Source organism: Argopecten irradians, chromosome 11, assembly GCF_041381155.1.
Source record: "Argopecten irradians isolate NY chromosome 11, Ai_NY, whole genome shotgun sequence".
NCBI classification, from domain to species: domain Eukaryota; kingdom Metazoa; phylum Mollusca; class Bivalvia; order Pectinida; family Pectinidae; genus Argopecten; species Argopecten irradians.
The window spans coordinates 30,620,729-30,692,817 of NC_091144.1; the positions used below are offsets into that span (position 1 = coordinate 30,620,729).

Genomic DNA, 72,089 nt, shown 5'->3' on the forward strand with positions numbered 1-72,089 from the left:
ACTTTATCCCGAATGTTTTTAGTCCTTTAATTATCTCCCTGAAGCGTGTCGTCAAAGAAACCTCCAGGTCCACACAGTGAACTTATTTGGTTGGAAGAGTAAACCCTATTGCCACCATTATCTTAAACTCAAATACATACCAACAAAATATTCCAAATCACAGGGGGTGTTATACGATATAAGAAGCCTTATAAAATTGTATTCACTTGATTAGATGAAGTTCGCTTGATATTCCATGTATTGTAAAGCGGCTTGAATATTTATGTTTGTGTCTTCAATGTCACTTGGATAAAAGGCTTGAATGAAAAGGCCAGTAGATCGCGCCAGCAATCGCATTATTGATTGATACATGTATCGTGTTTAATTTGTCAACCAGTGTAAATATTGACAGAAAAAAAAGATTTGTGGAAAATCGATGACCTTGTACAACTTTACCGAGACCTTTTGATCTATTTTTTGAACGCCAGTGCATAATTTCACTTAGGATCGGGTTGTATGTATGGCACTAGGAATAGGAATGAACAACGAAATTCATAACCATTGTCGCAAAACATAATATGGTTACGGAAACACAAGTAATGCAGGAAACCTATGTTGTCTGTTATAAACGTCTTCCGGACAGATATTGATCTTAATGGAAAAAACCAAGCATGGAACATCCTTACTATATAGTTGTCTTTCCAGTAACTCAGATAATGTATTCCCCGAGATTACTACTTTTAAATATGTTGACATGTCGGTCCTGTAACCAAGAGAAATGGTTCGTAAGATTGCGTCTTCTTTTCAGATTCTTTCGGTTATGCATATCAGGTCGGTCTTTTAACCGAGAGAAGTTTTTTCTTCGGGTTCTTTGGTTATTTATTTTTGGGCTTGAAAACATAATACATTGAGATTAAAATAAATCTTATCTTGGGGATATAGTTTCAAAATAAAATCAATTGTCTCCCTATTGCAATCCTGGACATTACAAACAATGCATAACTCTTCATATCTAGGTTGAAATATAAAAAGGTTGAAAAATATCTTTTCCGAAAAATCGAATACGCTTATACATCTATGAACGCACACATATGCCAGAATAGCTTAACGAAAATTATACATTACGTGAAAAGATTGGATTTATAGATATGAAAATCATGGAGTTAAAGTGCATAGTCGTGCAATGAAAACAAGTATAAATGCGTTCATTGGCCTTCCAAAAGTTACAACATATCAAAATGACGATCAAATTGTGCTTACTTTGTCCAGTTTAGACCATTGAAATTATGGAAAGCCCCATATAAATTTAACACTGTTCTAAAAATAAATTCTGAAAGCGAGGCTGCATGGGAATGTCAACACGGATATAGGCAGCCGGGAGGACGTTTTAGGATTCATTTACTATAAATTAATTTCTTCGCGTGCAGAGCGATTTTGACAGGATATTTTATTTTTCTATTTCATAAGAAATTATACTAAATACATTAACACCATTTTAACCGACTTAAGCCTTCTTTTGCCCGACTATTCACTTTAAGAACCATACGAATGTATGTATATATTAATATATGGATGTTCGTATTATGACGAAGTTAGGGGAAATCTTGGTTCACTGTTTCTTATTAATGTTCTTACTGTTATACTCTCGGAATTCTGTCCGACATATTTCTCGAAAACTAAAGCACTGATTTTTAACGTAACAAAATTCGCCGAGGCGTGCATTCGATTCCTGATTTCCCGATCAATATGAACGCTATTCCGTGACATCTGATTTTAGTTAGAAATTTAGATATTGTTTTGATATCAACGACGATTGCCATACATGAGATTTTAAGGATGCCAAACACAATGACAATACGTTTTAAGGATGCAACGAAACACAATGACAATACTGTAAAGTTAGGTATACTATTTGATTTTGTTACAGGTTGCCTTCTAGATCAATCTAACCTGATGAATCGTGCAAAGCCAAAGCCAATGATGCTGAAGATGGAATTGGCAGTATTTTGCAGTACCTTCGGCGTATACATTGTACTTGTCTCTAAACAAACTTTATATTAGTAACATACTAAGCAAATATGTCGAGTATTGTTAATTCACCTACACTGGATCACAATGTCTGTTTGTTAACGTCCAATTAACAGCTAATTTCATAAATAGTACTAAGAACGGCCTCTCGTGTATGCGAGTGTTTTGGAAGAATGAGGTATGTTCGTGTTCACTTCTTGTATAGTGGAAGTCTTGCCCTTTTTATAGTGCTATATGTATATAACTGCATCATGCCGCCGAAGACACTAATCAACACACCCACCTCAGTAACATTATACTTACAACTGGTTAACCAGTATTCCCACTTCCTTAATGATGAACGCTAGGCAGGAGCAGATTACCACCTTTATAGACTATGATTATGGTGTGTCTCGTCCAGGGGACAGAACCAAGAGATTGGCTCACAGGGGCGAGCGCTCAAGGTGTCAATGGTAACGAAAGATAGAAGATCAGAATGTCAACACCTGGCATATCAGAATAACCTAATTATGTTATTGTGGTTTTGATGTGTTCTTGTGTCTAAGAGCAACGTTTCTAATTAGACAATTAGTAACATTAATACAAATAAAAAACATTCAGTTCTCCAAATGTTAGCCTTTGCTGGAGAAGATTACTAAATAAACTCGTCGAAAAGTACGAATTTTATTAGTGAAATTAGTAGTGCATTTGTAATTGTAGTTATATAGCATAATTAACAAGACGAGAACTCTAAGAAAACTGTCTGACGATTTTAGTATGTGATTTGACAGAACAACAGAGAACACAATCTGATTGAAATACAGATCCTTATAACCACTCCGTTATATAATGGATCTGACAATATCCCATAGGGGGTCACGTCCAAATGACCTTTATACCACGTGGTCTTCATATAAGATACATTTTCTACATCTTGTCACATCCATTGAAAACGATATTTCGTCCCAGTGTACCGATACAATTAGCTTTATTGTGGTCTCTGGGCGAGATGACTACATAAACCAAAATAATTCTGACAGTTTTTTCAAACTATTTCGTCCCTGAAATTCACTGTCAAAATTTTGCAAGTAGCAATTTGATTGGCCATTTCCAAAGGTCACCTGGACATGACCCCTAATGGGATTTTCTCAGATCCTCTTATCAAACGTAGTGATAATAAGGATCTGCATTTTAATCAGATTGCAGAGAACAAAGCGTAAAATTAAATATCTTGTGGACTTTTAACTAAGAGACTAATCTTTCTATAAGATTATTACTGTGGTATTACTGAGTATCAAACACTCAAATTAAATTGTTAAAACAACATTGACTGGAATATTGGAAAACAAATATTTAAATATGAAATGATAAAATATTCTTCAAATAACGACTATTGGATGAAAAGAACAGTTTTGTTCTATCATACAGAACTAACCGTTTGACTATGAGGAAATGTTAACTGTTTTTCATATAATAAAAGTTACACGTACGTGATAGCAGTGTATTCAGTGCTTCAGTGGTGTGTACAGGAGTTAAATATTCATTAAAAATCTGTTAATTAGCCCTAAAAATTGTATGAACGTGTACTAATTAACCCTACAATTGTTGTATTACGCAACCCAATTATTTTCAGCTCTTACATCTTGAAATTAAATCAGAAGAAATTTCGTAAAATCAGAAGATTTCCAGTCATGCTTAAGAGCCTGCATACCCATCACACAACATAGAGTTGTACCCCTACTTTTCAAAACTGCAAGTACAATAACCCACCCTTTCAAAAATGCTATGGAGCACAGGTCTTCATATGTCAATTATGATATAGGCCTAGTGTATCAGACATGTGATAGATACAGCTGCTGTGGTATATTTCTAGGGTATCTACTTGACATGTTTCCCTCAATATCTATATCCCGACCCACTACCTTGGTAACTTACTTGGTAATATATACGAATTTTTTGTCATGACCTCTGTGATTTCATTAAATGAAGCCATACGGTTTTGGTGTGCATACATGTGACCTAAATCACAAAGCACATAAACAGTGGTAAGGTTATAGGTGTTCTAGACTTGTCGTCATTAAATATACATGTCTATATCAGCGAATGGTTATAAAGGCTCGGTAGCAATCTCGCGTTACCAGACGTGCATAGTTTTATGGTGATTTGTCTAGAATCTAAACATAATTGTATCCTACAAATATATATATATATATATATATATAAAATGTTTAACAGTCCTCAATATTAATTAAAACATAATTAAATCCTGCTCTAATCAAAAATGTTTAACAATCTTCAATATTTAACTTTCTTATAAATATGTCATTAAGTACACGTATATTTGGTAAGGTTTTATACTTCCTATTGACAGTAAGATTGACTGCGTGAATTTCGATATGTTTTGGGAAGCTGCGGTATGTTAGTGCTGTGTCTCTTTGCAAAAGTGGGAACTCTTTAAATAGACTTAATATTTCCAAACAAATTAAAATGTAAGACAGGTTTTGTGATGCAAATATAGTAGTATTTTTTTTATCCCTAACTTGATATTTTCACTCAATATTGACCATTCTGAACACAGTATTTACAGTGAAAATGTCGTTTTGGCGAAAAAAATACTACATGAAACCAAAAGTATCATATTTCACGCATCTTTCCACATGTTAACGTGCATTTGATATTTTTACGTTAACTTTCTTTGAAATGTGTGGAATTAATTAAGTAAGCGGAAGATAAGGGATTTAAGAGGTAATGCGGCAGATTAAAATTCGTGTACTAGTATGAGTAGGCCTAATCTAGACCTAGGACAGACACGTAAAATGTATTTCATATATTATTCGTTGCATATCGGTTAGCTTTCATCTCGTGTGGTGGAAACGTTTATATCCTCCACCCCATTCGATAAAATATAAATGTTATTCATCAAGAAAAAAGGAATATCTTCAATATATGTATTGCAAACATTAAAGACATTTACACACTCTGTTTTTGATATGTTACTATGACTGGCGTTAAATAGTACCTTGCATAAGGTTTACAAAATTGTGATTCGTTAATATGAAAGACCACAAAGAGATGTCAGTTTTCCAATGGACTAACAATTTGCATTTGGTAGAACCGTATGCGTCTCAGTACTAAAACAATGCATGCAAAATATGTTTTATGGGGTTGAGAATTCAAAAAATCAATTTGGTATGATCAGTTTATTGGGTGACATTTCCCGGTAACACTTATAATCTATTGCAGAATAAGGTTATAATCTTCATGTATGGGCATTCATACCGAATGTTCATTCATATAACGACGATCGATCATAGCACCAAGGGGATAAAATGCGAGATCACGGAAAGAACAGGTAGAATTAAACGTGTCTTTAAAGACCAAACAAAGAACGAAAATAAACAATTTTTATAAAACTGGCCTTTAATCATTGTGCAAATTATGTCATGTTAGATAAGGTGGTTTATTAAGCAGGTGGTCATTATACAAAAGTGATCAAGACGGCAGGGTTCCGTGTATACTAATGGACACATTGTCAATCGGGATATATATAGTAATGGGTGATAACCATTTAAGTAAAGGAGAGAACAAATTAGTACTAGTGTCGTTGAAAATAATATTTAGTAAAAGTTTACGTGGCGAAGAGAGTGATTCAAGAAAAAAAATTCTCCGACAAAAACATTAGACAATACGAAAGCAATATTTCATATATATTGCTTTTGTTTATGCTTTAATGGTGTACTGAGGCGTAATGTAATTAAACGAAGTACGAATGTGTTGTCGGCACTTTGGTGTGGCGTTTTACAGAGGATGATTTACGGACGGCAAGATATTTGTATTCCTTGCGGGCGGACAGATGTATCCTCTGTGTCTGAAATATCAACTGAGCCCTACATTTATTTCCTGGTAATTGAAGCCATTGTGATGAGTGCGATTTAAGGTTAGGATGCCTGACAAACAATTACGATGGTGCTCTCTTAGTGTGCTTCTAATGCCTAAAGATTTAGTTCAATGAGTACTTCACTGGATGTGACTAACGTAGTGGCTGGTAAGGACAGTTAGCTTAATCTAATTAACTATTGTGAGTTTGTTTTAACGGTCCATCGAAATTTAATTTAATTAGTTAGAACCAACTAATAAAGACGAGGAAGCTATAAGGAAACTGCAACACACGCAATCTTTGAACGTTTGTAGTGCGCTTATGTAAAGCTATCAAACAATTTTGTCCGATGCCAATTTTCTCTCGATTTTCTAAATATTTATTAACGCCTGATAACCTTTCATGGACACAATTCAGGTTTTTTTTTTTAAATTAACAAAGAAGGCATTTGCTTTTGTTTCTTGAAACATACAAAACATACCATAATCTTTCAAATGTTAATTTATTTTTATGTCTCGCTCTAAACAGAGGTAGAAACTATTCCTCTTATAGACAATTATTCCTCTTATAGACAATGGTGCGACTTGGCCAAGACCAAGAGCTTTTTCTCATGGGCAAGCACTCAACTGAAAGCCAAAAGTGAGGTGGTGTCAAGGAAGATCTGAGGAAGAATAAATAATGTTTGTTAGAGACAAGATAAGATCCTAAATTTATCGTCTGTTACATCATACAATAGGGACAGTAGGTTTATTTGTTTGATTGAATATATTAACGTCCCATTAACAGCCACGGTCAGAACAACAGGTACCGGACATGTCAGGCGATTGCTATTTTGTCAAAATATATACGATGACTTGGTGGTGACTTTTTCAGGTTGCTACGGTGAGATAGCAATATTAAATGGACAACAGTCGGCGGATAAACTATAACCAGAACTCACCACAGCTTCTCAAGCAATGTGCCGTATACAATGGAAGTCGTTCTTTAATTAGCTTAGGCTCTTGACAAGATGTGAAGCAATATCAAACGACACCGCGATTGTGTATACTTTTCGGCGAGCCATGTTGTGTGGAAACAGGCGTGTGATAAAATGATTCCGTCTAGACAGTTATTGATATTGTCAAGGGAACCATGCAACGTACATGGCGCTTATAGATAATCTGCGAAACCCTAATTCAGACACTTGTATCAAATCTATGTACAATTTACGACGATTTAGTTAGTTTTAAATGAGATCGGGAGGAAAAGCCGAATATTGTATAATAAGTTAGCGAAAGTGGAATTCTGAAACGTCATTCAAAAGTTGATACCTATTTTCATATATTTGGTTGGATGAACTTATCATTATGATTATTCAAACGGGATTTTTTTTTCACTCTATAAAAGTAACGCTGTTGTGATTGTTGTCCAAGCAATGTAGTAATTTTAAAGCATTTTTTCTCGTCATTTAAGGTTTCAATCTCCTTTAAGTCTCGTTCAGACCATATCAAAGGACTTTTGAGATTTCTATTTCTATTTATGAAAATTGAGTAGGCTTCTATTGTCTGTATTTTTTCACGAAATCAATCGCCCGTTTTCGTTGTCTTGTCATTGAAAAATATGCGTTTCTTGCACATAGAAATTCAGTTAGGGCAATATTATAAGACTCTATATAAGATTACATACAAAACCCGGGGCTTGCTGAAGGTTTTGCAACATTTTGTGATCCCGAGGGTAGAATATCCCTATCCTTCATATCCACTTTTCGACGTTTTATTGCAATTTTACAACAATAATATACCAAAACACGCACCTCGCACAACACACTGCATACATGGGAGGCCGTCCTTATATGACCATAGCTATTAATAGGACATTAATTAATCAAACAAACAAACAGAAATACCGTCATTTTGAAATAAATTCGAAGAAATCTAAACAAATTCCGTTGCATGCATCTTTTATACTAAAACCAGTAAATTTTGTGAAAAAAATGTTAAAATTTTACCGAGGAAATAGAGATTTTGTTGACGCCGTTATGTCACGAGGCTTTATTGCATGGGTGGCCATGCAGTACAGCCTCAGTCGACATGGGTGTATTGCCCTAGACCAGTCAGTATTACACGTTTAGGTATGAAAGAAAACACCATATGGCCCGAAACAAAGGTCCGTAATTTTATATTAGATATGATAATTATTTTAAATGTTTGCTTCGTGCTAAGTTATATGGAAATGCATGGAGAATGGCTCGACTACATCTTCCCGAAGAAATCCAAGTGGGGGTATTGTGACGTCATAACCGCAATGTCGACTTGGGAGTAACGTCGCAATAAGGAATATTGACTCTGTGTTTCTTAAAATGGAAACATCGACTTGTGTTTCTAAAAATGGAAACATCGACTCAATAAGCCTTCTAAAAATGGAAACATCGACTCAATAAGCTTTCTAAAATGGAAACATCGACTCAATAAGCTTTCTAAAATGGATTTTTTTTCTGTCCCCTGGCCGAGACACACCAAAGTCTATAAAAGTGGTAGTTTCTGCTCCTGCTTAGCGTTCAGCATACAGGGAGTGGGACGACTGGTTCGCCCGTTGTCAGTATAATGTGACCGGGTGGAGTGTGTTGCTTGTTGTCTTCGGCGGCATGCTTCAGTGTTATAGCACTATAAAAAGGGCAACAGTTCCACTATACAAGAAGACACAACACGAACATACCGCAGTCTCCCAGTACACTCACCTCGCACAACATACACGCAACACACCGCATACATGGGAGGCCGTCCTTACATGACCATAGCTGTTAATAGGACGTTAATTAATCAAACAAACAAAAATCTAAAATGGAAACATCGAGTCGATATGCTAAATATTGCCATCCACGTGACAGTGTATCAGCCAACGAGAGTGACGGAAAATCGGAGCATATTTAATACACTGTTTTAATATCAAACGTTTATTTTCGACACAAACGTCAGTTGTGTAACATATTTTCATGAGTTTATTGCTTACATTTACTTTTGTGAAAGTTGAAAAAGAAGCGCTACCATGGCAAATAAAATCAAATCCCTACAACGAAACTCCTTGCGGAAAATATTATGAAAGTTTGAGTGCACTTAAGGCTGTCTCAAAATTACTGTGGTTACATGCGCCAATGCAGATTTTTAAAAAAAATGGAATTAAATGTCATTCCTATGGAATAACTTAATGAATATTTCATTTCGAGTTTCAATTTCGCACAAGCCAAACAAGCCTTAACGCGCTGCACAATATTCCGATGTTTCTTTGGCTATTTTTTTCTCAAAAATGCAAGAATGGAATTAATTAAGCAACCTTTACATTATGTATAACGTTCGATTTTATAGTGCAAAATTAGTCTGTTCCGTCTTTTATTAGCTATAAAAACATTCAAGATGCTGTTTAATGTCATCCGAATATCTCATTTCCTAACTAAATCTTTTTTGCTTGCTGCATAGATATATCGGTAATAGGAAGTCAAAATCCAATGTTTCCAGCAATTATTTCAGCATCTGATGGAGTGACTATCGCAACATCACGGATACTGTAAACCTATGTATTTTTGTGCGAGAGCCAATTTTCCGGGTGATAAGAAATCGCCAAAATTAGTCGCCGCAAAAAATATGGCAGTTTCGAGATCCGAAAACGACGTGGGTAAATTATATTTACTGCCGATTAGTACCACCTTCCGGCGATTGTGTGGTCATTACTTGACGTGATTTTGTGACGTCATAATCACCGTAGAGTGGGACTAATCGACTAAATAGTACTTTTCTCACATCAATTTTGGATCGCGAATCCCCCGTACTCGACTGCAAGTGCAACAGTTTTTTTAAATTGTAATTAATTAATACACAACTTAACGGAAATGCCGTAATGTGTCCGTGATAGTAAAGTAACGTTACAATGACGTCATCATATATATTTGAATTTTTTTCTGGTTGAAACTTCTAGAAGACCAAATTAACGGGAATTACTAACTTGCATATTGGTGGTTATTGGTCTATTTCAGCTGACGAATACTATTACCTAATACTAGGGCTATTTACAATAAGCGGTATACGTATACGGATACGGATACGTATTTGAAGGGGAGCGATCATTATTTAATAAAAATTGATGAATTTTCTCAATCTATGATAAAACTAATGTTATCGTAACTTATTTGGATTTGATTTGATTGTTTGTGAATATCTTAGCGTGTGTTGTTCAATGTAGTCTCTGGATAGCTACCTGTTTGACCTATAATGCAATATCTCGTGCACAAGTGTGTACCTGGTTGAACCGTAAAGGAGCGGAACTGTACGCTGGTCTTTAGTAGCGAGCATTGACTAAGGTGAACAGTAAATATAGAATTCAAGTAGGAATATTTCTCATAACTTTTATCATATTAATGTTGTTCATATGATTGTTCTATGTGTGTATAAATTACAAATTAAAATTAAGAACATAAAATCAACGTGTAGTTTGTTTTGTTGAAATTTTGTATTTAATGTGTATTTCAATTCCCAGTCAAAGTTAATCAGTAGAACTACTGGAGTCGCTAGAGCTAGAGCTACTTGAACTCGAGCTCAACATATCACGCCTACTGTTTTTCTTTTCATTTTTTTTCTATATAAAAACGTAACAATTTATTTTGGAATTTCTCGTTTTCCATTCTTAGTTGTTTTCTTGGTTTAGTATTCTTGTGGGATTTTTTTTTTTTGTCTTCTTCTTTTTCCCTGAAGCGATAGTCATTCTGATGTCGCTATCTGATATATCGCTACTTGTATGAGGTTCAACTGACGGGCGTGATACAGGTTGTGATGTTCCAGCCACTGTTGCAGTTTGTTGTAGGGCCACAGGCCTAGTGCTAGTCACATTTTGGGTTTCCAACCTCTTTATTTCTTCGACTTCTTTTCTGTTAATTAAGGAACATTTTAAAATTAACTATAGTACAAGGATGGTAAAATCAATTCAAAAGTGAATTACATGAAAGTTTTTGTTTCTTATTAGTTTCTATATTTCTATCTTTCTTTCTTTATTTGACGATAATTTAAAGTCGAATTCATCAAATTGAAGAGTTCTTTTACCAAAACCTGCTCCGTTCCTTTAACAGACTTATCAGATTTTACCGAGTGTATGTTGAACATATAATTTACCAGCTGAAAATTTTCGCACTTATTTCGACCTTATTCGGACATAGTAGAGAGGACATGAGTGAGATTTTTGTTCTGTGTGCCTGTCTTGTGCAGTGTAGAGCTGATCTGTTTTTTCACGAATAAAAGTCTATACAAGTGTGCCTGCCTTCTTACTTTGCAACTTGACGACACCAATTATAATCCATAATACTGACGTTTATTCTAGTACACATGCATGCAGGTACATGAATCTTGCGTTGTTCACCGCTTTGGCGACACACACATCGCTCGAGCTGTACGTTTATGACCGAACGGGAAAGCATTAATTGACCAAATATGACTTGGACACTCACAGAATATTTGTACATATTTGTATGAAAAACATTTACTACTTATAGATGTGACTATTTAAAATCTGCAATAGATCATGAATAATGATTGCTCCCCCCTCAAATACTTATCCGTATCCGTATGCGTATACCGCTTATTCTAAATAGCTCTATTAATAAATAAGGAGCCGGTTGAGAGTCTCTCGCCGGTTATTGACATTCGTTTCACAACACTAGCGTGAAATCGTAATTATTTGCCAAAAGATATCAACGTAAGGCAGGCGAGAATAATTAATGGAACAATATATCTTTCATCAGAAGAAATATCTTGTTACACATAGTACTACTGACTTGATGCTCCCTTGAAATCCTATTCCGATTGCTTCCTGAACTGACAGTTGCTTGCGTGCTGTTATTGTTAGTATTGGAAGGTTGCAGCATGTCAGCTTCCGGTCTCGCAGCGACATGTGGCGTCAACACTCGCTCATTTTCACTACTGTATCATGTGGGTCTCAAAAGGTTTTTTTCGGAAGGGATATCGTTTTCAAATAATTAATTTCCATATTCTGGTAACGAGAGTACTATGGCGGATTCCGATCGTGTCCTGTTCCCGTGTTCTCACTATCACTGGGAATATCTAATCAATCAGATGCTATAAAGATGGCGGATATTTCGATGTGATTTATAACTTGCATCCGATTATTGATCAACACAGCGTCCGTTGCTTGATTACGTGAATAATTCAGGAAATATTTATAAAACTTGGTCTACTTAGATCGCAGCGTTGCCTGCAGAGGATATTTCAAGTCATTGATTAAGAACATTGGTCAAATGTATCTTTTATAATTTGCATTTCCGTCCATTAAAATGTATTTTATTTTGGGATTCTTTTGATTAGGTGTCTCTGCCAAAGTAAGTAAAAAATACATGCGATGATCCTTCGTAGGAGGTACCTTTTATACTAGAAATGTCTGTCAGACGGATATGCCTCCGCCTCCATATATGGAAATGAAACGGGAGTTGCGTGGTGAACTTTATATGAACTATATTTAATTCTTTATTTACGTAGAACATGTGTTCGAGATAATATGGAAGACACCACATACACGGAAAGCGGTCCGTACATGACCCTGTCTATTAATAGGACGTAAATATAATAAACAAAACCAAACCAATTGCAAGACAAAAAGATGCAAGATACGGGAATGTATAATGTATGTTTTCTCCTTACAGTATCTCTATTACTTATTTATAAGTTAACCTTGTGTAGTCGATTCGTACTTTGGATTATTTGTTTGATTAAATTAACATCTAATTAACAGCGATGGTCATGTAAAGACGGCCCCCATATTTGTGGCGTGTTGCGTGTATTAAGTGCGTAGTGATATAGTACTATAAAAGGAAAAAAGTTCCACTGTACAAGAAGACTTGACACGAATATACCACAGTCTACCAGAACTTTGGATTAAAGCATGGTTTTGTCGAAATTCGTTACTTGTTTGTTTGCTCGATTATTTTAACGTCCTATTAACAGCAAGGGTTATGTAAGGACAGCCCCCATGTTTGCAGTGTGTAGCGTGTGTGAAGTGCGAGGTGAGTGTTTAGGGAGACTGCAGTATGTTCGTGTTGTGTCTTATTTTACAGTGGAACTCTTGACCTTTTTATAGTGCTATATCACTGAAGCATGCCGCCGAAGACACCAATCAACACATCCCACCTGGTCACATTATATTGTTATTGATCATGTGGGTATTCCGCAAAAAAAATACATCATGGGTTATAATTAACGTACACTGTACATATAGCTTCTGTCGTCGTTTTCTTCCAAACTTCACAGATATATTCCATGGCTGCTAGGAAATACACAGCTCATTGCACTAGACAATGATGACGTCATAGATACATGCGGCGCACTGTCGTTGACGTCATCGGTTTTTTATGCATAACGACGTTTCGGCCATAATGCTTCAAAATAACGAAATTTCATCATTGGTCCAGAGTATATAAAATTGTTAGTAAACATGAATGTTAAGTTGACAGGTATTCAGCATTTCTATCACTATAAAAAGGCAAGAGTTCCGCTATACAAGAAGCCACAACTCGAACATACCGCAGTCTCGCACACGCACGTAATACACCCAACATAGCGCATACATGGGAGGGTGTCCTTACATGACCCTAGCTGTTAATAGAATGTTGATAAAAATTAACCAATCCAAACTAAATAATAAAACGTATACGATAAAAACAACATAACAAGCGTTATATGCATCAGACGACAACTGTCATGGACATCCAAATCAGTTTGAAATAAGTAGTAAATTTAAACAAAAAACTCCAGTTGCAACAACGGAACTGCAATGAAGATAAGGAAAAAAGGTCCAACCGCATTCTGCATTGGAAAGCAGACTATTTCCTGGTGAACTGATGGTATAAAAATGAAGTTGACAACTAAAAGCTTTCTACCAGTCTTCATCAAACCCATATCATTCTGAAATGTTCCAAAGTTAAAAACGCCTTTCAAAAAAAACTCCTCTCAATCAATAGTCTTACAGTCTGATTATATAGACAATCACCAATGTGCTTCATGGGTGCAATAAAACTACCATAAAACGTATTTTAAATTTAACATCAGGGAAATTCCAGCGACTTGGATGATATATTCCTGTCTTTTTTTGTTTTATTTGGTTTTATTAAACAAAAAATAACTTGGTACACAATGTAGTACCTGCAGATCAATTGCGGTTTCTAAGAAAAAGTGAACTCTGTGTTTTTCCGAGGTAGGGAAAAAGACAGCTCACGCGGGCCTGACAATGACGTGACGTTTGTTGAGAACGCCATTAATTTTGCGGAGCCGTTGAGATAATGACGATATGAAAATAATTCTCAACAAAGACATAGTCATTCCGATCCCCCACCAATGGAGATATCAAAGCTGAAGTAAGTTTGATTGTGGAGACTTATGTGTATGAAAAAAAACCAGGAAAAGGAAGTTGAGCTAAAGAAAGATGGAGTATAATTCAAGTAAAGCGTGGCTGCAATTGTTGAATCAGGTATACAGCCTTGACATTTGTTGGCGATAATTTTCCCGTTTTTTTAATATTTTACTCCACGCAGTATTAAATTCAACGCCTGTGTTGTCTAATGTCTTAAGATACATATATCATTCAAATTTGACCGCAGTTTTAAATTCGTATTTTCTTTCATCCACCAAATAACACTGCCACGAATATAATCCAAATGTTTTTTCTTTCTTTTCTGGTAAGAGCAGATACAGCAAGGTGAATAGTTTTATGAATGTGAAGCATATAGGTGAAAAACTATTAACCTGTTTATAACTAGTACAATGACAGTGTCATAAAGGGCCCCACATGTGGCACCATTTATTGTACCTTATAATTGTAATAGGGTTCAGTTCATACTAATAATTGGTTTCATAAAATTGCATGCACTGAGACTCGTAGAAGATTATTACAAGAATTTTAAATTTTTTCAAATCATGTTTATTTGCATGTCAACATGGGACAAAAACTGAATAACAATTAGAAAGGAATAATAAACAACATTAACATGAAACACTGTCTCAATTAGATGAATAATTTTATCAAGTTTGGCAATCCTACATCAATGCATGTCAAAGATCAGACCAAGGGCCACAACTTGTAAATATTGTATTAGGTGACCTAAAAGAAAAACTGTCTTCTTAATATGTTTAATACCAACAAGTTTGGTGATCCTACATCAGTTCTTTTCAAAGATATAGCCAAAAAATATTTTTTACCAAGGGCCATATCTCTGTAAATATTGTGTCAGGTGACCAACCGGTAATTTTCCCATGTGACAAATTGTCTTCTTAATATGTGTAATTCCACCAAGATTTATGAACCTACATCAAACAGTTTCAAAGATCCAATCAGGAATGACCTAATTTTCCAATGTCACAAATTGTCGTCCAGAGAAGTGTAATTCCACCGAGTTACACAAAAATCTGCCATGACTGATGTGCCTATGTATGAAGTTTCGTGGAAATATCTCTACTGGTTTTAGAGTTATGCTCCGGAAACAATTCGTACGGACGGACGGAACCCATTTGTATATCCTTCGCCAATTTCGTTGGGCGGGGGATAACAACTTATGTTTTGCATGGGTCTGTCAACAAAACACGGATATCTCAACCCTAGTGAGATTTCGGCCGGAAAACCTCGGCTTAAGGTTCTATCAATACCGAACTTCCACGTCCAGGGAACCGGGGTACTGTTCAGTATAAAATGATCATACAAGTATTATATATATTAAACATCATTTCAGTATGGGAACCGGGTGTACTGTTCAGTATAAAATGATCATACAAGTATTATATATATTAAACATCATTTCAGTATGACACGATGTAAAAAAAAACAATATTAGTTTGAGTAATAAGCAAAATAAGATGATATTTTTAATCACAAAATAAACACTTACACATCAAAATCTACCGGGGAATCAAATTGTTTTATTCAGGGAAGTAATTTCCAGTCACTAATTAAAGAGCAATTTGATAAATGGTCATGTAAGGACGGCCTCCCATGTATGCGATGTGTTGCGTGTATTTTAATTCTTTATTTTACGAGGATTACAAACAGCCCGAAGGCTACTAGATGCTCTCCTCAACATATATCAAACAAACAGTATGTACAATTACACAAAAGACATACAAATGTCGCACACGCTAACACTCACACATACATACTTTAGAGAGGGAGACACACACAGAGAGAGAGAGAGGGGGGGACTGAGACAGAGAGAGAGAGGAAGGTGGGGTGGGGGGGTTCAAAATCTGTTTGAATTTACTATATATTCAAATACATGGTCAAATAATGCTTTGTTCTCAATTTCGTTTAGAGTTTCTAAGCCACATCAAAATTATTTTGACAAGAACATTTGGCATGAGCTCTACAATGAGGTTGGAATTGACATTTGGAGCGAATATATGACAAACAGTACGGAGCATATTGGAACGGATTCTGTTATGTTTTGGACAATGTAAAAAGAAATGAATTTCATCTTCGGGGGAGTTCACGCAAAGGTCACATAATTTGTTATTGGTTAAGTTGTAAGAATGTCTATTTTTGTTTAAAGCACTTAAACCCATTCTTATTCTAGTGTGATTGATTTTGCCTTTCCCGTGTCCATATGTATATAAATAGATTTTTGTGGAGTGGATAGATTTGACAGTGCAAGAGAGAAGGACTTTAGTGAAGAGCTATTTCTTAGTGTGTCAGGTAGATTGTTCCAGTCACGTATTGATTTTGGAAAGAAGGATTAATGATAGAAAGATTTTCTTGACAGGATAGGGAGAATAGTATTTGAATTTCTAAAGTTGTAGTTTTGTGTTCTATGAGTCTGAATTGGACAGATAGTTTTCAAATATGGTGGACACAGATCATGCTTAATTTTAAATAACATTTTTAGTCTGCAATTTTTTCGTCTATCACTTAGTTTTTCCCATCCCAATTCAACCAACAGTTTAGTATATTTGGTTACCTTATAACCACCTGTGCATATTAATGCCGCCCTACGCTGAACACTTTCAATAAGGTCAGACTCTTGCTGACTACAATTATCAAATAAAATATTGCCATATTCCATAACCGATCTTACCATAGTTTTATATAGTGTTTCTAGGCATGAACGCGGGATAATATAAGCTAATGCTTGTAAGATGTTTAATATTCTGTTGGCTTTGGCTACAATTTCTGAGATGTGAGAATGCCAGCTAAGGTTACCAGAAAGAAATATGCCCAGATGTTTATGGTTAATAACATGTTTAATCGGAATGTTATTAAGTAGAAGGTTCGTTGCGTGTATGTTGTGCGAGGTGTGTGTTTTGGGTGACTGCGGTATATTCGTGTTGTGTCTTTCTGTATAGTGGAACTATTGCCCTTTTTATAGTGCTATAACACTGAAGCATGCCGCCAAAGACACCAATCAACACACTCCATCCGGTCACATTATACTGACAACGGGCGAACCAGTTGTCCCACTCCTGTTATGCTGAGCGCTAAGCAGGAGCAGAAACTACAAAGACCTCATCACTCAATAACAAAACTAATTTTCAATCAACATAAACGACCTATCTAGTTTTTTGCTGCTGCTTTATCCATTGAGGACTAAACAAAATTTCCTGTCGTTTTCAATCCTGCTTGTAAAATAAGAAATCTCAACACGTTTATTTCAAATGACATACTCGATATTTTATTTTTTTTAGATAACTGCTACATGTCAGCATCCGAGATGTTTGCAAACGACGTCATGGGAACCCAATTCGACAAACCTGACAGCAGTAACATCATGAGGTTGATTGTTGTGACAGAAAAGTTTTGCATTTCCAACATGTATGTAAAAATTGTACACGACATGCAATTATATGAATATTATTACGTAATATGTTTTTGTTTCGTCGGTATGAGAACTGGTTATTGATTTGACGGATTTGTTTTTATATATTCCATATGATTTCTTATTTTATTTAGTTGTCATGTTTGATTCAATCCAAGAATTGATAAAATCATCCAATTTACTGCAGAAAACCATCAAAATAGCGACATGTAACTGAATTCCTACTGCTACTTAAAATCTGCTTTTCGGAGGAATGAAAAAGTCTACAAGGAGTTCACACTAGAACTAAGAAAAACAAAATAGATTTAAATTGGTCCCATTTTATTTAGAAATGACATAGGCAAGCATGTAGATAAAAAACCGTAATTATTTAGGGAAAGAATAGAACTGATTTCCGTTGCACTAACGGTGCAATTTCTTATTCTAGCTGTAATTAAAAAAAATGGGCAGGGAAGTGTAAGCTGGGCTTCTCGCAACAGTTCTAGTTTTTCTCAGGATAAAATAACAAATGGAATGTACAAAGAGTATATACATGCAGGCCAAAGTCTATAAAAGTGGTGGTTTCTGCTCCTGCTTAGCGTTCAGCATTAAGGGAGTTGGACGAATGATTTCCCTTTTGTCAAAATAATGTGACCGGGTGGGTTGTGTTGCTTGGAGTCTCCGGTTGCATGCTTTAGTGATATAGCACTATAAAAAGGGCAAGAGCTCCACTATGCAAGAAGACATAAAACGAATATACCTGTCTCCAAATCACGCAACATGCAATCCATACACACTACACACCGCATACATGGGAGGCCGTCCTTACTTGACCCTGGCGGTTGACAGGACGCTAAACAAACAAATGAAACACATGAAATTCCCATAACTGTAAGGATATAAATAAAGCTTGACTGGAGTTAATAATATGCATAAATATGGAACATTATATAGTCTGTTGATAATGTCTAAATTATAACTTTTGTCATATTAGGACGGCGTGTTTTAGAATGCTGCGGCATATTTGAGTCGAGTCCGATGGCGATCGTGGAGCTCTTGTCCAACGAAACATTTCTAAGACCATAAAAGCGGAAATGTTTTTTCCTAAAACACGCTGGACATTATATGCATTTTTTTAGTAAAGTATCATTATGATTTGAGTTTCCAACATTAACCATGTTACTCGTCATGACAATCATTGTCTAAACTTTATTTTCTTCATTTTCGTAAGTTGGTGCTTTCTAAAAACTATCTCGTTTTATTGTCATTTTGGCATTTTTTTTAATTATATTTCCGTCTTTCTGTAAGCCATTTAAAAGATGTATCGACAGTTTTCAAACCCTAGTGACGTTTTTCGTTTGATGATTGCCGATGTTGTCCTCAGTCAAATGACACCTTTTCCAGCCATCCATTATTCACGATAGTCCACGACATTTGTGTCACGTAAATCTCTTAGTCCGCCGTATCCATTACCGACAAAGCTCCTTGCTGTTTGATGTAAACTGTCTGTTTTGCGTTACACTACATACACATGAACCCTGTAAATCTTGCATCAGACGTATTTGTAAACTTCATCATTATATGGTTTTGAGAAATGTAATTCATCATCTTTTCATAAATTGTGGAAATGCTATGTGAATTTAATACAACAATTAACATTTCTCACCACAACGCTCATGTTATTTGTCCAGATTCTCGGGAAACTGTGGAAGTTACAATTACTGGGCTCAGTTGTTCAAAGGGTGATTAGGCTAATCACATTTTAACAACAATTTTCAAATTGAGATGAAATAATTTGTAGTCATACAAATTGTACATTTTTTAAGTCTTAAAAACTCCATTCTTTACTTACTTGCTGAGTTTAGTGAAGATATGATAATAAATTTTGCAGCAAATTGGAAATGCAAATTTCACTAATCATGTGATTAAGCTTATCATGCTTTGAACAACCAGGCCCTGGTCTCTAATTGATTTTAAATCATTGATACAGGCATTGAATTGTGTGGCCCGTGTCATCAAAATGTACTTAACTTAAAATCTTCCATAGGAAATTATTACAGAAGCTACGGAAAATATATAAGGCTAAGGAGCCTTCCTATAAATTAAGGAATGTTAATGTCCAGTGGTCACAGTCAGTAGGAGAACAAAGAAAACCATGTACTTTTCTTAATCATGTTACTTCTTTTGACAAAGTCAATATTTCATTCATAGACGACGCCGACAATCATCGCTTTAACAAGGTTTCAAGTAGATGCTCTGAAATAAATGATATTGCAATTTCACATCAGCATCATAAATCTGATTTACGGAACCTAAATTCCTCAAGTGTGTGCTTACTGATGAAACGAAATAACATGAAATAGGCAGAATACAATGTTTGATACCGACGACGATACACAGGAGTATGAAAAATTACAAAACGGAAAAGACAGTGATGTGCAGCCTGCCGTGTTTCTACTACGCTTGGTGCCGTAATCGAACTCTGTTTTTTGCTGCTCGTACTACACAACCATCATCCTGCAACTATTTCTTTAGCACTTAAACTGAACACTTAAAAAATACTTAAATAACAGTACATACGCCATAGTTTGGGTACATCCCGGCAAGACTTTGAGAAATGGTTCCGGTTGCTGGTGTCTTGAATAAAGCAATTGATCATGTACTGTCATCAGAACAAGTCATCATACCCTCGTGGGATAATAGTTCAGTATTCGAAGATAAAAGGCCAGACAATTGTGGCATTGATGTATGCTAAGATCATAAGCAGTTGTCGCTTTCTATGATATCGTGCAGCAGAATTCCACATAAGGTTCATCATACATATATCCCCAACTGGTGCAGAGGTGTGGTACAATTGGTTTATATACGTACACTCATTTTTACTCTTCAAGTGACAGACCTTTTGCTTTGGGGTGAGAAATAAAAAAATGTTTGGTGTACTTTTGCCTTACATTCCATTAATTGAATACCGATGATATTTATGCTAGATATCAGAGAAAATCACTCGGTCTAGTTTTATCAGTTTAGCATCCTATTAACAGTGAGGGTCATTTACGAACGTGTCATCAAAACTAAGAGAATTCAGGCGAAAATTTTACATCTAAGATGAGTTTTTGCGCAATTAATTTTATGTTTTCTATATATATATATATATGTTAAGCTAGTAGAATCATCTACAGTCTGGCAATATTGATGATGTTTCGTTAATATTCATTGAATGATAATAATATATTTACATGAAAACCTCTTTATAAGATACATGGACAGATGTCTTGGTCTGGTTTAATATATCAACGTCCTATTAATAGTCAGGGCCATGTAAGGACCGTCACCCGTGGACGTGGTATGTTGCGTGTGAAGCAGACCTCTGCTTCTGACGTCACATAATAGCAAGAAAGTTCATTCAGACAATAAGATTTTTCGTCATAGTAGTCTGTGGCATGTCGTGCACTATGGCTGGTCTACACTTTAAAATGACAGAACAGGAAATGAGCAAAGTCTAGACGCCACTCGAGCTAAAATAGCCGCACGTGGTGATATGATGACATCTGTGATTGAAAAAAAAAGTTTTATTTCTTTTGTGAGTATGAATCAATTTGTTTGTTTGTTTGTTTGATTAATTTACGTCCTATTAACAGCTATGGTCATGTAAGGACGGCCTCCCATGTATGCGGTGTGTTGCATGTATGTTGTGCGGGTTGCGTGTTTTTGGGAGACTGCGGTATATTCATGTTGTGTCTTCTTGTATAGTGGAACTGTTGCCCTTTTTATAGTGCTATATCACTGAAGCATGCCGCCGAAGACACCAGGCAACATACTCCACCCGGTCACATTATACTGACAACGGGCGAACCAGTCGTCCCACTCCCTGTATGCTGAGCGCCAAGCAGGAGCAGAAACTACCACTTTTATAGACTTTGGTGTGTCTCGGCCAGGGGACAGAACCCAGTGCCTTCCTCACAGGGGCGAACGCTCAACTCAAGGCCAAAAGTGAGGTGGTGCCAAGGGAGGCATTAGGAAAGATAAAGTCAGTTAGGAAGAAGAGAAAAGATAAGATCCTAAATTTAGTCGCCTTTTACGATCATGCAATAGGGGCAGCAGGTACAATTCTAACGTTTTATTTCTTTTGTGAGTATGAATCAAAAACATAAAACAGACGGCATAAGTTGTTTCAAGGACAAGTTGAATCTTCATAGAAATCTTATAAGAAATTCAAAATTGATTTGATCTTTTCAGATACAATTGTCGACATGTCAACATTACACAGCTATTTTCGCGCATGCGCTTTGTTTTTTTTATATGTATCCTTTGTCTTGAGTGTTCATTGTCGTGATTGACGAATTCAACGAAACGCTTGAGATTATAATTCAAATTATTGTCGAGACACTTGAATTATTGCACAGTGAACTACGTCTATTAGCCTTACAAGAAAAGTTTATGAAATCACAAAACCTTAGATATGTTATTGCAATTACCGAAAGTACCAAACATTGACAATTCGAATTCACAAAATTACTATATATGTGTGTGTCATCGTAAACTGCCGGTGAACAGTTGCTTTTGCACTGTGTAAATATTTAAATGAAACACTCATGATGATTTTATTCTAAAAAAGGAAAACAATTAAAGGTGACAATATGAATATAAGTGACAGAACAACTGATTTGACAATCTAAAGTAGCTAAAGTAGATTTAAAAAGATAGTAACCTATAAAAAAGAATTTTATTGTGATAAGCAAAGTAAAACCGAAAGAGACATTAAATTGTTTATTTCCAAGTTTACTAAAGATAAAAAAATTACATTTTTGTTAACGCTGACGTTATTGAATTGTGCGTTCAATGGCGCCATGTAGAGTTCAATCTGTTAAAAAACCAGACAGTTTCGTTGCTTATCGTTAAAACGCATCGTCGCTGGTGAAAATATTTTAAATCGACGAAATGATTTCGGGCATGCAAACTCTCTCACTTTGGCCTTGAGGTAGCATCCAATCTAATGGATAATTTCATATGGCGTTCATAATTGTCAAATATAGAGTTGAAGGCCGAAGACTCGTTAAATGATCATGAAAACACAATGCCCGTTACAATGTAACTGCAGCTGCTATTAAAATGACGAAAAACAAAGGAATAGACCAGTTTGCTTGAAAATATACAACATCATTCAAAGTATCACGATGGATGAGAGGGATTCTCTGTAATGAAGCCCGGAGGCTGGAGAGTTAAATAAGCACTTGTCAACCTGTTGGGTGCGTGACACTGAAGTTCAAAGTTGAAAAAACATCCAACATAAGGTACCACACGTGCCTGACCCTGCACGGGGTCACCATATAAAAAGGCATGACCAAGCCTTGACACACGCTTTTTCAAAGAGATATGTTGGCAGATTATATGCAAACCAAAGGAGGGAAATTATTTATAAACATCCATAGAAACCCAGAGACTTGGGAGGGTATTTAACTCTCCAGCCTCCGGGCTTCATTACAGAGAATCCCTCTCATACATCGTGATACTTGGATGAGGGGGGGATTCTCTTCCATTCAGCCCTCCGGCTTACTAGTTAAATAAGCACCTTCAAAGAATCTGCCAACATTCCAAAGAAATCAGAAAACACAACGAAAACTCAAATAAAGTTCATTCTTTCATTCATTCAATGCAATAAAATACACGGAAATTTCATTTCTCTGTCTGTAACACGCTGGTAGCAAACACACTCGTGTCCTCAACTTCCCGGAGGTAAAACCTCCTGAAGGTATTTGCTGAAGCCCAATTGGCCGTCTCCAAGATGTCTTTAAGTGATGTTCCTGCCGCATACGCCGCAGACGCCGAGGCTCCTCTCAATGAATGGGCCCTAAACTGCTGGCCCACTCCTGCCATCGTCATGGTTTCCCTGATCCACCTCGCTAAAGTAGATGTAGATATCTGTGAACCTTGCCTGAAAGAAACTAACAATTTGTTACTCTTCCGCAAATCCACAGTTTGTAACACATAATATCTAAGGGTTGTTACTACACACAATTTCTCCTGTGCATATTTGTGCAATACCACTTTATATAATGGCCTTGAAGGCTTAGACGTTTTCATCAACTCGGGCACCGTGAATATAACAGAGTCTCCAAAATCTTGCATATACCTAAGGTCTAAATTAACCAATGTCTGTGCTCTCTGGGCTGTTGTTAACGCTATCAAACAAGCCAACTTCTTTGTTAAACGATCCAACTCCAAAGACGCTAACGGAAACATATCCCCTAAATGCATCAACAACGGAGCTACATCCCATGTTGAGGAGTATCTGGGCCTAGGAGGATTAGAATTAAAAACGCCCTTCATAAATCTAGAAACTATGAGATTGTTTGACAGACCAATATGTCCCAACAAAGGCAACGTCTGAGACAACATACATTTATGTGTATTTATCACACTGTAGGATTTACCAAGGTTATGCAGATGAGTAAGGTAAGCTCAACTCCTCGACAGCGGGACGATTGGCAACAACCTGTCGTTCACGACACCAAGCAACCCAGTTGTTCCATGCCAAGTCATATTGTTTGGATGTGGATTGTTTCCATGAGGAGAAGACAAGCGTGGCAGCCTGTCTTGAAAAACCCTGCTTTTGCAAGGATTTCCTAACACGCAACATGCTATCAGTCTCTGGCTGTTTTTTAAGGAATGCAGATACCTTTGTGAGGTTCAGTAGCAAGTCTCGCCACCTCGGCAGACGTGCGGGAGCATCCACAACAATGTCTAATAGAGTAGGTAGCCACGCTTGGTTTCTCCACAATGGAACAACAACTATCGCCATACTTACTTTGTCTTCCTTTATTTTGTGCAACACACGGCTGATCAGACTGAAAGGAGCAAAAATATACGGTAAGTAATCTGACCATGACATAGCGAAAGCATCATAAAAGCAAGCATCTGGATCAGGATACCATGAGACAAACTTTAAAATCTTAAAATTTAACCTACTTGCAAATAGGTCAATATCTGGGCTAAAGAAATGACCACAGATCCTATCAAATATCGAGGAATGTAACGACCATTCCCCAGAGGACTGCATTGACCTAGACAAATCAGCATCCACATTCAACACCCCTGGTATGTGGGCAGCAGAAATATAAATATCTCTCTCTGTACACCATAACCACATCTCCTTTGCTAACTCATTCAACTCCAATACATTTCCACCAGGTTTGTTTATATACGCAATCGTACAAACATTGTCGGTCATAACCCTTACATGAGTACCTGATATGTCTGAACAAAAACACCTTAAAGCCTACCATACTGCTTTCAATTCCAAGACATTGATATGACATTCCTGTTCTGTCACCGACCACAGTCCTTTCGTCATCTGAGATCCAAACTTAGCTCCCCATCCATCACCGGAAGCATCCGTTTCTAAAACAACATCGGGATCACAAGACCTTATCGGGCGACCATTCATCCTGTCTACATTATCCTTCCACCATTCAATCTCTGCTCTAGACTGCCCATCTAAAACCACACTATCATCATAGGACAACCCCTCATGTAATGCCTTCGTCTTCTCCTTATCCACCAATCTATAAAACAGACCTGACAAACGGACTGCTCTTAGAGATGATGTAAACAACCCAATAAGACTAGCCAATTCTCTTAGAGAGATAGACTCCTGACATAAAACTCGAGAGCATGCATCTACGATTTTTCTCACCTTCTGTTCTGGCAAAGAAACCGTAAAAGTTTCTGAGTTAAGGAGATACCCAAGGTGGACAATAACGTGACTAGCAATGAACAAAGACTTCTCCGAACTAATCTGAAAGCCAGCAAGCTCAAACGTTTCAGCCAAGACTCTACAGTTTTTCTCACACAGCTCTTTATCCGCTGCCTTGACCAGTGAATCATCTATGTAGTAAAAAGCATGTATACCCTGACTGCGAACCTTTGCCAAAATCGGCTTCAATACCTTAGTAAATATCCGAGGGGCACTTGTCAATCCAAAAGGCATAGCTACAAACTCATACAACCTACCCCTCCATTCAAACTTTAAATATTTCCTGTGCTGCTCGCAAACTGTATACTGAAATCTCATCCTTCAAATCAATCGAGGTGAAAAAATCACCCCTCTCTACCGATTCCAAAACAACCTCCAAAGTCTCTTGTTTGAAATGATGGTAAACAATGAATTCATTCAACCTCTTTAAATTGATAACAGGCCTGAATTTACCATTCTTCTTCTGGACCAGAAACAAATTTGAAACAAACTCGCCTTCCTCATGCAATGACCGAGTTATTGCCCCTTTAGATATTAAATCATTCACTTCAGAATCAATAATCTCCATCTCGTCCTTACTAAAAGATATTGGTCCAGGCAACTTTCGTTGCACTGGAATCTCATTAAACTCAAGTGTAAGTCCACTCACTGTTTCCAAAATCCATTCATCATCCGTCAAAGACTGCCAAAAATCTAAATGTTTCTTAATTCTACCAGATGGAACACCTACCTTGGGAGCTATTCTTTCTTTTGGCTCTGACTCTGGTTTTGGTTCTGGCTCTGTTGTATACTGACGGGTCGCCGTTGACCTCGACCCCCCTGCCTGACCGTAAAAAAAGGCCTCCCTGAGCCTCTGAACTGACCATTATAGCCCCCTCGTCCTCTCTGGCCGTTCCAACCTCCTCGCTGGACCTGTTTTCGTGAAGACAAAACATTGAAAGCTCTATTAGATTCTGAAATGTCTCTCACTCTCTTTGCAAGATCATCCCCAAATAAATTTGAAGTAATCGGCATATCTTTGCCACACAAAGCCTGATAAGACGTCGGGAGGGCCTGTCTCATAAAATATCTACGCCTCACCGACAACATCTGTACAGCATTACCTAGCATCGACAAGGCATCAATACAAAGAGGCCTGAACTTCTCTCGGAAGTCTGCATGATTCATTAGTGCCTCAGTCAACTTCATAACTGGAACCATGCCGTCCGACACAGACTTCTGGGCTTCTTTTAACTGAAAATCCCTCGCCTGTAATGGCCTACCAATTTTACCCCAAATCTCAGGGTTACATCGTGGGACAGTCATATCACCACAATTTGCTGGTGTCGGATATTTCTCCGCCATCTTGGTCACATCGGACGCTTTCCTACACGCAGTGTTTACCAACCTGGCTAATCCCTCGTGAACACTTGGCCCCACCTTCGCATCCCCATAAATGTAGTCGGGGATGGCGAACAAATCCTCCGTAGCGTCCTGCTCTGTAGGTAATATGTCAGAGTAAATATCATCAAAATCCACTACGGATTGTTCATTATTGAGCAGGCCCAACGGGTCCGTCATATCAACAAAATCTGAGTTGTCAATATACTCGTACTCACCATTGGCATTGGCCTGTTTTCCTACGCCGGAACTCGCCCGTTTTACGTCTGCTAATTGCTCCTCCAGAGCCTTCATACGTTTGGCCATAAGCTGAATGTCGCTACCAGCGGCAGCGTCAACATTAACACGTTTCCTAACCCCACGGGGCACAGAAATAGTTGGGGCATCGCCTCCAACGCCGCCATTACTGCTATCCCGAACAACGTTCGGTGACTGCGGCTGCGCAGACTCATTCTCGCTGACATAAGCGACAGGGTCGCTCAAGCCCGAATCTAAATTCGGGAGGGGGTCGGGGAAAAAATCACACCCCTCTGCCTCTGTCTCTCCTGGATGGAGAGATAGATCGTCATCCGAATCATCGGCCTCAAAAGTTACCGATAACGGCAACCGTTTACCGCGAGCTTGCTTGCGACGCATAGTAAACCGTGAGTAATTTAAATAATACAACAAACAGCTGATAAGCTTAGACGTAAACGTCAAATTCAATAAGGAAAGGCTTCAAACTCCGCAAAATTAAAAATTAGAACAAAAACCAAATACACGCGTAGCGTAAGAAGAAACCTTCCCTTCTGGCTTTATGTCCGTCACGCACCCTGACTGACAAAAAAGCGTGTGTCAAGGCTTGGTCATGCCTTTTTATATGGTGACCCCGTGCAGGGTCAGGCACGTGTGGTACCTTATGTTGGATATTTTTTTTTCAACTTTGAACTTCAGTGTCACGCACCCAACAGGTTGACAAGTGCTTATTTAACTAGTAAGCCGTAGGGCTGTTTGCTTGAAAATATACAACATCATTCAAAGCTGGAAGCGTTATTCTTATCTAATCGCTGACAGTTATACTAGAATATCTAATATTTAATGTAATATATTTACATTTTGCCACTGCGACTCCCATAACTCTAATGATAATCATGATCTGCATCATGAGCCAATAAATGCAGCCTAGACTTGGTGTAGTAATATCTATATAAATGAATGCGAGTCTTGTTTACTGACACCATGTTAGTCCGCGCGGGAAAATTGACATTATCGTTGAATGAACCATTTTGGTTATGAAACTTATGAAAAAAATCTTTAAAATGTCTGGATAATTGAGAGTAAACTGACAAGCTATTGAAAACACAATGAAATTTTGTTCTTTTCAATTTTGTATAGGGACTTTATTTTATCACATTGAACTTGGCTGTTGAGGTTAAATGGCTGAAGAGGGAAATTCAAATGCTCACTCGCATTCAAATTATGTTTTACTTTGAATTAGAAAGTAAAATGTAAATATAACTATTAAAGGATTGTTATATTGCTTTTATTGGAGATATAAATGCAATCTGGGTGGTTGATCAATAATCATAAGCGCTATTCTATTTAATCTGCATATCTCCAATAAATGCAATCTAACAATCCTTTAGTTGTTAAATAATCAGATTGCATCGATCATCTGTATAAGAACATGGAAAATACACATTCCGTCGAGTGTCCCTACCAAGATTCGAACCCGGGTCTCCGGCGTGGAAATCTACGGCTCTACCGGCTGAGCCAAAGAAGCATGCTCCGTCAGCTGATAATCAGAGACCGTATTTAACACTATGTACAAACCACACCAACCCTCTCCTTTTACACATCAACCAATCTGTATGTCAGACAAAAAAAGTCATCGTTTTCTTCATGTGCATTCTCTTTAGAAAATATATTGATATTATTAAAATACAGACAAGGCTGTTCACTATAAGGCCATAGTTTGTTTTCTGTTTTCTGAAACCTAAAAGCCAGTGTTTCTCCAAAATTAAGTAACAGAAAGTATGACTTTCTATATTACATATGTTTCTCGGTTCTTAAAACATGAATATGCTTGTTATGCACTCATAGAACCTAAAACCAAACAAGAGGCCCAATGGTCTTAACGGTCATCTGAATACCTTGGCAATATGCTATAGAAAATACATCAGAAATGTTGTCAAGGTAGCCGTCTTCCATTTGGGATCAACCAGAAGTGTAACAACACTTTGTCAGGATCATATCAGGATCATTTCAGGCAGGTTTCAGCCAAATCGCACCGGTAAAACTTGAAAAGAAGTTCAAAATGTGTTTTCAAGGTACGGTTGATGACAAATAAGGAGACACGCAGGTAGGGCGTTAGAATTGTACAATCTGATTAGGTAGAATCAGGTAGGGCGTTAGAATTGTACCTGCTGCCCCTATTGCATGGTCGTAAAAGGCGACTAAATTTAGGATCTATTCTATCTTTCCGAATGCCTCCCTTGGCACCGCCTCATTTTTGGTCTTAAGTTGAACGTTCGCCCCTGTGAGGAAGGCTCTGGGTTCTGTCCACTGGCCGAGACACACCAAAGTCTGTAAAAGTGGTAGTTTCTGCTCCTGCTTAGCTCTCAGCACACAGGGAGTGGGACGACTGGTTCACCCGTTGTCAGTATAATGTGACCGGGTGGGGTGTGTTGCTTGGTGTCTTCGGCGGCATGCTTCAGTGATATAGCACTATAAAAAAGGGCAATAGTTCCACAAGAAGACACAACACGAATATACCGCAGTTTCCCAAAACTAGCACCTCGCACTACATACACGCAATACACCGCATACATGGGAGGCCGTCCTTACATGACCCTAGCTGTTAATAGAACGTTAATTGAATCGAACAAACAAAACACAGATCCTTATAACCACTCCGTTTAATAGAGGATCTGACAATATCCCAAAAGGGGTCACGTCCAGATGACCTTTATACCACGTGTACTTCAGGGCAAATAGAGTTTCTACACCTTACAACATCACTTGAAAACGTCTTTTCGCCCTAGTTTGTTGTGCACTTCGGGCGAGATGACTACATACACGAAGATAATTTCGTCCCCAGTCAAGATGCTGGCAGTGCCAATTTGATTGGCCATATCTAAAGGTCATCTTGACGTGACCCCTAATGGGATGTTCTCAGATCCTCTTATCTAACGTAGTGATAATAAGGATCTGTATTTTAATCATATTGATATATATGAATACAATTTTAGTCAAACAAGAGGACCATGGGTCTTAGCGGTCACCTGAGTTCGGATGCAGAATGAAACTACGACATATAAACACTATGTATTGGCCAATCAGGCCCTTGAAATCAGTCAGTGATTTTACAACTTTTACTTTTTAATATACGGAGAGTTTTTGGCCCTACCCTATTTGTCCCTGGAAGTCCGCGAGGACCGATATCGATATGATAAAACGCTATATCTCAAAGTAATAATTCTAACCAAGTTTGACTCATTTCCTATAAAACCAAGCAAATAATGCTCATAAATGTGTTATTCCAATATAAACTATAATAGATTTGACCCCTTACCCAGGGGAAAGTCTTAGATACCAGAGCCATGAAATTCACACTTTTTGTAAAGGGCCTTAAAAGAGACCATTTAATCTAAGAAGAATATTTGGTTCCATCAAATCTGTGAATTCAGAAGGAGACTTTTGAAATTTTAGCCATTTTGACCCATTTTGGCTCCGCCCTCTGGCCTCTGGGGGTCGCCCATGACCAATATGGATATGATGTTAAATTATCATTAATCGCAGGCTCATAATTCTAAAGTTTGACTCATTTCCCATGAAAGTTGAGCAAATAATGCTAATAATGTGTTTTTCTATATTAACTATTGTAAATTTGACCCCCTCTCCAGGGGGAAACGTGAAACCCAATGGTCATCTATGAATAGTATTTGATTCTACCATTTCTGGAAATTTCGAAGATTTTTGAAGTTTTAGCCTATTTGACCCCTTTTGGCTTTACCCTTCAGTCCCGGGGGGGGGGTGGTTAGCACCATATACTTCATAATTGTGATTGACCTTTGGCCATGAAAGGTGTCTGCAAAATTTTGGTTAAGAATTTTTGGAGAAGAAGTCGAAAAAGTAAAATTGTTTATCGCCATACGACGCATTACGGACAACGACGGACACTTCGTTCCTAATATGACCTAATAAAAGGTAGGTTTAAATAAGGGGGATATTATAGTACATGCAAAAGCTTTATTGGTAGCGATAAAATCTGATTGATAATCCGCATGTGCATGCTTTGAAAATGAAAAGATACATGTGTACTATCTATTATGTTGTCAACTTGTCGACCCATTTTCGTGTTCCAGCCTTTTCTGCTCTTAATTAGATTCATATGATTTATTACTTTTTGGCGATAATAATTATCAAATAATAATCTATTGATTGTTGCATGTGTGCAATATTTTAAAACTAATATGTTTATATTTGAAATATGTGCTATAATCACTCTGGAGTTGTCTGTTTCTTTATTGTCGACGGAATTCATTGTGTAGAAAAAGAAACGAAACAAAAAAGTTTATATTAAAATATATATATATTAACGGACGATATAATAATAACTCGCGTAGTTTGTTTGAAAGACCAAGCGAATTTTAAAGACAGCCACAACACGTCTTAATGGAACAATAAAATATATCCACAGCGCAATGAAAACGACCTTCACACAGAACGAGGAGAAGACGTTATCTTAAATCTGTAGTCCGTTTTGATTTGCAAAAAGATTTTACCGACGAGCTTTAATCAATAAACGCCAAAAATGACAGAATCACAAACTTACATCGACACTCACATCATTTTCAAAGATGTATTGGTGGCTATAAAGTTGCAAGATTTTATTCAAAGGACAAGTGTACCAAGACTTAATTCAATGAAATTATTGTGTGTTATCATTTTGTGTCGTATAACGTGACGCTACCCAAAACGGTAATTTTTTATATATAATATAATTAATGAAGCAGTAATTATTATTGCAAAGGGCAATAACTCCGTAAATAAGCGAAAGTCGAATCAAGCTAATTTTCAAACATATTCGAGATATTTCAAATGTTTGTCTATATGCAAAGTTTCATTAAGCTCCAATCATACTTACTCAAGTTATCATGTTCACAAGATTCAATAATTATAATTCCAAAAAACATTAACTCCATAAGTGACAATTGCAATTGAATCAAACTGATACTCAAACACGATCGTCCAAGATCTTTCCAATGTTAGTTTATATACAAAACTTCATGAAGCTTTGTTTGTTTTGTTAGTTTGATTTAATTAACGTCCTATTAACAGCTAAGCCATGTAAGGACGGCCTCCCATGTATGCAGTGTATTGCATGTATGTAGGGCAAGGTGCGTGTTTTGGGAAACTGCGGTATATTCGTGTTGTGTCTTGTATAGTAAAACTATCGTCCTTTTTATAGTGCTATATCACTGAAGCATACCGCCGAAGACCCGCCGCAACACACCCCACCCAGTAACATTATACTGACAACGGGCGAACCAGTCGTCCCACTTTCTCGCTCACCTGATTTGTTAAGTAATAATCATAAAATTTCTTACACGTTTGGTCCCAACATTTGTAGATGCTACCATTGCAATATGGGTCCTATCCAATACTTACTTTCAGAAATGAAATTGTTTATATGGAAATAGCCAAACTGACACTTTTGGCTCTGCCCTTCGGGCCCCCGAAGGTCAGACCAATGATTTGTACAGTTAGTGGCCCATAAGGATGCCACCAGTCAATTGTTTGTTTAATTCCGACCAGCGGTAATGAAGAAGTCGATTGTTGACGGGCAGACCGACGGACGACTGACGCCACAGTATGTCAGCTCATCATGGTCCTTCGGACCAGGTGAGCTAAAAAAGATGAATTAAACTTAACGATCTTTGATCGTGAATGCCGTATCAGATGAAATTACATTTCGTTTTTCTTTCCGTTCAATGTTTGGCTTAAAATTTAAAAACTTAAGTGGAAGTAGTAATGTAATAAACATCTAGAACCCGTCTAGACATACATCTGGGCCATCTATAGTTATTTACACAAGTTGTATTACTTGTTTCTCAATCCATGTAAAATAAATAAAGTTTATGTTAATATGATATTTGACATAAATCACATAGTGATTTAAAAGTGACAAAACACGTACAGTAGATCAAGTCCAGTCCATGGATGTAACAATATACGACATATTTTCGTTAGGCCTATCCGATTTTTTAAGAAAAGACTAATGACAGGTAGGGCGTTAGAATTGTGCCTGCAGATGCCCCTATTACATAATGAGGCGACTAAATAAAAGATTATGTCTTTCTTTTTAGCTTAGTTTCTTCTTCCCAATGTATCCCTTGACACGAATGTGAGGAAGGCTTTGGGTTCTCTCCCCTGGCCGGGACACACCATAGTCTATCAAAGTGGTAGTTTCTGCTCCGGCTTAGCGCTCATCACAAATGGAGTGGGACGACTGGTTCGCCCGTTGTCAGTATAATGTGACCGGTTAGGGTGTTTCAATTGGTGTCTTTAGCGGCATGCTTCTGTGATAGAGTATTATAAAGAACACGAATACAACACATCCTCCCAGAACACGCACCTCGCAATTCACACACGCAAGACATCATATACATAAGAGGCCAATCTGATTGAAATACAGAACCACTCCGTTATATAAAGGATCTGACAATGTCCCATAGGGGGTCACGTCCAAATGACCTTTATACCACGTGGTCTTCATATAAGATACATTTTCTACATCTTGTCACTTGCCCTGCAGGTAGGGCGTTAGAATTGTACCTGCTGCCCCTATTGCATGATCGTAAAAGGCGACTAAATTTAGGATCTTCTCTTTTCTCTCCTTCCTAACTGACTTTATCTTTCCTAATGCCTCCCTTGGCACCGCCTCACTTTTGGCCTTGAGTTGAGCGTTCGCCCCTGTGAGGAAGGCTCTAGGTTCTGTCCCCTGGCCGAGACACACCAAAGTCTATAAAAGTGGTAGTTTCTGCTCCTGCTTAGCGTTCAGCATACAGGGAGTGGGACGACTGGTTCGCCCGTTGTCAGTATAATGTGACCGGGTGGGGTGTGTTGCTTGGTGTCTTCGGCGGCATGCTTCAGTGATATAGCACTATAAAAAGGGCAACAGTTCCACTATACAAGAAGACACAACACGAACATACTGCAGTCTCCCAGTACACTCACCTCGCACAACATACACGCGGCACACCGCATGCATGGGAGGCCGTCCTTTCATGACCATAGCTGTTAATAGGACGTTAATAAATCAAACAAACAAACAAATAAACATCTTGTCACATCCATTGAAAACGATATTTCGTCCCAGTGTACCGATACAATTAGCTTTATTGTGGTCTCTGGGCGAGATGACTACGTAAACCAAAATAATTCTGACAGTTTTTCAAACTATTTTGTCCCTGAAATTCACTGTCAAAATTTTGCAAGTAGCAATTTGATTGGCCATTTCCAAAGGTGACCCCTGATTTTCTCAGATCATCTTATCAAACGTAGTGATAATAAGGATCTGCATTTTAATCAGATTGATAAGAGGCCGTCCTCAAATTAGCCAAGCTGTTAATAGGAAGTTAATCTATCAAAGATTATTGACTCGATTGTAAGGCTAATTGTTCTATTAACGGATCATTTAATATGCAACAGTTCAATTAAGTGGAGTATTATTGTTTTCTTTTATTCCCAATCCTGACTTACTTTCTTCCTCCCAAAACCTCCCGGGACATCACCTCACTGTTGGCCTTTGGCCGAGTGCTCGTCCATTTGAAAAAGGCTCTTGATTCCAAGACACACCATAGTCTATAAAGTTGTTCTCTCAAAACACGCACTTTTACACATGCAAGACACCATATACATGTGATCGTTTGTTTGCTTGATTAACTAGCATTCTACTAACAGCCAGGGTATTGTAAGGACAGCTTCAATGTATGCGGTGTAGTGTGTATGTAGTGCGATGTGCGTGTTGTGTCGTCTTGTATAGTGGAACTGTTCCCATTTTTATAGTTCTATATCACTGAAGTATGCAGTCAAAGACACCGAGGTAAGCAACACACCCAATCTGGTCACATTATATTGACAAACGGCGGACCAGTAATTCTACTCCATGTATGCAGAGCGCTATACAGCAGCAGAAACTATCATTGTTATAGGCTTTGGTGTGTCTACACATCCAGATGGCAGAGCCTACCTCAGTTAGGTAGTAAGGAAGAATAGAAAAGATAAGATAATGAATTTAGTCGCCTTTCACGATCATGCAATAAAGGCAGCAGGCAAGATTATAACGCCCAAGCTGCAGGGCAATATACACCGGATGTCGTCCTTACATGACCCTTGCTGTTAACATGACGTAAATGTAACCAACCAACCAAACTAATTACCGAATGAATACGCAAATCCATCTGTAGTTGTTATTCTGCACTGTACATTGTGCATACATTCGGTATGCACCGTTTCATTAAAAGTAGAATGTTCAAGTACTATAACGAAAAACTACAAAATGAAGTTGATGTTACGCAAAAAATGATGTCCCTTTCTCTTTGTGACTATGGTGATATTCGCGCACATTCTTATTATTAAAGTCAGGTAAATGTCATGTCGGAACTCTCATTTCTTAAGTTTCATAGCAGACCACCTTTAATCTAAACGACACAACGTTCCCCAATCAATACCATTCAATACTGTAACAACCTTGACCTACCTTGACACGGATTTAACCTTGACATATAATTAGTATCAACTATCTGGAACTGCAACCTCGAATCTGGTATAAAAAGTTATGGATTTTATAAAATGGTTCTTAACCTTCTCGATCATTCGTGATTATGACTTCCAGTTTCCTTGATCGCATTTCATATCTCTTCCGGCCTACTGCAGTTTACCAAGGCGTTGAGAGTAATGATAACATCGCCTAACGTAGAGCAATTTGATTCCAAAAACAGGATATCTGAGAAATGACAAGATCTACCAAATTACTGAAGCAAAACGTTTCCGTTCTGAATACTGGTGTAATTCTCTTAATAGAAAAATATTCTTTGAAAGTGGATCATTAAAATTTCTTTTATGGTAAAATCGCCCGAGGTAAAAAGGTGTCAGTTTAAAAACAATATTATATAACGAATGGAAGTTAAGAGGATAAAGTGTCTTCGTAACATTATTGAGACGATCAGTTTTTAATAATAACCATATAAGTAATTATTTTACATATGTTGTGTGTGTTTTCATTTAATTTAAACGAGTAGTTCAACAGCCTGTTATGTATATTCCGTTTTAAGTGTATGTTATCTGGTTTCGGAGCTGTGCTGTAAAGGTATATACAAGTTTACGTGCTGCCATTTGTTTGTTTTAATAATCAACGGTCTATTCACAACCAGTGTAATGAATTGAGTGTGCGGTGCACGTTTTGGGAGATTGTCTCATTGCGTGGTTCTAATCACGAATGCGATTGTGATCCATGTCGTGTCTCTTCCGCCTGAATATTTTCGGAGTTCAAAAGGTTTCTTTTGACAACGTCTCACTCATTTCCCTTTAAGTGAGACTAACTTAGATTATATTTTCCTGCCCGCGATATACTCCTGCATACTAGACATCTAGGAAGGGCGAGAAGCAATTTATAAAGCAATTAATGAAGAGCTGACTGAACATGTCATCAATGTAAATGCAAGTATGAAAGCAGATGAACATTGCAATAATCTTGTGGATCGAGAATAATCTTGTGGATCTTCAAGCTAACAGTAGAAAGAAACACATACCAGTACACAAGAAAAATATCAATGAACACTGCAAACCGTATATAGATCGTGAGGCAACTGATGTTGTTCGGAAAAAACAGAAGACATGGACAAAATACCTTCATTGCAAAACGAACATTAATTACCAACTTTACAAGATCGTCAGAAAGAATGCTACAACACCACTACGAATATCACAAAGGGGATATGAACGTTCTATTGCAAATAACATAAAGGAAAACCCCAAACGCTTTTGGAACTACGTAAGATCGAAGACTAAAACCAGATCAACAATTACAAGAGTTTTGAAGCCCAATGGTGAATCAACAGAGTCGGATGCAGAAACAGCAGAAGTAATGAATGAATTTTTTGTGAGTGTCTTTGTAGAAGATGAAGTCATAGAATTACTTCCATTTCCCAGCCGAAATTTTACATTCCCTTTAGAAAATATCGAAATTACAGAAGAGTTGGTGTTAACGGCAGCTTCGAAACAGAAATCAAACAAATCACCAGGACCAGACGGAATCCATCCAAAACTGATAGTGGAAACAAAAAACACTGTTACGTTGATAGATTACGACACCTTCATCTTCCTTGACATCTTTATTTGAACTGACTTACGAGATGACGTCACGTCAGACCATTGACTGTGACGTCATAATCACAATAATAATTCAAGACATCCTCGGGGCCGCGGAAAGTTATTAGATATAATAACACATAAAAAGAATATTTATAGTATAAATTTACACAAAGTGATTGATAAAACAATGTCCATTAAAAAGCGTACAATGGTGTGCTTCGCGTTGTGTTTGTTATGTTCACTAGATAATTAAGTTTTTTGTATACGATATTTATAAGTTATTTTGACAATGTCCATGTTTTGATTTTCCCTTCTGCTGCCAATTTTGCTCTTCTTTGGATCCTTGGCGTGCAATTTGTGACATCCTTGATGTTAACCTCCAAAGGGTAGAGTTTGACAATAGGGCGATTTGTTCTTCCGGATGCCGTGTCTACAGTTGCTGCTCTAACAAATCCATCCTTGCCTCTTATCAGTTCTTTGACAATTGCTAATTTCCATTTACCTCTTGTCGAATTGTCATGAATTTGAACAACGTCTCCCTCTTTGATTGTTTGTGTAGCATGTCCGGACTTTTTGTGGAATTCACGCAATGAAGTGACATATTCTTGTTTCCATCTATGCCAGAAATGTTCGATAAGTTGTTGCTTTCTTGAAAATCGTTTTAAAAGTTGATCATGGGAAACGTCCTCTGTAATTTCATCCTCATTAGAACTGCTCTCATCGGGATACGGTAGTCCTTTAAGCTTTCTTCCATACAAAAAATGTGATGGGCAGAGTGGATCTGGATCGTTGACATCTGATGAAATATATGTTAATGGTCGGTCATTAAGAATAGCCTCAAACTCTGTAGTTATTGTTGATTCGTTACATATGCGCGTCCGAGTACTTTCTTTATGCAATCCTTGGTTATCCCAATCAGTCTTTCCCAATATCCACCATACCACGGTGCTCGCTTAGGTATAAATTTCCATACAGTTCCTGCTTGGCAAAGTGCGTCAGTTACGGAAACAGATTGACTTAGTCGTCGAATATTCTCCGCCGCAGAAACGAATGTAGTAGCATTATCTGACATCATAATTTTTGGTAAGGACTTTCGGCTGATAAATCGGCGAAAAGCTCGAAGAAACGATTCTTCGGTTAAGTCAGGTACTATCTCTAAATGGACCGCTCTTGTGTTCGCACACGTAAAAAGGCAAATGTACACCTTTTTGTCTCTTCCGTTTGCTGATTTCACGTGTAGTTCTCCTGTAAAGTCAACTCCAGTAACAGAGAAGGGTTCACTGTCCAGCATCCTATCTTTTGGTAAAGGAGGTGGAGCTGGAGCCAAATATGGTTTTCCAGATACTTTTTTACATGAAACGCATTTTCGTAAAACAGACCTAACTATCTGTCGAGCTGCAAGGATCCATACTCTTTGCCTTAATAGAGTGACAACTGTTCCTGTACCAGCATGGCAGTTTCTTTGGTGAGTGTCTTGTATGAGGAGATGTTTGGATTTATGTTTACCTTTATGGCAATCCTTTATCGTATTGTCGGAATCGACAAAATACTTCCTGGGAATCGAAGTTTTCGTGGTAACGAGTGCTGTATCTACCAAAATATCTATCCATGAAGTTTTTACTTCTTCTGATAGTTTTTCATCCCATGAGAGTCCATCCTTCCAAAGTCTGCATCAGTAATTTTGCGCGAATGGTGACTGGTCCAAGTATGCCTAATGGGTCATAAATTGATGCTGATTGTTTCAAAACTTCACGTTTTGTGGGTAACAGGTGTCGATATCCGCTCTTGCTTTCTCGGCGAAAGCGATAGTGTCCGACACAGGATTCCATCTCATTCCAAGTATCTTAACAACATTGTCGGTGTCATGTACATTCTCATTCTCGGCTGACTTCCGTAAGTTTTTGCTGTTTGATGACCATGACCTCAGATTGAATCCAGCTTGTCTCAGCAAATCTCTTGAACCGCGGAAGTAGTGTAAAGCTTCCTGTTCAGTGTTCACGGATGAAAGTATGTTATCTACATATAGATTTCTTTGTAGATCATTGAACAGTTCTGTCTGACTGCCGTTGAGATGTTTCAGAAGTGTCGCGTTTAGAATGGAGAACACGTGGCGCCGAAGAGTACCGCTTTGAATCTGTAGGTTATCAATGGACTATTGGGGTCTGATGGATCACGAAGCCAGAAAAATCTTGTCACATCTCTGTGTCCTTCATCAAGGTTTACGTTAAGGAATGCCTTTTCAATGTCCATATTCCATATTTCTTCATTCGAAATCTCGCGATGAGTCCTGTAATGTCTTTAAGTTTAGGAGGAGTGGACAGTAGACAGTCGTTTAAAATTGGAGATTCTGAATCTTGATGGTAACTGCAATCGTAAACGATCCTGATTGGTGTAGTCGAGTCTTTTTTCACAGGGTGGTGTGGTATGTAATGTATTTTGTCCCCTGATTTGATGTTGTCATCCGAAACTTTCTCTATGAATCCTCTCTTTTCTTGGTCAGATATATCTCCATTCATCTTCAATAGGTTTGGTTCTCGAGCGAGTCGTTTAACGACATTAATCGTTCTGTTTCTTGTGACAAATTCATTTGTCGGAAGTTCTTGGTGGTCCTCACGCCAGGGCAACTTAGCAATATATCTGTCGTTATTGAAGGATATGGCAGTATTCTGATATTCTTCCATGTAACTCGTAGAACTAGCAGAGTTGTCTGGTGTATCCTTTACTCCAAGAGATTCAATTTTCCAAAACTTTTCTAGGTCAACTTCCTCTTATTTGTGGTTTATCAAAATGTTCATGATCGCAGTATTCATGATTCCCATCGAAGATGAAACAGTTGTTGAGTTTTTGTGTGTGATGATTGGACCGGATAACAGATATCCTAATTTGGACTTGACAGCTGTCGGTCCACTCCAACGAATCACTTTGTGCTGTACTATTGACCAATAGTAGTCTGCTCCAATTAGGAGGTTTATGTTGAATTTCTCATGATGTGTCACTAGGTTAGCTAGCTGTAATCCTCGTAAATAAGGCAACTTTGCAGCGTTAATCTGGGCTTTCATCTCTATTGGCGCGGCTATCTTTGGTAAGATTACTACCTCTATCGGGATTCTCTCTCCGCTGACAGATTCAATGTATATGCGTGCAGTTTTTAGATGACGTATCTGACTTTCACTTCCCCCAAAAGCAACTATTTTCATGTTAATAGTTCCCGTAGTCTCGATATTTAGTTCTTTGGCTAAATCCTCGGTCATGAAAGAATTCTGTGCTCCTTCGTCTAAAAGAATGTTTGCTGTAGCGTGATGAAATTGCGACCATACTGGGGCTATAGCGGTCTTTAATAAAACCTCGGAATGAGATATTATCGTTGTTGAGTGAAGCGCTACGGTTTTCTCCTCCTTGTCAGTACCTTTATTTCCCTCCGATACATAAACCTTAGGATTCGGCGATTGTGGAATTTGGTCATTACATATACTAGTGTGATGTCTTTTCCCGCATTTTCTACACTTGAATTTGGAATGACAGTTACTCACTTTATGTGAACCAAAACAGTTGAAACAAACGTTCTTGGACTTCACAATGTCTATTCGTGCTTTGTAATCGGTGATGTTTGTACATTGGTTAGGTGAGTGCATCTCCCGGCAAAACAAACACGGCTTTCTAGAATTGGCGCTTGTATTCGGTATACCTTGTGTCTTTCCTTTTGTTCCCTTGTTGTCTGAAGTTCCGGTTACAAAATTTGCCGTAGGTATAACTTCCGGTTCAGTTTCTCCCGCTTCCAAAATGCATATTTCCTTCCCGATAGCCTCGCGCAAGGATTTCAACTCCCAATTATCGCCTCCGTTATCTCTAGTGATGTTCTGTCTTACGTTGGGCGGTAGTTTGTTCTTGATTATTGGTATAAGGAGAGACCCAAATGATTCCTCACACTGTCCTAAAGACTCTAAACCTCTGATGTACGACTCCATCTTATCATGAAATGATCTGAGACTACTTGCGTTAAATCGCGGGGCAGGAATATTTATCAAATGTTCCATGTATGCGTTTGTAACTTTGTGGGTCTGTCCAAACCTTTTCAAGAGAATGTCTATAGCTTGTAAATAGCTATTGTTCGTGATAGGAAGACCTTCAATGCACTGTGACGCTTGGCCATGTAATTGTGCTTTTAGATAACTAAATTTTTGAATGTCTGTCAAACAAGTATTGAAATGAATCGTTGACTGGAACGATTCCCAGAATGTTTTCCACTGTAATATATCCCCAGAAAAACCGGGAGACTCAGCTTAGGAAGTTTATGAAATTGAGAAGATACACTTGAACTTGAAGAAAGCTGGTGTCCGCTTAAGTTTGTATTAATTCTGGGGGCAAAGTTCTGTGCGTTGACATTTAGAATTTCATTCTGAGCGTGGTGGTCAATATACTTGAGAATTTCAGCGATTTCACAATCAACTTCAAATATATACTTATCTGAGTTTTCAACTTCATCGGCAATGTCGTCTTCTTCAATTAGGGTAAGTATCTGTTCATCAATTTTCTGGATGTTTGCTTTCTTTTCTTGTACCGATGTCAAGGCTGTGTTGATTCCGATAAAGTCATCGTTTGATTTAAAATCCTCTAATTTTCCTAGCAGCCGTGTTATGGCCCGCTTGTTGCCAGTTCTTATGTTCTTTAGCTTCTGTAGCTCCATTCTTTACGATTGTCACGGCACCAATGTTACATTGATAGATTACGACACCTTCATCTTCCTTTACATCTTTATTTGAACTGACTTACGAGATGACGTCACGTCAGACCATTGACTGTGACGTCATAATCACAATAATAATTCACGACAAACACCCTAGTTAAACCGCTAACTATCATCTTCAAGAAATCAATGGACGAATGAATAGTACCATCTCAATGGACATCTGCTAATGTTTGTCCAATCCACAAAGGGATCAACCAAAAACCCTAACAACTATCGACCAATTAGCCTATCATCAGTGCAATGTAAAATCCTGCAGAGAATCATCCGTGACAATATTGTCGAACATATGACAGCAAATTAACTTTTCTCACCTGATCAACACGGATTAATGTCTGGTAAATAATTCACTACTAAAGTCCTGGAGGTTTTGGAAAATTGGACACAAACATTAGATAATGGTAGTAATGTGGATGTAATATATTTAGACTTCAGCAAAGCGTTCGATAAAGTGTCACATAGGCTACTCCTGCACAAACTAAAGGCATATGGGATCATAGGGAAAATCCTCATAAGGATACGCAAATTCCTATCCAATCTAAACCAAAGAGTAATCATTAACGGTCGGGGAAAGTTCTACAAGCCGGAAAGTCAAGAGCGGAGTACCACAAGGGAGTGTCCTCGGACCTATTTTTTTCTGATTTATGTCAACGATATCCATGAAATCTTTCCTAATGCCTCCCTTGGCACCGCCTCACTTTTGGCCTTGAGTTGAGCGTTCGCCCCTGAGAGGAAGGCTCTGGGTTCTGTCCCCTGGCCGAGACACACCAAAGTCTATAAAAGTGGTAGTTTCTGCTCCTGCTTAGCGTTCAGCATACAGGGAGTGGGACGACTGGTTCGCCCGCTGTCAGTATAATGTGACCGGGTGGGGTGTGTTGCTTGGTGTCTTCGGCGGCATGCTTCAGTGATATAGCACTATAAAAAGGGCAACAGTTCCACTATACAAGAAGACACAACACGAACATACCGCAGTCTCCCAGTACACTCACCTCGCACAACATACACGCAACACACCGCATACATGGGAGGCCGTCCTTACATGACCATAGCTGTTAATAGGACGTTAATAAATCAAACAAACAAACAAACAAACAAAAGTGAACTATGAGTTTAAACTCTTTGCTGACGACACCAAACTATATTCTAAAATCAACAATGCACAAGATTGTCTAGAACTCGAACTGAACATTGACAAGATCACAGACTGGACAGACAAATGGCTTATGAAATTGAATAAAGATAAATGCAAACATGGAAATAGCTAACCTTCCCATAATCAACCAATACTGTATAAAAGGTGGTAGTATAAGAATACCCTTGGAGAAAACGACTACGGAAAAGGATCTTGGGAGTTTTTGTTGACAACAAACTTAAGTTCACCAACCACGTCAACAAACTGTAGCAAAAGCCAACAGCATATTGGGAACTATCTTCAGAACCTTTGTGTATCTTGAAACCAAACATTTACCACACTCTACAAAACTCTTGTCAGACCCCATTTAGAATATTGTTCTGTGATATGGTCTCCATGATTAAAGTAAGACATCAAAGCACTAGAAAATGTCCAGAGAAGATGAACCAAAAGGCTTACTAAACTCAAAAACCTTCCATATCCTGAAAGGATCAGAGCCTTGGGAATTCCAACATTGAAATACAGACGATTAAGGGCAGATATGGTGAAAACCTATAAAGTCCTCAATAAAATAGACATTGCCAACAGTGAAAATATGTTCACCCCAACGAGACACGCCAGACCAAGGGCATACGAAAAAAAACTGTTTAAGAAACCCTTCCGTCTTAACACATCAAAGTATGTTTTTAGAAACAGAATCATTGAGTCCTGGAATTCCCTTCCAAGAGAGGTGGTCAACGCAGAAAACATTAACATCTTTAAGCACAGGCTGAACAACCACTGGAAGAACCACGTCCTGAAATTCCAACCATCAACCTAGTGCAACTACTGATATATATATATATATATATATCTTACTAGAAACTAGGAATACTATTATATATACATATGCTAACGCAATCACACGTATAACTTTATGTAAATTATTTATGTAAATATTATCATATATCTATATAAGCCAAATATCGCTTTTCAACGATATTGGACTGATGAGATACTGATGAGAAGATCTGTTCGCCCTCTTCTGAGAATAACGAAATTGGGTGATATGTACTCTCTATGAAATTAAACGAAATAATATGTTCCGTCAGGCGTACCACAAGGATCCCTATTTGATATATGCCCTAATGCCTATCTCTAATCCGCGTTAATAATATTCCGTTAGGCGTATAACAAGGCTCCGTTCTTGGCCCGTGTTCCCGTTTCCATCGCTTTATCGGTGTTATTTCTTGCAGGCATACTTGAAGGCTGTCCTTAGTACTTTATCTTTCCTTGTCAATCCATGGCTCTGAACCGTGGTTGCAATTAAAAGCATCATTATTTTCTTTTGTTTCAACACAGTTGATGATTTCATTCACAACAAAATGTATCATCTTTACAACATTGAGATGAAATGCGAATATCTGATTGGTCGATGTTAAGGATGCTGCAAATAAAAGAGACTGCATGGATTTTTGACGGATTTTTGTTAGGGTATCTCCTCAATACAAGTATTTCAATATATATATGTATATTTCAATTTATGTACTTGTTTTATTTTGTTGAACAAAATTGTTGATAGGGTATTAAAACAATATAAAAACCGGTGCAAAGGCATTCGGTTGTTAATGTTACAGAAAATGAAAAATATAAATTAGAACCTGAGTTTCTATACTGATTGACTATACTTTAGCATTAAACAATTACGTTCTTTTGTCTGGAGTGGAAAGTAGTTACAAATTGTTATCTACTGATCAAATTATCAAACCGCTCGATAGGCCATATGTTCTGAGAAACACGTAATAACCAAATGTCAGGTCATTACACTGGCTATTCTAAAGAAATCCGGGATACGTAATGGATGTGTAAGACATCAAATCTTGCGGAATGAAGGTCAGAAAAGTTTCGAGTACATGCGACCAGCGGTTATTTACTGCTGTTCGTGGCCGTATTGTACCCAAATCCTATTACACTATCTGTGATAAAGACTAGGCTCCAGATGTATGATGACAGCTTTATAATTACAGCATCTCTCTTGTATTGTTGTAATATCTTAGTAGTTTATGTGATAGAAATGTCGGAAAGGTCTATGCTGGAGTTTTTTCCTTTAAGAGTACACGGCACCGGACAAAATTCGCTATTTTTTTGTGTGATCGTTTTGTTTTATTTCTTTTAAGACCTCTTCAAACTTGCACGTCATTGGTTGACCAGGATATTTGGGATATGTTACCTTGTGTCTTCGGCATCATGCTTCAGTGATATAGCACTATAAAAAGGACAAAAGTTCTACTGTATACGAAGACACAACACGAAGATACCGCAGTCTCGCAAAACACGCACCACACACAACGTACCTTTCACACCGCATACATGGGAGGCCGTCCTTACATGACCCTGGCCGCTTCGATGGAACCTTTGCAATACACATTATTACTTTATAGTAATGTTGCCAGTTTATGTTTTATGTTGATGGGTTTTGAAAGAATAAATGAAAACTGAAGTCATGAAATTGTATATGATATTAAAACATAATTGTGATGTCATCTATTGTTGTTTCGGTACTTTAACACACGGAGTATCGGACCATTACCTGTAACTGTCCTATATGTTACCTTTTACTGTCTTATAAGTGACTCTAATATAAGACAGTCACTTATAAGACAGTAAAAGGTAACTTATGGGAGAGTTACACAATGAGGGTGAGTATGTCTCCGGGCATAATCCCATAATTATGTTAACACACAACACACAACCTGCTGGAATATTCCATAATTTTTAAATCCAAATTACGAATAAAATCCCACATAATGAGGAGACTTTAGTCCTCTATTAATGCAGAATTATTACATATCAACAGAATTTTCTGTATATATCCCATATCGAGTTTTCCTCCATATTATGAATTCACCATTTAACACTTATCACCAGCATTAACTCCAATTTCCGCTTTCTGAAAACCTTGTTTTTGTACATCACTTTTGATTTTAAATTTCCTAATCATCTACACTGTAGTTTTACACTTATTTTGATTCTGTTTCGACAATATTTCCGAATTTCAACTAATTGGCCTGTTGAATGAAATTGCACATGGTATAAATAAATCCCAAGAGAGGTCGAAATTTTAAATCCTCTGAATTCAATGTAAGTTCTGGGGGCACCGACTGTTTGAACTAGCCTGGAAAATCACTATTATATGCAATCATTTTTGCAAGAAGCTTTCAAACATTCATATGTCATTTCTTGACCACATCAGACATTGGACAGAAATGTCCTTTTAGCAATAAAAGTCACTCAAGTCACCTTTATTATATCGCTGAAAGTAATAGCCCTCCATCACTGAAGGTGGACATGGTTAAAGTGAATTTACAGATAGTTGTCCAACCCAAAAGCATGCTTCATGCATTCCGTTCATGAATGCTATTCATCACATATAACACAGGCAAAGGTAATTCTATGTTCCCATTGTCTATATTGGATTTGTCATGGTTGAATGCACATTGGTATAGTTACCTGAGCTCATAGACAAAGGCGAATAACTGGCTTATATTAGAAATAAAAGTGTACTTTATTAACACAAAGACTTGCTATGTTTTAAGTTAGAGATAAGCCTCAAACTGTACAATATGTTGGAGAAAGAACAGATCTCGGCCCTGACGGGCCTCGATACAGTTTTTTCCCCAACATATTGTACAGTTTTCGGCTCGGCTTATCTCCATAGCTGAACATTCATTTATAATCCTATACCTCATAGCCGGTTATTTTCACGGGCTATTTCTTTGCGATTTGAACCTAAAACTGGAGAAAAGAATTTTAGCGGATCAATGTTCTCGCTGGTAAATTTTCAAAATTTTGAAAAGATACGAGCTTTATTTTCAGAAAAAATAATCGTTACTTTTTAGGGAGCATGTATTTTTACTATTTTGAATCTGATTGATAATTCCATGTAGATTTTCAATTGATCTGACATACAAATGTAGGCGGTTTCATGTTACAAATTAACGTACACAGCTGAAGACATTTCTATTTGATTTGTTATAGAATCCAAGATGAAAGACTTGCAAGAAGTTTAAATTTTGAAAAGATACGAGCTTTATTTTCAGAAAAAAATAATCGTTACTTTTTAGGGAGCATGTATTTTTACTATTTTGAATCTGATTGATAATTCCATGTAGATTTTCAATTGATCTGACATACAAATGTAGGCGGTTTCATGTTACAAATTAACGTACACAGCTGAAGACATTTCTATTTGATTTGTTATAGAATCCAAGATGAAAGACTTGCAAGACAGTTAAGTCTTATTTCGATTGTACTTTGAAATTACAAAATTGCCAATAAACAAGATTAATTTCTTTTCTCGTTGTTTTTATCAATGCAACAGGGTTAACTGCCGACTCAAGTGGATATTGAAAATACTTCAGCATGCTAGAAGAATGGATGGAGCTCCTGTAGCTAATACCAATATTGGCATCCGCGCAGACAACGTGGCACTTTTTCCAAGCCTAAAGCGATAAAACACGTGTAAAAGTGCTACTCAATCCTTTGATTCTTGAAGTTTAACATTCATGCAGTCTTGAATAGTATTGCTTACTTTACACAATAGTCTGGTTTAAGGTTTACATTGTAACACGTGACTCATTCATCACATGTATTATTTTATCTGTTGGAAAATAAAAATTAAAAGAAAAAATGTTTACGTATGTTAAAGGCACTGACGCCAGGGTAGAAGTATTTTAAGCATCAATTACTTTTTTTCTACTTGCAAGACAAATTAAATTTTAATTGCAACCACTATTACCTTAATGTGAAATATTTTGATCAAATTGACTTTTTCAATAACATATTCCATATTAAACTTAATTTTCCCATAGAAAAGCGTAGGTATCAGGGTAATTAATTGAAAAATACCCCGGGTTCGAGTCCCAGTCTGACTATTACATTTATTTTCTTGTTACAGAATTCCAACTGGCGCTCAACAATACCCACGATGGTGAAGTCGCAGACTTTGAGAGATGATGGAGGAGTGTCGATCAGCGGTGACCATAAACTATATAAGAATCTATATATGAATATAAACTATATATAACGAAAACTAATACGGATCTCATGTTTCGATCTTCGCAGAAACCCGAAATATATTTAATCGTATGTATTGTTTCATTCTAGTATCGCATCAATTTGCATGGCAGCCTACTAATTCAGCGTTCGTAAGCACGACCTACTGCACTACATATACCCTTGTTCCTTCAGAATGCTTACCTTATTTCTAATTAGTTCTCATTAGTGCTTAATTGCGATGGTATGCAAACTGTGTTGTAAATTTGCATTAAAGTACACGTTGTTTGTCTTCCTTTCTCTATTCAAAGGAATCCCCATGGATGCCACCTAGAGAGCAAAAGTACAAAAGTGAAAGAGATAATGATCCTGTTTAAGATACTTAGTTTGGGTTATTAGATCAACGTCTTACTAAGAGCCATGGTCATGTAAGGACTGCCTACTATGCGTGTGGTGTGTGGATGTCCGTATGGTTTGGGAGGCTGCGGCATGTTTGTCTTGTGTCTGCCTATAATAGTGGAACGCTTTCATTTTTTATAGTACAATATCACTGAAGTTGGCCTTTGAAGACATCCAACAAGCACACCACTGTCATATTATACAGATAAATCACTCGTCCAACTTCCCTTATCCCTTTATGTTGAAAGCTACGCAAGAGCAAAAACTATACATATAGGTACCGGAGAATCAAACAAATATATGTAGATGTTAAATATGTAAAGAAATATAGGATTTCTTTTAATTCTGATTTTGACAGGGGAGATAATCAAGATAGGAATTTATGGGAATTTTGGTGAAATTTTGTGCGGAATTCAACAAAAGATGGAACCCCACATAAAAGTTTAGCATGATGGTACTTTTTACCATTTTTTATTCACAGTTGTGCGAGATGACCCTCTTCTAAATTAGCGATGAATGACCGGACTTGAAACTTCATTTAATCTGGATAGTGGCAAACGTAAACATAGTCGTTTATGGAAAATTATTTGGTTCTGCGGTCTCTATATAAGTAACACACTTATAGAAATTCATTAGATTATTACATAAGAGTTCTAACCAGGAAAATTCATTAAAAGGGTTTATGGCAAAACCTGAAAAGAATCATCAACGTTTTTGCAGGCCTTTAGTTTACTTGCAAAAAGATTGGTTTGTTACTGTCCATAGCTCTTGTCTTTATTTATATCCATGTAAATTGTAGTCTGCCGATGTTTTCATCCTCTGAACGTCAAAATTGTTCAAATATAACGCACACAAAAAAGTTTATATATTTTTATATTTAATAACTCATTCTTCAAAACATCAAACAATCTTATAGCTATCTATGACAAAGTGATAATATATGGATGGAAATTGACAGCATATCTAGATGAATAGTACATGAAATTGATGTGTTTCCCTGTTCAGCATGTTGTTACGCAAGTCCTTTCTTTAAGATAATGTGACTATACAGTGTTCTCTCACTGAAAATGAGATAATAATTTGATATGTCGATTTTCTTAACATCAAGGTTATTACAAAATTTTACCATATGATTCTGTATTGCTATTTCAATATGCGTCTATATACTCTCTATATTCTAAATGTAATATCACCTTTACTAACAGCATACAGCATAAATGGCTCAACACTACTTGGAAGTACAGTCAAATTGGTCTATAAAGACAATCCAATATTTAGAAGGTTAGAATGTGTTGAGATTGGTCAATTGGGACCAGAGAAAGTGGTGTTATTACTGTGGTGGTCTTTATGCACAAATGGTTGTTAAGGCAGACCGTCCCTTCTAGTTTCCTCTCAGGGATTTCGTTAATTTTTTGATATTTTTATTTTAGGTATACCCTGATCACAAAAATCACATAAAAATAATATGTCACCGTGTTAATTTTTCTTCCATGGTTGCTTAAAGATATGTATTAACGACTTAATATTCCGGATTTTAAGGATTTTTAAATAAGTAATATTTCCTCCTTGTAACATCACTTAACATATACAGAATATGCTCGTAACATCTTCATACATTCAGTAGGTGATATATAATTCATAACTATATCAAATAAGCTGGGTTTTCCACATTAAAACGAAATATCGTTATTTTAAAAGTAATTCCGGACCCAATTTTAGTGAAAAATTGCATCAAAATAGTCATGTTTTCTTTTATTCTGAAAAAATGATCTCATGATTAATAATAGATTAATCATAATTTTCATGAAGATTGACCTATTTGCAATAAGAAAAGCCAATAAAAACTATACCTCACCGCATTATTTTTCAAAATATGACCGATTTGCTTTCTAATACCCCTTAAATTTTGGCCTGAAAACGTTTAAAATAGGCGAATCCCTAGCTAGCACTTTTCAATGTTTTATGTTATTCATTTACCCTTGTTAATTTTCTATATCTATTATATTATTGGAGCCTACAAGATAACACAATAATTACATATCTTAATGATTTCATTTATCTATTATATAAAATATAACAAACCAGTTTGCAAGCTACATGTAGGCCTGACCTCAAACTTTCAAAAAGAGTCCAATTCAGTAAGAAATATATCAGTTGAGACAAATATTTTGCTCTGTGTGATACTGTATTAAAATGGATTATTTTCCGTAATAGCATCTTTCATATCATCAGTAAACATTTTAACAAAAAATAAAATGAAAATATGTTCCAGCAATTTTAATTCCGTATATTGTTTGTCCGTTTCCGGACGAAAATTAGTATACCGGTATGTTACGATTCGTATCTATCGAAGCTCAAAACTCGAATGTTTGCATTGAAAACACCGCTAACTTCCTTCAGCATTGATATACTGTGGTAATGAAGTTCTATCCTGCAAAAACATAGGTACATAGCATGACGGTCATTCTTATGTTCAGTCAGTTACTAGGCCCAACTGATGCGAAGTTTTTCGTTTTGGGTCCCCGTCAATCTATGTGTATTCCATGTGATTGTTTAGCGACCATTATGATTATTGGAATTACTTCATGAACGAATCTTCAAAATTATACTACATTTACCGATTAGCACACAGTTCACAACTTTAGATTGGTACACGTCAAGTAAACACTCGGAAAGCTGGCAGACGAAATATTTGCGGATATCCGAAGCGAGTTATAATAGGTGGGTACGGAGAAATAAAATATGTTTGCCGGGATCCGGAAAGCGACGTTACAAACGTATGACGTCACAGAAGGGACGGTCTACGTTAAGTCAGGTTTTACTGTACTCATGTTATGGTATTGAAGTAGATAAACTTCAGGTGGAGTAATGTTGGACTTAACCAAAATTGATCAGAGATTTATCGTTACTTTTTATTTGTTGTGTATTAACCCACGGTTGTTGAAGAGTAATTATATCATAAAGTAAATGATTTCATGTCACATTCATAAAAAAATGTAAGAATACAAAAGCGCAGAAAATGTACATGCTTACCCAGTATGTACGATGGCGTACGCCTTCTTACAGCGCTCGTAAAAATCCATGCGTTCCAATGTTTCAACCCCCACCTAGAATAAATGGAGTTTTTATTGTTTTATTATATCGTCATATACGTAATTATTACTTTACTATATGTCCAAAGAAAGAGAAGGTTACACGCAAAGGACACCGGATTTAAAAAATGACTGGAAATTCATGATATCGCTCGACTTTCAGTGTGATTGTATGAATGGACCGTCGCACACGTTAATACCTAAAAGGACTATTTTCATTAAAAATTCAGTCAAGCCATTTTGCCCTGTGTGACCAGTATAATGATTGTAATAAAATGCCAATTGAAACCTTTAAAACGAACATCACGTCAAAGAGAGTGGGAAACATTTAGTTACTAGTACAAGACATTTTCTTTGGAATAAAGTTGTGTGAACTTTTAAGTTCACCCGAGGCGACGTCTCAAGTTCTCTAATAAAATCTCCTTTTTCTTTGTTCCGTGTCACCCATCCAGCTTCTATAAGCAATTTGCACTTGTCTCCAAAATCTCTTGACTAAATTCAATGAAATTTCGCAGGAATTCTTTAGCTAAACTATGCAAATAAAATCATGTCTGACATCTAAGGGCAGTAGAGTCAGCCAAATACTCCAATATACAAAACATTGAAAACGCTTTTCTAAAGTTCAGTGACCTTATAAGGCCCTTACAAAATCTCTTGTGCTGTCATGCTCTTTCTACATGTATAAATATTGTGAAAAGGTAGAGAAACTAAAGTTAACGTACATATTTTTTCGATACAAAATTTATAGAAGTAGCGTCAAGTATGAACAAGAAAAAAAATGAGATTTGGAAACAAGTTTACAATCTCGTGTTTCGATTTATCTACGCAGAAGTCCGAAAGCATGGGCTTGTCTGACATACCTCTCTCCCTTCATGCTTATTTACTAGAGCCAGGAACTTGTCCTTGACGAGACACGGGTAGTTTCGAGCCTTATCCACCGGAAGTAGATCCATCAGCGCCACCTACATACGTATCAAGAACAAAAGACATTGTTTTAATCTTTCCATAAATACAAGGCTTGTTAATAATTTTGTTTTATCCTAAATGACACGAACAATTGACGAGTCGCATACAACTACAATTAATGTATAAACCAGGATAAGCGAGAATTTATAAATGCAATGTTAATACAAACCAACCAACGAAATATTGTCTATATAGTCAGATGGTCTTTACATTCGGGTTAAAATGTATTTAAATTAGTCATTCGGAACCCTAACAAAGTAGTTGTATTAAGCAGGTCGTCTTTATACAGGGATGGTCACTAATGTAGAAATTACTGTATACATTTATTGGTCTGCAACTTTAAATCGACTAATGATACAATACACATGCAAATTATGAAAAATATGTAATTAATGTGCAAAGGGGTTATATCATTCCACCTTGAAATGTTTGAATTATTTTTTTATATAAAGCAAAAGCATTCCTTTACTTACAGGTTTTTCCACATACACGTCCAGGGGAAATAACTCCAGAATAGCGTCCAGCATGGTAGGGCCATCAACACCTTCAACACAAAATTACGGATTCTGTTTGGTTTGTTATATTCCCATTCTACTTTCAGTTTCCCGTTTAATCTATGTTAATCCAGATAGGCAATATCTGGCTATGAACTCCAATCTGGTCAAGCGTATGAATATCTAACGTTTCCGCCGCGTCACTGACAATGTATTCAATGTATACTTACGCCTATACATAACGGTCAAATAATTCCAAAAGTGGGTTTAAAGTTGTGTAGTCTATGAAATCTAATAGTATTATCGTGTTGACAAAATCACTTGTATTAAAAAACGTCATCGCATAATTTTCATTTGCTCGCTTGTTTCAAACCGTTTTGTGTTGAACTATATTCAGAAGTTGATACTATTACTGTTCCGTCTATTGAACTTGGTGACGTCAACACTAGCGCAAGCGGGAAATTTAAAGGATTTACGTGTGTAGTTTTGAATTCGAATGATCTTAATGGAAATATAATTATAAACTGTTTCCAGATTGGACATACAGTTGATATGAAGCCCATCCGGAAGGAAGATAAATAGAATGGCGCCCGTTAGGGCGCCATGAATATTTATCTTTCGGACGTTTATTGCTTAAATATTTACGTCCTATCAACATTCAATGTCATCTGAGGACGACTCAAAATTACGGAAAAGAGACATCATAAGAAAATTGAAGGTATGATACAATAGATATATATTAGGACAATTTTGTAAACAAGATTGGAATCATGATTTCTGCTGGAGAATTGGCCCATGGTTAAGTTTCAATCTCTTTTCACTATTAATCAGTACTGATAAAACATTATCATATCGATATAATTAAGATACACCCTATTGGTCCATCTCGTTAGAACATACTCTCTTTTACCCTCGCCATTATCAGAACCAAATACATTACAGCGGAATAATGAAGTCCGATATGTATGCTTCTAAATATCTGTTTTGTGAAATTAAACCTCAAAGTGTAGTTTCCTAATTGTCATCTAAGAAATGAAAGGTGTTGTTTATTGAAATAAAGCCTCACTAACCGTCTGCTCTAATTTCCCTCGGTCCATTTCTACACCAGGAGTTGGTAGGGAATCCTATATCAACTAGCACTGAAAATTAGAAAATAATGTAATTAAATACGCGGAGATATTCGTAAATTTATGACTTTGTGGTTTAATGGTATGTTATAAGTAGGCCCAGAGGACAATTTAATCGTAGATAATTAGGTATTATACTGATAGATAAGGAAGCGTTCTATTTGATTTGGTCTTCCTGAATCCGATTGCTAAATCAAACTATCTAGGTCAACAACTTAACTGTCGCTGTGTGGACGAAAATGAATAGCGAAACAATTTGAAAAGCAATAAAAAGATATGTACACATGATTATTATAGTTAAATTGTCGTATCAGATTTGGCGTCAACGCAGGCGCGACAACAAATGCAAAAACAATACCAAAACAACAACATCAAGCATGAGTTTGAAAGGCTGAATAGACACTACGTACCCTAGACAATTTAGCTTATGAAATGTCATAATAAGTTGAATGTCCTACAAGTAGACATGACTAGTTCCCTCACCTATCTCATCACCATGCCCCATAGCCGCCAGCACGTACAGCAGATCGGGACTCAATATTTTAGGAATGTTCTTCAACGGCATCTTATCTAATCAGTTTTTTCCGTTGAAAACGTCCTACGGGGAAAGACTGAAAATAATTGTTTTCTGATGAATAAAAACGTACATAAAAGATTTGGAAATTACCAAAAGGTTCTTATCTATTGCTTTAAGCAAACATACCAAATGTCAGAGGCAGCAATTGTCTGGAAAGAGTTTCAATATATCTCCGTCGAAATGGTCTTTCAAGTGTTGTTTAAATAATATACGATTTCACAGACCTTTTTATGTGATATATTTCCAAATTGTTTTTTTTTACTTAATAGAATGAAAAGTCATAGTCTTTGTAATTATACCATTAAACAACCAGTATAAATTTGATATGTGACGTCTCGATGCCTAGTGATATGTGTACCCTGTCACCTTCATCAGACAAAATCAGTAACGAGTCATTTCAGTCCATTACGACGCTACAGCGTAGTATTGCATACTCGGCAATTCAAAACTCGACATTTAAACATCGATCTTCGAATTTTATTTTCAAGGGCAACTCCTCCACTTTAAAATACCACGTGTCTGATAAAGGGCACAGGGTACACATCGCACTAGTCATCGAAACGTCACACCAAAAGTCACACTGGTTGTGTACAACGTCATTAACTAAAGGATACTTTCCAACCTGAAAATGTCAAGGCCATTCAATTTCGTGCTATGTTTAGGAGGTGGAGAAAAACCGAGGTATGCAGGTAAAAACCGCCAACATACTGGCGATACCGTGTGAGATTTAAACTGGAAACATAAATGTGGTGGGTTTATGGTCGAATAAACATGAATTAACCACTCAGCCACAGCGACCTATAGCTCTTATAAAACAACATATATTACTTAGATTTAATGCCATTTACAAATTATACGTATTTGAATTATGTTCATTTTAACGTTTTAACTGAAAGATTTGAGTCGACTTGGAAATAGTCCACTAAAACTGCCTATATATTACTTTTTTTTTTAAATTTGACTAATACATATATATTAGACAAATTAAAAACACAAAACCAGTATCTCATATATATTAGGCAGGTTTAGCTTTAACTTGGAACCTGCTCATATTTCTGGAATAGTTAACCTTACATTACAAAGTGTGTTTCATATGGTCTTATAGTCTTAGGTAGGTGACATAATGTATGGGGGTTGGGAGAGGTATTTATGAAGATTCAGAGAGGTCCATGATCGCCATCATCATGATTTCAGTATTAAAACAATAATCCTCTGTGATACCAAAATTTTCAGTTCATCCTATTTGTTGTCTGATCCTATTTCTGGATCAAATACTCTTTCGGAACATGTAAGTTCTGATTTTGTATTAAATAAAAGGTTGCGTTTTTCATACTGAAGAACCTATCTAGTCCTTACTCAAATTGGTTGAAATGGAAAATCAGCATAATCTGTTTTGGTCAATATTCACATTATTCAAAACTCAACAATAGAAATTGCTGTGAAAATTCTGTGTTAATATATTTCCATTGATAATTTCACACTATCTGAACATTAAGCTACATTTACTTAATAGATCATTTACGTAGATTTCAGAGACAATCACGTAAACTAAATTGTGTTTAGGTTGACAGTACTAACGACTGATTGATGACATTGCTTATAGCTGTGAACTAGTAAATAGTGTGCACATTTATATATATGATTAGTTTACATAGTATGACAAAACAGGGATAATTTCTCTTTGATTACATGTACAATATTTTATTTATCTTCTATTACATAATGTTTTGTTTGTGTAAAATATAAGTTACATTAATCCCAGTGGTTATATTTCCTATATTCATTACAAGACGATAATCATTCACGCCGTAGAGCTGGTTATTTTCGCGGCACACTTCTACGATCTCGAAATTTGTTCCGCGAAATTGAGAAACATTTGAATGATTTAAACACAGAAAGTCGAGTTTAATTTCATCGTACATTTGTTTGCTTTTTTACGTCACCTGAGACGAAGTCTCAAGTGACCTATTCTAATCGCCTTTTGTCCGTCGTCGTCCGTCGTCCGTCGTATGTCCGTAAACAATTTACATTTTCGTCTTCTTCTCCAAAACTGCTGAAGCAATTTCAATGAAATTTTGCATAAACCTTCTTAGGTATAAGGCCAATCAAAATTGTGAATTATATGGTCCCCCCACAGGGAGCTATGGGAGGGGCCAAAAGGTGTAAAATTGACTAAAATTTAAAAAATTAAACTCTCTTCATAGATAGAAAGGTCCTAAGGTCCTTTACAAAATTGTGAATTATATGACCCTGGGATCTCAGGTTTCCCCCTGGGGAGGGGGTTAAGTTTACTATAGTTTATATAGGGAAAACACATTTTTGAGTATTATTTGATCATTTGTAATAGGAAATGAGTCAAATATTGTCAGAATTATCAGTATGCGATGACCATTGAATCTTATTAACCAATTTTCCATGACTGATCCCCAGGGACTTTAGGGGCGGGGTCAAAACGGGTCAAATAGACTAAAACTTAAAAAATCTTCTTCTGCAATTCTGGAACTGGTAGAATCAAATACTCTACATAGATGGAAAGGTCTTAAAGTCCTTTACAAAAATTGAGAATTATATGACCCTGGGGTCTCATGATTCCCCCTGGGGAAGGGGTAAAGTTTACTTTAGTTTATATAGGAAAAACACGTTTATGAACATTATTTACCTATTTTTCGTAGGAAATTAGTCAAACTGTGTTAGAATTATTAGCCTGAGATAGCATTTTAACATCAAATCCATATTGGTCATGGCTGACCCCCAGGGGCCAGAGGGGCAGAGCCAAGAGGGGTCAAAATAGTAATTTCAAAAATTTTCTTTTTGAATTCACAGATTTGATGGAACCAGATACTCTTGATAGATTGGAAGGTCTTAAGGCCCTTTACAAAAGTTTATGAATTTCATGACCCTGGGATTTCAGATTTTCACCTGGGGAGGGGGGCAAATTTACTATAGTTTATATAGGAAAAACACATTTAGGAACATCATTTGCTTAGTTTTCATAGGAAATTAGTCAATCTGGGTTAGAATTATTAGCCTGAGATAGAATTTTAACATCATATCCATATTGGTCCTGGCCGACCCCCAGGGGCCAAGGGGGTGGGGCCAAAAGGGGTCAAAATGGATAACATTTCAAAAATCTTTCTTTCGATGGAACCAAATAATCTTCATAGATTAAAAAGTCAAATTTATAAAATCACTGACTGACTTCAAGGGCCTGATGGGCCAATATATAGTGCTTTTATGCATGTCTTTGTTTCATTCTGTTTCTGAACTCAGGAGACCGTTAAGGCCCATGGGCCTCTTGTTGTTTTTGGTATTTAGTTAAAATCGCGAAAACTTTGGACACACGTTAAAACCGACTGCGATATTCTATTAACGTAAGACGAAGAGGAAATCCTTAAACACGTTCCTGTCAATTGTTTCAATGTGTCGAGCTTACAAAATTATACCGCACTCACCTGAATGCCGTTTCCTGTCTTGCCTAGCCATACAATCGCTGAGGAATAAATGAACACTTATCAAGGTGACTCGTTTACAGCTTATCGCTGTATTTTAAGTGACTCTCTTATCTGTTTTTGAGAAACAGCGGTTTGTGAAGTGGGGGACTTTATTATGTTTATGTTACGACTCTTTATTATAATCGGAAAGCATAGTAGGCAAGGTGCGTATATTCGTTCTACCAATGACACTCAGCAGCACCATCTTTCCTGTCTATACTGATTTTCAGAAGGCTTTTAATACAGTACCGCACAAAAGATTAATTTTTTAAAAATACTTAAAACATATGGAATACATCACACGGTCGTTGAACGGATAGAGGACTTCTTACAAGATACGAAACAGGGTGTTGTTATTAATGGAAATAATTCGGATAGAGATATATCACACCTGGAGTTGCACAAGGATCTGTAATAGGTCCAATATTGTTTGTCGTATACATAAATGACCTCCCGGATACTTTGCACTCTGAGGTATATCTGTTCACAGATGACACGGAAAAAAATAGTTAACATTGAAGAAAATGTTCAAACCATTCTAAAAGAAGATCTCCATAATATGGTAGCATGGTGTGAAAAATGGCTTTTAAAATTGCATCCTGGAAAATATGTACACTTGCGCTAAGGAAAGACAAATGTAAAATATTGCACGTACCATCTTGCCGATACAAAGAAATCACATGTGGAAAAAAACTTGGGAGAAATGATCGTTAGTAGTCTCGAATTTAAAAAAAAACAATATTCGAAAAAAATCAAAAGAAAATCAAATAAAATTAAAGAACATTAAGTGTAAATATGATAATGGCAATAGTAAGAAAAGCATTTATAAATTTGGGCGAAGAAACCTTTCTGTTATTATATCAATAAGAAGTGAGAACTCATCTTGATTTCGCATATGCTATCTGATTTCGTATAAAGCGAAAATATAGAAAAAAAATCGAAGGAGTACAAAGAAGAGCAAATCAAAGCTGGTCGCTGAAAATAAAAATCTTTCATACACAGATAGACTAAAACATCTATAGTTACCAACATTAGCGTTCAGGAAACATCAAGGAGATATGATAGAGCTCTACAAAGCAATCAACGGAATTAACGATCATGAAGTTACTGGATTTTTGAAAATATGGAAAGACGTTTCGTTACGTCCGGAAATAAAGACTACCCAGATTTTCATTACATATTGCAGAGTCGAAAGTCTAGTTAATTTTCAATCAAGAGCTAAGTCGAGGCCGTCCTTTCATGACCCTGACTGTTGATAGGACGTTAAAATAATCAAACAAACAAACAAGCAAACGAACGCACTACCGAGAGAATGTTACTGTAATGCGTTGGAATCCGTCAATTTGGTCTCATACTAATTTTTTTTCATTTGCCAAAATGACAGTATTCAAATAATCAACTGTGATAAAATATCAATAACGACCTGCAGTCATTTAAATGATTCGAAGTGACATTAAATTTGTTTCAATTGTATCGTTCAATAGTTACGCTACCATTTGAAATACCGAGAGAATTCGATGGTAAGACCAATTCAGTTATTTTTAATGTGGTTAGATTGTAAAATCGAGTCCCATGACCACTGTTGGTAACAAGATTGAAATGTCTGCTCGGTTGTTTTGAAATGCTGGTCGTAACAACGGGTTGTTTTTGGTTTCAGTTTTTATTTTTGTTTTAATCCAAATAATTGCTCTGCACTCAGTACAGCCTTTGGAGACTTTCCACTAACTAGATGTTATTTTCATCCTCTAATGCTTTGTTCGACAATGTTGTTTATTAAGGCTTTTGGGATCATACCGTGTAGAGAATGTTCAGTATTCTGATTTTTGCTTCTGTCGTAACATTAGCAATATCCCGTATTCTCATTATTGTCTTGACAAAACACCGCTTCTTCATTTGTCTTTCTTTATTCTTTTCATTATATGCATTGATGTTTAAAAATGTTACGTCATTCCGCTTGTTCCGGAAAATTGCGTTGTTTTCGCTTATTACGCAACTCTTGCAAACTTGGGTAGCAATCAATTCCTGTTCACGAGGCCACGGCGAGCATAACGACGAAAGGCATCATCGGCTCTAATGATCATACGATTTCTAGAACATCAACCTCTGTGCATGTGCTATTTAAACGAATCGCATGGCCTGAATCTCTCTCCTGATATCGAATGACAAGGGAGACTTTCCTAGCATTGTTTTAAATTCCATCTGCGCATATAACAGAATTACTCACCTTACTGGTAGGAATCCATTGTGACGTCATTATTTTGTGCTTTGAAATGTATGACGTTACGCTCGCACACATATGACGTCACAATCAATATATGCCTGAAGGGGCAGAAACCTCTGTAATACACAAATACGTAGTATGATGCTAGGAATAATCAGCCAATCAATCAAACACATTGTTGAGAAGAGGTCAAATGTTTTTCGATAGGATTAATCACAATACACGGATGGTCCTGGGCCCAGTTTCATGAATTTAAGGAATACATCAACTTGAAATTCACAATAGGAAAGCCTTATATATTAAAAGGAAGGTTTCTTTCCTTAAAGTTACATGTGCCGAAAATACCCCCGAAGTTTGAAGAGCTTTTAATTTGTTAATCATCACCAAACGTTGCATTTTGAGAATTGCAATGCTACATATGTAACAATGTATAGGTTTTAATTCAAACAATACAAATAAGAGCTGGAAATTACAGATTAAGTGCAGTAAAATTAGTAAATACATCAAGCAAAGTTTTGGTCTACTATTTCCTTTCATATTTTTACAGTGTTATTAGTAATTGTTAAGTGATTTCTGTAAGTATGTACATGTATCCATATAAACATACATAAGACATAAAAAACAAGAATTTTGCAGTGTATAAATTCTGTGTTGTAACCAATGTTTATAAGTCATCATATTCGTTTGTCTGTTCATTTGAATGCTTTATGATTTATACGGCTAAATTTATCAAACCTGATGGTTACATGTATATTACTGAAGAAAAAACATGTCAATTGTTTTGCCCAGTTACCGGATATATAACATTAAACTTTGGTAAAAGTTTTTTTTCTGTGGGGAAATTTAAGTTAAGGAATTAGGGAATGTTCGTGAAACTGGGCCCTGATGGTGAACAAGCCAAAACAGGCAAGAAACAAAAGAAACAACTTAGGTTCAGAAAAAAAACTTGTTGTCAATACAAAAGACGAAAATACAAAAGAAAAATGCGACAGTATCTGATCCTGGGGAATGCAATGGTCAAGGGACCTGGTGATTATCGGACATGGAATGGTATACAAGGAATGTGATGGTACTGTCAACTGTTTTCACGAGTCTACAATAGTTCCCAAGGATGAATTTCGCAGAGGATGTCTGTAATTTCTAACGCCATTTATTTCAATTAATGGGTTTTTTTCAGATGTAAAATCTAGTAAAGCTGGCATAGTGCGACAACTGAAAAATAATTACTAAATTGACGAAAGTAGAGTCTTTCCGTTCAAAACAGCCAAACGGTATTCGGTTTCCGTTTTATTAATTTATAATAACAGGGCTGCAAATTATGTTCCAGAATTACTGGAAGTATTTTTGCCCTACTTTTGTTACATAACATACGGGTCTTATCTTGTACGTGAATTCGATTTTTTCGTACATGTATTTGTTTCCGAACGTCGACGCAAAAAGCTTAAATAAAATCAGAATTTTAATTGAAATGCACAGAAGTTTCCTTGAAAATCCTATCGAATGCTGATATATATGTTTATACCATATTCATAATTCAAAACAGGCCATGTAATCTCGGCGTCTTACAGTATTTGTATGGTAATTGCGTATGCTTATTAGGATTTGTCATGAGGTTTGATAAAATTTATTTGTCTGTGCCATGAACTCATTCCGAAAACACATTCCTCTACTAGAGCAAGGATTCCAGCATTTGAATAATATATCTTACGACGGCTTTGTCATCAGTACCCTAAGTCACTTTCTGAAGATGGATTTCAACCGGCTTACGGCCCAGTTTTATGAACATTCCTTTACTTTAATGAATCCCTTACTTTATAGGAAAGCATTACAGAAGTGAAGGGGAAATCTTAAAAGCATTACTTAAAATCCGTAATGTTTTTCTAGATACAAGATAAAAAAATGTTTAACGTCGCATATTGAATAACAAACAACAATAGCTCTGTAGAGATATTCTTGCGACAAAATTCCTATGGAGAATTCTATATGTAAAGTGTGTTGACAATATGAAACATAATTTTTGTTGAGTTTAACGCACCTATCAGTATGCAAATTACTGTCATCCAACTTACATGTATTTTCACTGCAACATATTTTTGCGTTTTTACACTCAGGTAACTTCGCGATAATACTTGATTCTACGGTATTCGTATGCGTTACAGATTTTTAACAAATTTTGCGCTAGTTGATTATCTGTGTATAACACAGTCAATAGTACATATAACCCAACTTTCTTTCGGGGCGAATAGGCTAATGTCCACGATCTCCAGTTGCCCGTGAAATACATGACATATAATCACTCGTGAAACTAAGTTGGGTTATAGCCACCGTGATGTCTGTGGTTTGTGTTCAAGTAAATAAGTTGAATTGTAGTCACTGTGATGTATGTGTTTTGTGTTCATGTAAATAAGTTGAATTGTAGTCACTGTGTTTTCTGTGTTTTGTGTTCAGTTAAATAAGTTGAATTGTAGTCACTGTGTTGTCTGTGTTTTGTGTTCATGTAAATAAGTTGAATTGTAGTCACTGTGATGTCTGTGTTTTGTGTTCATGTAAATAAGTTGAATGGTAGTCACTGTGATGTCTGTGTTTTGTGTTAAAGTAAATAAAGTGGATTGTAGTCATTGTTTTGTCTGTGTTTTGTGTTCATGTAAATAAGTTGAATTGTAGTCACTGTGATGTCTGTGTTTTGTGTTCATGTAAATAAGTTAGATTATAGTCACTGTGATGTCTGTGTTTTGTGTTCATCTAAATAAGTTGCATTATAGTCACAGTGATGTCTGCGGTTTTTTGTTGATGTAAATAACTTGGATTATAGTCACTGTGTTGTCTGTGTTTTGTGTTCATGTAAATAAGTTAGATTATAGTCACTGTGATGTCTGTGTTTTGTGTTCATCTAAATAAGTTGAATTATAGTCACAGTGATGTCTGCGGTTTTTTGTTCATGTAAATAAGTTGAATTGTAGTCACTGTGTTGTCTGTGGTTTTGGTCATGTAAATAAGTTGAATTGTAGTCACTGTGATGTCTGTGTTTTGTGTTAAAGTAAATAAAGTGGATTGTAGTCATTGTGTTGTCTGTGTTTTGTGTTCATGTAAATAAGTTGAATTGTAGTCACTGTGATGTCTGTGTTTTGTGTTAAAGTAAATAAAGTGGATTGTAGTCATTGTGTTGTCTGTGTTTTGTGTTCATGTAAATAAGTTGAATTGTAGTCACTGTGATGTCTGTGTTTTGTGTTAAAGTAAATAAAGTGGATTGTAGTCATTGTTTTGTCTGTGTTTTGTGTTCATGTAAATAAGTTGAATTGTAGTCACTGTGATGTCTGTGTTTTGTGTTAAAGTAAATAAAGTGGATTGTAGTCATTGTTTTGTCTGTGTTTTGTGTTCATGTAAATAAGTTGAATTGTAGTCACTGTGATGTCTGTGTTTTGTGTTCATGTAAATAAGTTAGATTATAGTCACTGTGATGTCTGTGTTTTGTGTTCATCTAAATAAGTTGCATTATAGTCACAGTGATGTCTGCGGTTTTTTGTTGATGTAAATAACTTGGATTATAGTCACTGTGTTGTCTGTGTTTTGTGTTCATGTAAATAAGTTAGATTATAGTCACTGTGATGTCTGTGTTTTGTGTTCATCTAAATAAGTTGAATTATAGTCACAGTGATGTCTGCGGTTTTTTGTTCATGTAAATAAGTTGAATTGTAGTCACTGTGTTGTCTGTGGTTTTGGTCATGTAAATAAGTTGAATTGTAGTCACTGTGATGTCTGTGTTTTGTGTTAAAGTAAATAAAGTGGATTGTAGTCATTGTATTGTCTGTGTTTTGTGTTCATGTAAATAAGTTGAATTGTAGTCACTGTGATGTCTGTGTTTTGTGTTCATGTAAATAAGTTGAATTGTAGTCACTGTGTTGTCTGTGTTTTGTGTTCATGTAAATAAGTTAGATTATAGTCACTGTGATGTCTGTGTTTTGTGTTCATGTAAATAAGTTGAATTATAGTCACAGTGATGTCTGCGGTTTTTTGTTCATGTAAATAAGTTGGATGGTAGTCATTGTGATGTCTGTGTTTTGTGTTAATGTAAATAAGTTGAATTGTAGTCACTGTGTTGTCTGTGGTTTTTGTTCATGTAAATAAGTTGGATTATAGTCACTGTGATGTCTGTGTTTTGTGTTCATGTAAATAAGTTGAATTATAGTCACTGTGATGTCTGTGTTTTGTGTTTATGTAAATAAGTTGAATTATAGTCACTGTGATGTCTGTGTTTTGCATTCATGTAAATAAGTTGAATTATAGTCACTGTGATGTCTGTGTTTTGTGTTCATGTAAATAAGTTGAATTATAGTCACTGTGTTGTCTGTGTTTTGTGTTCATGTAAATAAGATGGATTATAGTCACTGTGATGTCTGTGTTTTGTGTTAATGTAAATAAGTTGAAATGTAGTCACTGTGTTATGTGTTTATGTAAATAAGTTGGATTATAGTCACTGTGGTGTCTGTGTTTTGTGTTAATGTAAATAAGTTGGATTATAGTCACTGTGTTGTCTGTGTTTTGTGTTAATGTAAATAAGTTGGATTATAGTCACTGTGATGTCTGTGTTTTGTGTTAATGTAAATAAGTTGGATTATAGTCACTGTGTTGTCTGTGTTTTGTGTTCATGTAAATAAGTTGGATTATAGTCACCGTGATGTCTGTGTTTTGTGTTAATGTAAATAAGTTGGATTATAGTCACAGTGATGTCTGTGTTTTGTGTTAATGTAAATAAGTTGGATTATAGTCACTGTGATGTCTGTGTTTTGTGTTCATGTAAATAAGTTGGATTATAGTCACTGTGTTGTCTGTGTTTTGTGTTAATGTAAATAAGTTGAAATGTAGTCACTGTGTTTTGTGTTCATGTAAATAAGATGGATTATAGTCACTGTGTTGTCTGTGTTTTGTGTTAATGTAAATAAGTTGGATTATAGTCACTGTGATGTCTGTGTTTTGTGTTAATGTAAATAAGTTGGATTATAGTCACTGTGATGTCTGTGTTTTGTGTTAATGTAAATAAGTTGGGTTATAGTCACTGTGATGTCTGTGTTTTGTGTTAATGTAAATAAGTTGGGTTATAGTCACTGTGATGTCTGTGTTTTGTGTTCATGTAAATAATTTGGATTAGTCACAGTTTGTTTGTTTGTTTGTTTGATTTATTAACGTCCTATTAACAGCTATGGTCATGTAAGGACGGCCCCCCATGTATGCGGTGTGTTGCGTGTATGTTGTGCGAGATGAGTGTACTGAGAGACTGCAGTATGTTCGTGTTGTGTCTTCTATGATTAGTCACAGTGATGTCTGTGGTTTTTGTTAATGTAAATAAGTTGAATTGTAGTCACTGTGATGTCTGTGTTTTGTGTTTATGTAAATAAGTTGAATTGTAGTCACTGCGATGTCTGTGTTTTGTGTTCATGTAAATAAGTTGAATTATAGTCACTGTGATGTCTGTGTTTTGTGTTAATGTAAATAAGTTGGATTATAGTCACTGTGATGTCTGTGTTTTGTGTTCATGTAAATAAGTTGAGTTGTAGTCACTGTGATGTCTGTGTTTTGTGTTCATGTAAATAAGTTGAATTATAGTCACTGTGATGTCTGTGTTTTGTGTTAATGTAAATAAGTTGAATTGTAGTTACTGTGATGTCTGTGTTTTGTGTTAATGTAAATTAGTTGGATTATAGTCACAGTGATGTCTGTGGATTTTTTTAATGTAAATTAGTTGGGTTATAGTCACAGTGATGTCTGTGTTTTGTGTTAATGTAAATTAGTTGGATTATAGTCACAGTGAAGTCTGTGGTTTTTGTTAATGTAAATTAGTTGGGTTATAGTCACAGTGATGTCTGTGTTTTGTGTTAATGTAAATTAGTTGGATTATAGTCACAGTGATGTCTGTGGTTTTTGTTAATGTAAATAAGTTGAATTGTAGTCACTGTGATGTCTGTGTTTTGTTTTAATGTAAATAAGTTGAATTGTAGTCACTGTGATGTCTGTGTTTTGTGTTCATGTAAATAAGTTGGGTTATAGTCATAAAGTTTCTGTGTTTTAAGATAAACAGAAAATGTTAACAATGCAATTTCATTTCGTGTAAAATATATAGCACAAAAAGACAAAAATATTAAAATTAGCTTTGAATTTTGTTCTTTTCTTACTGAAAGTTTGTGTTTATTCTCTTCTTCTGTCTTTGTTAACATGTTTTGAGTTAGAAGTATGGTTAGTTGATGTATGTATCTATCCATTCCTTGACTCTTCATTTAGGGTTGTAAAGCGCACATTGGCGCCTCCCACCGGTCGCATTCGGGACAACAGCGGGTGATATATTGACCTATAAGAATCCCCACGCCGACAATGTAATACATAAATACATTTTTATCTCTTAACCTCGCGTCTGACAAGCATGATAAGATAAAATGTCTCGAAATCAACAATTCGCCTCTTTCGGGACTCGTCCTTCACCCACGTCCACGTGACCAACCGTGAAATGTGATATCTAGTGTTGTGGGGTTGGATTATCCCGCTTTGTCATACAGGCCTATTGTCATATATTGTTCATAGGGATAATGCGTCTGCGGCGATAGTACATAACTATGTCCTCCTTGTATATTTTAAGGCCATGCCTTCGCTTAAAACGGTTGAGGATATAACTAATGTTTCCCACAGCCCCGATTAGCATGGCGCCGCGCCGTGCCCTTTTTACCTGACGCCATGCACATATATCCTAACGCCGTGCCCTGTTTGTCCCCAGTATACTTTTACTAAACTACCAAAATACCAGGCAGTGGCTTGATAATTAAGTAAACAAAAGAGGTGTGACCACTCCCTGACCCCCTGCCCAACACCCTAGTGGCCCTAATTAGCAGCCTTGGGCTATTTCCACCTTGGCTTGTGGTGTCACTTTCAGGTCTGTGTATTACGTAAGCTGAAGTCAAGCAGCCGATCCCGATCGGCAGCCTAGAAAACAATCAGCTGGCCTTTCAATAAGTTTTATGACTACAGCTAGTGAGCATTACTTCAAAAACAAATACTGCTTACAACTGTAAATGATTTACTCACGTTTTTAATGTTTAATAGGCCTATCTAAATCTGATGGATGTCACAAGCTTTGCAATCGTAATGGCCGCCATTTTGGGTGTATTGTAATAGTAGATCCGGAGGTATTGAATTTCAGGATTTTACTAATATTCACGTTTTTAAAAATGAAAACAGTATTATTTTTTTAGAATTTCGATGTGAATTTATTTTTAGGAAAGATATATTAATAATGATAAAATTATTAATAGCAAAGTCAAAGAAATCAACCTTTTTCTCTATCAGACTAAATTGAAATATTTTGAATACTACTCTAACAATTATCGGTATTTTCTTAATTTAGTGCGTGTAAATTTAGAACATAATTTTAATTAATTGCCCATTATTATTCAAATCAATACAGTATTTTTGATATTTAAATAAAGAAATATATATTAAAATAAAGGTTATTGGATTGAAATAAAGGAATATATTTTGCATTTTTCCCATTCTTTTAATTAATATAAATGAAATTTAAATCTTTCTTGTTAATCAATTATAGTCATGATCATATGATCGGCAGATTACAATTTTCAAAATCATTTTTTTTTCATTCAGAAATATTAAATAGATGTCCTGATATTACTTAGCAACTCCGAGAGTTTAAAGCATTTAAATGATATTAAGTTGAACCAGAATTAAATAAATGTTCCCTTGTATTGGAAGTTGTCGATATAACCTTTGTGCCCCTCTGATGGTTATTTATCGCGGTCAAAGTGCCCTTTTCAAAACCCAGCACCATGCCTTTTTTTCCCTGTGGGAAACACTAACTATGAAACTTAAATGGATACATTGTATGTATATATATATTTTTTACACTTATGTTAGTTAAAATGCAATAAATCTAAATAAATGTATCACTAGTTACTGAAAAATAAAACCGCAAGAGCAGTAATAAGCTTTCTGGTATTTTCTTTGTTTTAGAATTGACCAATAGAATTGATTAAAGGGATATCCTTTAAAAATACTTATAGCTGAAGTGCTTTGCTATTTTGTCAACATCAACAGTTTTACATGGTTAATATACCGAAATTTTCACCTTTAGAGGGAGTAAAAATCTCTTGACTTCTCATGTGATTGTTAATATATCACTTCAAGTAAATCATCAGAGTTCATTATAAACACAATATCAGTACGTATTCCTGATGCCTTGAGTTGAGCGCTCGCCCCTGTGAGGAAGGCTCTGGGTTCTGTCCCCTGGCCGAGACACACCAAAGTCTATAAAAGTGGTAGTTTCTGCTCCTGCTTAGCGCTCAACATACAGGGAGTGGGACGACTGGTTCGCCCGTTGTTAGTATTATGTGACCAGGTGGGGTGTGTAGCTTGGTGTCTTCGGTAGCATGCTTCAGTGATATAGCACTATAAAAAGGGCAACAGTTCCACTATACAAGAAGACACAACATGAATATACCGCAGTCTCCCATAACACGCACCTCGCACAACAATACACGCAACACACCACATACATGGGAGGCCGTCCTTACATGACCATAGCTGTTAACAGGACGTTAATTAATCAAACAAACAAACAAACAAACAAATGATTCAATGGTATGGAGTTTCTAAATTTGTATAATGAAGCATCGAAGTCATGAATGATTATACCATGACGTCATTTACAAGGAGACACAACATCAACGACTCCTTTTAAATGTTCCTTTTGTAGGACGTGGAACCTTATAAACCAAACCAAACTTTAACATCCATCCGTACACGCAACACCCCGCATACATCGGAGGCTGTCCTTACATGACCCTGGCTGTTAATAGGACGTTAATTGTGACAGTATTTGTTTGTTTGATTAATTAACGTACTATTAACAGCTATGATCATGTGAGGACGGCCTCCTATGTATGCGTTGTGTAGCGTGTATGTGTGCGAGGTGCGTGTTTTGGGAGACTGTGGTATATTCGTGGTGTTTCTTCTTGCATAGTGGAACTGTTGCGCTTTGTATAGTGCTATATCACTGAAGCATGCCGCCGAAGACACTAAGAAATACAACCCCACCCTGTAACATTATACTGACTACGGGCGAACCAGTCGTCCCACTCCCGTTATGCTGACCTCTAAGCAGGAGCAGAAACTACCACTTTGATAGACTTTGGTGTGTCTCGGCCAAGGAACGGAACCTAGAGCCTTCCTGACAGAGGCGAGCGCTCAACCAAAGGCCAAAAGTGAGGTGGTGTCAAGTTAGACGCTAGGAAGAACAAAGTAATTTAGTAAACAAACTTAAACCAAACGCCATCTGCTTATAATTTCACGAGCCATGTCATACAAATCCAACCTTATCAAATATTCGGATGTTTGGTTGCCTCTACTGTACTCCAGTGGTCGACGCAGTGATCAATAGCATCCCCAAATCCTCTAACAGTTGTTGAAATTATCCATAGGTGTAAAGATTATCCAACATGAGGCCTATGGGCCTTAACTGTCACCTGAGTTCGGATACAGAATGACACAAAGACATATAAACACTATATATTGGCCCATCAGGCCCTTGAAGGCAGTTATTGATTTCATGACTTTTTTAATTTATGAAGATTATTTGGTTCTATCAAATCTGTGTATTCAGAAGAAAGATTTTTGAAATTTAAGCCATTTTGACCCCTTTTGGCCCAGCCCTTCTTGACCCTTGTCGTCGACCAGGACCAATATGGATATGACGTTAAAATGTTATTTCAGGTTAATAATTCTAAGCCAACTTGGCTAATTTTTAATGAAAACTAAGCAAATAATGTTCATAAATGTGTTTTTTCCTTTATAAACTATAGTAAACCTCAACACTGGGAAATCCCCAGACATATACGGGATCACGACAGAACATCTTGTGCACGCAGGAGACAACATCGTCCGTATACTATGCGATATCTTCAACAACATATCCGCTAAAGGCCATGTCCCACATAAACTGAAAGTTGGAACGCTTACGCCTTTCTTCAAAAAGAAAGGTGACAAATCCAACGCAAAGAATTACAGAGGGATCACTGTAACACCAGTCGTTTAAAAGGTCTTTGAATCTCTCATCAAACAACGCCTACTTCCCTTTATTCATTCGATGCAAAACCACATGCAGAGGAGATTCACAGCAAACAACTCGCCATTCTCTACGCACTTCTAGTAGAGGAATTCATCAGAGAAAGTAATGACCTCAAAAAAAACATTTACGTTACTTTTCTCGATGCGTTCGATGTTGAGTCTCATGAACTTCTCCTAAGGAAAGAGTTCGACCTCGGGATCGACTCCAATACCTGGTCACTTCTACACAGTCTACATTCTGGAGCGACGGGGCCATTAAATGGGATAGTGCAAAATCAGAGACATTCTCAATTCAACAGGGTGTACGTCAAGGTGGTGTGCTTAGTGCAGTTTTGTATAAAATCTTCATCAACCAACTTTTATACCGCAGTCTCCCATAACACGCACCTCGCACAACAATACACGCAACACACCACATACATGGGAGGCCGTCCTTACATGACCATAGCTGTTAATAGGACGTTAATTAATCAAACAAACAAACAAACAAACAAATGATTCAATGGTATGGAGTTTCTAAATTTGTATAATGAAGCATCGAAGTCATGAATGATTATACCATGACGTCATTTACAAGGAGACACAACATCAACGACTCCTTTTAAATGTTCCTTTTGTAGGACGTGGAACCTTATAAACCAAACCAAACTTTAACATCCATCCGTACACGCAACACCCCGCATGCATCGGAGGCTGTCCTTACATGACCCTGGCTGTTAATAGGACGTTAATTGTGACAGTTTTTGTTTGTTTGATTAATTAACGTACTATTAACAGCTATGATCATGTGAGGACGGCCTCCTATGTATGCGTTGTGTAGCGTGTATGTGTGCGAGGTGCGTGTTTTGGGAGACTGTGGTATATTCGTGGTGTTTCTTCTTGCATAGTGGAACTGTTGCGCTTTGTATAGTGCTATATCACTGAAGCATGCCGCCGAAGACACTAAGAAATACAACCCCACCCTGTAACATTATACTGACTACGGGCGAACCAGTCGTCCCACTCCCGTTATGCTGACCTCTAAGCAGGAGCAGAAACTACCACTTTGATAGACTTTGGTGTGTCTCGGCCAAGGAACGGAACCTAGAGCCTTCCTGACAGAGGCGAGCGCTCAACCAAAGGCCAAAAGTGAGGTGGTGTCAAGTTAGACGCTAGGAAGAACAAAGTAATTTAGTAAACAAACTTAAACCAAACGCCATCTGCTTATAATTTCACGAGCCATGTCATACAAATCCAACCTTATCAAATATTCGGATGTTTGGTTGCCTCTACTGTACTCCAGTGGTCGACGCAGTGATCAATAGCATCCCCAAATCCTCTAACAGTTGTTGAAATTATCCATAGGTGTAAAGATTATCCAACATGAGGCCTATGGGCCTTAACTGTCACCTGAGTTCGGATACAGAATGACACAAAGACATATAAACACTATATATTGGCCCATCAGGCCCTTGAAGGCAGTTATTGATTTCATGACTTTTTTAATTTATGAAGATTATTTGGTTCCATCAAATCTGTGTATTCAGAAGAAAGAT

General features: G+C 36.7%; 5 protein-coding genes across 6 annotated transcripts; all 5 read right to left on the reverse strand.

Moving 5' to 3' along the window:
- Positions 1-24,942: 24,942 nt before the first annotated feature.
- On the reverse strand, positions 24,943-25,653 carry LOC138334551 (uncharacterized). The gene has a single exon (XM_069283202.1). The coding sequence runs from the start codon at positions 25,651-25,653 to the stop codon at positions 24,943-24,945; it is 711 nt and encodes a 236-aa protein (XP_069139303.1).
- An 11,783-nt stretch (positions 25,654-37,436) lies between these two features.
- On the reverse strand, positions 37,437-38,449 carry LOC138334552 (uncharacterized). The gene is made up of 2 exons (XM_069283203.1): positions 38,176-38,449; positions 37,437-37,954 (listed from the first exon to the last, which is right to left on the reverse strand). The coding sequence occupies exons 1-2, from the start codon at positions 38,447-38,449 to the stop codon at positions 37,437-37,439; spliced, it is 792 nt and encodes a 263-aa protein (XP_069139304.1).
- Positions 38,450-38,899: 450 nt separating this feature from the next.
- Positions 38,900-39,839, reverse strand: LOC138334553 (uncharacterized). Its single transcript, XM_069283204.1, has 2 exons — positions 39,537-39,839; positions 38,900-39,292 (listed from the first exon to the last, which is right to left on the reverse strand). The coding sequence occupies exons 1-2, from the start codon at positions 39,837-39,839 to the stop codon at positions 38,900-38,902; spliced, it is 696 nt and encodes a 231-aa protein (XP_069139305.1).
- An 87-nt stretch (positions 39,840-39,926) lies between these two features.
- LOC138334555 (uncharacterized) lies at positions 39,927-41,123 on the reverse strand. Its single transcript, XM_069283205.1, has one exon. The coding sequence runs from the start codon at positions 41,121-41,123 to the stop codon at positions 39,927-39,929; it is 1,197 nt and encodes a 398-aa protein (XP_069139306.1).
- Positions 41,124-49,336: 8,213 nt separating this feature from the next.
- LOC138335278 (fucose mutarotase-like) lies at positions 49,337-58,422 on the reverse strand. 2 transcript variants are annotated; one of them, XM_069284295.1, is made up of 8 exons: positions 58,176-58,422; positions 54,630-54,757; positions 54,090-54,158; positions 52,999-53,069; positions 52,420-52,521; positions 51,501-51,574; positions 50,792-50,898; positions 49,337-49,528 (listed from the first exon to the last, which is right to left on the reverse strand). In XM_069284295.1, the coding sequence occupies exons 2-7, from the start codon at positions 54,709-54,711 to the stop codon at positions 50,799-50,801; spliced, it is 498 nt and encodes a 165-aa protein (XP_069140396.1). In that variant the 5' UTR covers positions 54,712-54,757; positions 58,176-58,422; the 3' UTR covers positions 49,337-49,528; positions 50,792-50,798. The 2 variants fall into 2 exon arrangements, with proteins under 2 accessions (XP_069140396.1, XP_069140397.1); XM_069284296.1 differs by lacking the exon at positions 50,792-50,898 and having other exon boundaries at positions 58,176-58,407.
- Between the last annotated feature and the right edge of the window lie 13,667 nt (positions 58,423-72,089).

Coding starts and splice junctions, on each gene's coding strand:
- LOC138334551 (XM_069283202.1), bottom strand. CDS start 25,653: ATGCCTTTTGGATTGACAAGTGCCCCTCGGATATTTACTAAGGTATTG.
- LOC138334555 (XM_069283205.1), bottom strand. CDS start 41,123: ATGGAGTCGTACATCAGAGGTTTAGAGTCTTTAGGACAGTGTGAGGAA.
- LOC138334552 (XM_069283203.1), bottom strand. CDS start 38,449: ATGCTGGACAGTGAACCCTTCTCTGTTACTGGAGTTGACTTTACAGGA. Junction 37,955..38,175: donor GGAGAATATTCGACGACTAA/GTCAATCTGTTT, acceptor ATATTTCATCAG/ATGTCAACGATCCAGATCCA.
- LOC138334553 (XM_069283204.1), bottom strand. CDS start 39,839: ATGGAAGAATATCAGAATACTGCCATATCCTTCAATAACGACAGATAT. Junction 39,293..39,536: donor CGACTACACCAATCAGGATC/GTTTACGATTGC, acceptor GATAACCTACAG/ATTCAAAGCGGTACTCTTCG.
- LOC138335278 (XM_069284295.1), bottom strand. CDS start 54,711: ATGCCGTTGAAGAACATTCCTAAAATATTGAGTCCCGATCTGCTGTAC. Junction 54,159..54,629: donor GGGGCATGGTGATGAGATAG/GTGAGGGAACTA, acceptor TCTAATTTTCAG/TGCTAGTTGATATAGGATTC. Junction 52,522..52,998: donor ACGTGTATGTGGAAAAACCT/GTAAGTAAAGGA, acceptor ATACGTATGTAG/GTGGCGCTGATGGATCTACT.